A 68,335-nucleotide genomic window follows, 5' to 3' on the forward strand; every position below is an offset into this window, starting at 1 on the left:
AGCCTCTCCTCACTGCAGCCCGAGCTTGGCCCCCGCCCCTGGGTCTGAGCCCTGGCTCTGCTGCTGTGTGACCTTGGGAAAGTGCCTGGGTTTCTGAGCCTGATTCCTCCATGCCGGGTTCCCTGGGGTCCCCACTTCCCCAGGTAGTCATAAGTGTTCTGTGACAGAAGGACGCCACACTCCCAGACCTCAGGCATTCCCCCCTTTGCAATCTGTGCCATATTGTCACGCCATCTCTTTCCTAGGGGTCATAATTACAGCAAAGAGCAACAAGAACACCCAACCCCGAGCACCAGCCACTTCTCCAAAGGCTTCACAGACATTTGCTCATTGACTCTCCCATCAGCTCTCGTAGGAAAGCATTATTTCTATCCCCATCTTACAGCTGGGAAATCAAGGCACAGAGAGGTCAGGTGACTTGCTTGAGGTCACACAGCCAGGAAACAGCTGAGCTAGGTTTGTACCATGGCCTGGCTCTGGGGTCTTCCATCTAACGCCTCAGCACACCGCCACACTGGGACATTCTTCTACGCTTAATACTTTAAAGAGATTGCATTTAAACATTTTAACACCTCACTTCTCCCTAAGCATTAATATTCTCAAAATTATGGGTTTGATATTATGTGCGCATGCACGCTCACACACACACACACACACACACACACACACACACACACACACACACACAGTGTATATGTCTCCTAATGCACACAGAAGTAAACCCCCAACTATTTAAAAATCTCCGACTATTTAAAAGCTATTTCTGCTAGTCAGTATAAAAGGGCTGGTATACAGTAGGCATGAAATAAGTGTAGCTGTGCTTCCTATCTAAGCCCCAGCCGTGTGCTGGAGCCGACCTCCTCGGAGGCCCTCCCAGATCCCCCGCCTCTGCTGCCCTCTGGTAAACCTCTGCCCTCTGACCTCCTGGGGTGTGACTGTCACGTATCAGGTGTCCCTCTCTCTCCCTGGTTCGACCACCTGGCAAGGACAGGACACCTGGCAAGGGTGGGGCGTGCTCAGTGTGAGGCTGGGGAGAAACCCGCCAGAGTCCTCATGGCGGGCGGCGGCCATCTAGACAGCGCCATTTGACGCCACGTGTCCAGGAGCTGATCCTCAACCCCGGGAGGTCACCCATGGTCCAGGGGGGACACACAACACTGGGTCCTCCTGGGAGCTCGACTTTACAGACAGGGAAACTGAGGCCCAGGCGTGTGTGCGTGGCTCAGGTTCACCAGGGAGGTGGCAATGGAGACGTCACTCAGACCCAGTCACCTCCAGGCCCAACGTGGCTCCCCAGTGCCCCTGGGCAAGGTTGAGGTGCCCTGTCACTGGCTCAGACATCCCTGTGGCTCCTGCCCCGTCCATTATCCCCAAGCCACTTGCTGCTCAGCCGCTGCCTTCTCCTCCAGGCAGGTCCCCTGCTCTGGGCTCCGCAGCCCCACTCACCTCCCAGCTGTCCCCATCCCTAGCAGAGATGACAATTCCTCTTTTGTGGCACCCAAAGGTGCTGTGACGACAGGGGACACCTTATCTTGTTTGAGGCTAAAGGTCCCAGGGATTGGCACATAGTAGGTGTCCAATAAATATTTATTGAGTGAATGGATCAGTGGTCAGCCGCTCATTTGAGCAGTAACTGGGCCCCGGAGTTGGGTGTGAAGTCTCCGAGCCCCTCTCATGTGACAGATGATGGTTACCTCCTTGTCCCTGCTTTCCTGTTCCAATGGAAGGGGTTTGGCCTGGGATGAGCCCTGGGCTGGGAGGGAGATTGGGAGAAGTCTCTCACGGGAGGGGGTCTAGCATCTCTGCCCCTCGCTAGCTGGGCTTCCACGGCCAAGTGAGTGTCCCTCTCTGAGCCTCCCTTTGCTCCTCCATCTGGCAGGGGAAATGCACATGGGGAGGCTGGGGCGGCTGTGAGCCTTGACCTCCCCTGCTTTCTGCCTCCATCCCAGGCAGCCTTGGGTGGGAGCTGCCCCTTTAACACAGGAGGCGGGGCCAGGGCCAGGGAGGCTGGCAGAGGCTGGCAGAGGCTGGCTGCAGCAGCTAGGGCCCAGCTGGCTGGGGGACAGCTCAGGTAGGTGAGGAGCCGGGAGCAGCAGTGTTGCTGGGGCCCGGGGTGTGCGTGTGAGTGGGGGGGTCCTGGTCGGAGGCCAAGGTCAGCTGGGTGGACGGGCAGAGGGAGCAGTGAGGTCTGAGCCCTTCCTGGGGACGTGCGTCCGCTCAGGGTGCCCTGCAGGGGACCCTGGGCCTGGAGCAGGTCCTGCTGGCCAGAGGGCAGGGCTGGGCACCCCGCCAGGGACCGGCCCCAGGCTCTTCAGGGATTCGACAGTGGAGGGCCACCCAGGTAGCCCTCGGGGACAAGGCATGGAAAGCGAGGGCCCCTTATCCCAGTTCACGGGAGACCATGAGGCCCGTGAGAAGGGACAGCCGGGCCCTGCATTGCGGGGATCTGGGCCCCAGCCCCGAGTCCCCACTGCCTGTCCCACCGGGAGCAGGCCCAGGCTGCCACCTCAGCCCTGGTGGCTGCCACTCTGGCAAGCACTGCGTGTCCCTGGGCCAAGGCCTCGGTCCGCCTAGCCCTAAGGGACCAACCTGGCCTTGATAAGGCTGCCGGCCTTTAACTGATGCCTGCTGTCTCTGGGGGATGGTTGCTATAACGAAGGGGGCTGGAGACACGTGGGGACCCCAGCTGGGGGCACTGGATGCTTGAAGAAGGTGGCAGTTATGTATCAGATGCCCACACCCTTCATCGTGGCCACGCTAACAAGCAGGGGACAAGCAGGGGACGCAGCCCACACTTCCTCGCTGGATGACCTTCGCAGCTGTGTGACCTTGGAGGCGACCCCTCTGGGCCTCATGGGCTAGTAAATGGCCTGGGTGCTGTGTGAGCGTCAGATAAGAGGAGACACAGGGTGCCTGGCAGAGTGCCCGGCGCCCAGCAAGTCCTCGCGGCTGTCGGGCCAAAGTCCGCGCCCTCAGCACATGGCCTGGCTCCATCCTGCCACCACCCTGGGACACACAGCTCCTCTCGCCCGTGGTATGGCCAGTTTGCTCTCGCTTTCCGGGTCTTAGTGTCATGTCCCACCTCCTGCAGATCTTTCCTGGCCTGCACACCCAAAACAGGTCCCCTTGATCTTTAGTCACGCCTGCCTGCCTGTGTTTCCGCACGCGGCAGTTCCCACCATTTCTGGTCATTTTGTCTGTCTGTGCTGATATTTGTTGCATGCTGTTCTCCTCATCAGACGCTCAGTCAGCTCTGAAGTAGACACCTGCCTGCATCACTGTGCTGTCCCCAGGTCCTGGGTCAAGGCCTGCACCTTGTGAGTGCTTTAGAGACAGGATAGAGTGAGGGTGAGTGTGCTGGCATTGTTAAAAGGCCCCAGTGAGCTAATACCCAGAGAACCCGGCCACTGTCTGCCACCTACTAGGAATTGGACCACTGGTAGCTGTTATCCTTATTCACGCACACCACAGCCTGAGAATTGGGGACTGTATTTGTCTCCATTGACAGAAGGGGAAACAGGCACAGAGAGCTCAAGACACTTGCCTGGGTCACACAGCCAAGGAGTTCAGAGCTGGTTTCTAACTTTGATCTTAACGCCCAGGCTTTTGGCCTCCAGAATTGGGGTGAGGATGTGGAGAGGCTCGGACTTTGCCCTGCCTTGTGGGGCGGGGGTGGGGATGGTAAGGAGGTGCCAAGGGCACAGGGTCAGATGAAGTGCCAGGAAACCTGGTCCTCTCTGCTCTGCAGCCCTTGGAGACTAAGCGTGGACACCAAGTCAGGCTTGGGTGGTGTGGGGGGGTGCGCCCCCTGGTGGCCACCATGGAGCAGGGTCCTCCAGGGGCTGTTCCTTCCCTGCCCATCCGCCCACCTGCTCCAGACCTTGTCACTCGTTCCCTCTGCAGAAATGCTCTCCCCGTGGTCCCCTCTGTCATCCCTCCAGAAGCCCCGCTGTGACGACCTACGGGTCAGAACAGAGTTCAAGGCCTCGCCCTCTGGGTGGAGTCCGGCCCCTGGGGAGGAGGCTGGCCCAGTCCCAGCCACCCCCTCCACTCCCACTTTACCCCAGCCTGCCAGAGGGGGTGACAAAGAAAAATTTAGAAATTAAACCTTTAAATCCCTCGACCAGCCATGAAACCAAGCAGCGGTTTCATGGTTAGAATTTAATGAGATGCTTAGAATTTCCTTCGTTTCTTTTTAATTCTTAAAATTTTCGCAGCCCTGGGGATTGAACCCAGGGGCGCTCTATCCCCGAGCCACACCCCCAGCCCTTTTTGTTTTATTTTGAGACAGGGTCTCACTAAGTTGCTGAGGCTGGCCTCAAACTTTCCATCCTCCTGCCTCAGCCTCCCAAGTAGGTGGGATAGCAGGCGTGAGCTACACAACCTTGCTTTTTAAAAGTGGCACCATTGGACATAATTTACATCAAATCAATCATCTCACTCGAAGTATGGAGTGCAATAAGTTTGGACAAATGTATACAGTGGTGAAACCATGTACTTTTTTTTTTAAGTAAGTGCTTTTAGGGACACATGCTGACATGTTTACGGATGTGATAATCGGGGGAATAATGGTCATAACAATAATGGAGAAAATAAGAATTCAGGAAGCAGGAGAGACAGACATGAGGGTGCAGGCCTTGTGTCCACATTCACTGAGGCCATGTGATGGCCACAAGGGGTCACAACCTGGTTCTGGATGCCACTGGACCCCCAGGGGTCGCTCCTGCGTGGACTCCTGTGATTCCGTCTGCCCACCTGGACAGTGAGGTCTGGCCTCTGCCCGACGCGTTGTAGGTGCTCAGTGTCCCGAGGGAACTGGGATGAACTCATTCGTCATGAGGGGTCACATCCTGCCTCCTCCACTTCCAGCGTGAAGGGCGCCCGGTCAGGCCTCCTGGGCAGAGGGGAGGCTGAGGCCCAGAGAGGGGCAGGCGCTTACCTGGGGTCTCCCAGCTTGGCAGCCAGCGGGGCTCAGGGTGCCCAGGCCCAGGGCCTCAGCCTCCCCGCCTCTTGTCTGGGGCCCTGAGGACCGTGTGCCCCTGCAGGGCCTGGTGGCTGGGATGGAGGGCGCCCCGGCTGGCCACTTCCACACGACCACGCCTCTGCTGGAGAGCTGGGCGCTGTCCCGGGAGGCGGGCGTGAAGGTCCTCCTCAAGTGTGACAACATGCAGCCGGCCGGCTCCTTCAAGATCCGGGGCATCGGGCACTTCTGCCAGCAGGTGAGGGCTTGTGGGCGGAGGGGGGGGGCGGCCAGCTGCCCTGCACTGGCCTCAAGGCCGCCTGCCTGGGCTAGCCCCTGACGCCATTCCTTCTCTCCCCAGATGGCCAAGAGGGGGTGCAAACACCTGGTGTGCTCCTCAGGTGACCCCATCCCTTTCTGCTTTGTGGGGGTCCTCCGGGCAGGGCTGGGGAGGAGAACCTGTCTGAGGTGGCTGTAGATGTCCAGGGCTTGGCCTCCTTTTCAGGGTCAAATCTCAGGCAGCCATCTCTTATGTCCTCTCCTGGGCTTCTTCCCAGAATCGGGGACTCAGGGTGGTAGCACCCGGTTTAAGCTGTAGGTTCCAAGAACTGAAAATCCTCAGGCTGTGTGGCTTTCAGGCCCAGCTGGATCCAGGCGGTCTCTTCTGCGGTTCTTCCTTTCCTATTTCTTTCTCTCCTCTACCTCGATCTTACCCAGGCCTCACAACAGCAGCAAGATGTCTGCAGAGGGACCTGCTGTCCTGCTAGCTCCTGACTCGAATGAAGAGAAAAACTTCTCCGCAGCCTTAGAATTCCTCTTTGTGGCCCAGCCTGGGTCACTACTCATCCCTAAGCCAGTCGTGGGTCGAGAGGTCAAGTTCTCCGACTGGCTCAGTTTAGATCAGGTGTCCACCTCTGCAGCCAGGGGACGAGTCAGTGGGGGGCATCAGCGTGACTCCCAAGGGGGTGGGGGGAGAGCTGGGGGTGTCAACAGGCCCAGGCCGCTCTGCACATGTCACCCCTTCTCTGACCCCAGGGGGCAACGCGGGCATCGCTGCCGCTTACTCTGCTCGGAAGCTTGGCATCCCGGCTACCATCGTGCTCCCCGAGACCACGTCCCTGCAGGTGGTGACGAGGCTGCGGGGACAGGGGGCTGAGGTGCAGCTGGCTGGAAAGGTGAGGACCCAGGGAGGACAGCAGCCACAGGGACGTCCCCACCCCTCCTGCCCCTGGGGGAGACGCCTCCTAGGTCGTCTCTCAGGACGGCTGAGCTGAGGGGGGAGAGGGGGGTATTGTGCACTGAGGGCCGGGACCCACTCGCCTCTCCTTGTCCTCAAAACACCTCCTCTGGTGACCCATCTCTCCAGCCACCCTGCCATCAAGTAGCTTCTCACCTCCCTCTCTCCCTCTGGGGCCTCCCACCTACTCATGGACTCATCCACCCATCCAGCCAGCCACCCCACCCATCCACCCATCCATCCATCCACCCATCCATCTACCCATCCATCCATCCACCCATCCACCCATCCATCTACTCATCCACCCATCCAACCATTCATCCATTCATCTATCCATCCATCCATCCACCCATCCATTCACCCATTCACCCATCCATCCACTCATCCACCCATTCACCCATCCATCCATCCATCCATCTACCCTTTCATCTACCATCCATCCATCCACCCACCCATCCACCCATCCACCCACCCATCCAACCACCCATCCACCCACCCATCCATCCACCCACCCATCCATTCACACACCCATCCACCCACCTTCCCATCCACCCACCCATCCATCGACCCACCCATTCACCCACCCACCCACCCATCCACCCACCCATCCATCCACACACCCATCCATCCACACACCCATTCACCCACCCACCCATCCACCCACCCATCCATCCACACACCCATTCACCCACCCACCCATCCACCCACCCATCCATCCATCTCCCGCCCGCCCACTCATCCACCTGACCATCCTGTACCCGCCCCTCCCGGCCATCCTATGTCCCCAGTGCCTGCTTGGGCCTGCCGTATCAGGGGTCCTGGGTGCGGGCAGCACCCTGTGGGCTCTGCTTGGGCACTGGCGTGTGTTGGGAGACGCAGGCGCCCAGTGGGAGATGGCCAGGTTGGTGGTGCCGTGAAACCCAGGCCCCAGGGGAGGCAGCAGCTGCTGCTGGAAGGGGCCGTGTGGCCCAAGCCCAAGCCCACGCTGGGCAGAGGCTCCACTGCCCTCCCTGGGCTCGCAGAGGCGGTGTCCCCTGCTGCTCCACGGGGCAGAGGCAGGTCGTCCGGGGCCCTGCAGCACCCTCTCCTCACGGCCATGGCCAGAGGGTCTCAGAGGGAACACATGATGTCCCTTCAGACCTTTGCTCAGAGCCCACGCTGTGTGTCCTGCCACTGGCCACTGGCCAGAGCAAGTCCCAGTGGACACCAGTGTCAAGAGGCCAGGTGGGCTTGGCCACAGGCACTGCACCTGTGATGCAGGAGCAGTGGGGACCTGGACACGGGTCACAGCCCTCAGACTCGGGGAGGGGGACCCGGAAAGCCCCCCCAGAAGGGTCCCCTCAGTTGGGTCTTGAAGGAGAAGTATGAGTCCTCCCTGCGGAGAAAGGGGACAGCGGTGAGGCCCTGCCCAAAGGCCTGGCCAGGGGGCCAGCAGGGTGGGGCCAGCAGGGTGCATCTAGCTGGAGCCCCGCGTCCAGGGGAGGAGGCAGGAGGTGGGGGCGGAGGGAGGCCCGTTGCCCGGAGGAGCAGGGAGGCTGTAGGCACGGCCAATCTGGGCTCCCACGGAGGGCAGTGGGGAGCCAGGGAAGGCTCTGAGCAGGGAGGGACGGGTGACTGCACTCGCTTGCTCTGGGCAGGGATGGGAGGCGGGCGGTAGAGGAGGCAGAGCTGGGAGGAGGCTGCCCTGGGCCTCCAGGAGGGAGGCTGGGGGCCATGGTGTTGAGTCTAGCCTTGTCTCCCTGATTCAGAGCAGCGAGGCCCATCTTTCCACGAACTCCCGTGGGCAGGGCCCTCTCCTCGGCTTCTCTCCTGCGGGCGAGTCCTCTGCATGGGCCCCGCCCCGGGTGCTGAGGTCCTGGGGGGCGCTCAGGGTGGTTTCTGGCCCCGTGACCCTCCCTGCCTCGCCTGGGCAGGGGGCTGTTGCCTGCCACTTAGCTCCTCTCTGTGGATTCCCTGGGGTCGGTTGAGTGGGGTCCCTCTCACCTGGGGTCTTGGTGTGGGTCCCCCAGAGTGGGCCCTGAACAGGACCAGGTGCCTGTAGTTCCCGGGGGTGCCTGCAGGGGGCGCCTTCAGTGGCAGGAGGCAGGAGGGAAGGAAGCCCCAACACCATGAGTGAGCGGGTCACCCGGGGACGACTGGGATCCCAAGGCTGTCCCTAGGTTGTCCCTCCGAGGGTGGGAAGCAGTGGCAGTCACCCGCAATGCCCACTCCTTGTTGGTGGAGGGCTGGCTTCCCTCTGTCCATGCCGTGGGTCTTCCTGCCACTTTGCCCTCTTCCCGGCCGAGTCCCACGCTCAGGGAACACTGCGAGGGGACCCTCCAGCTCCCTGGATCTGGGCGTCTGGGAGCCTCGGCACCTGCTCTGGTCTCTGCGGAGCCGGCACCTGGGGCTTCTGAGGGTCCCCTCTGCTTCTCCTCAGGTCTGGGATGATGCCAATCTGAGGGCACAGGAGCTGGCCAAGAGGGACGGCTGGGTGAACGTCCCCCCGTTTGACCACCCTCTGATATGGTAAGAGGAGGCCCAGCACGGGAGACCCTCACCAAGTCAGGTCCTGCCCTGGACAGAAGGGAAAGCAAGGCCCGGGGGAAAGACGTTCCACAGTGGACAGAGGGGGGTCCAGGCCCTGCCTCTGCTGCTCAGGGACCCTGTGACTGCACAGCAACCCACCTCCCCGCACCCCAGGATCCAGATCTGTAAGACGGAAATGGTGACGCTAAGTCCCCCTGAAGACAGAGCATGGGCTTTGGGGCCCACCCCAGGCTAAGGGCCTTCCCTGAGCCCTCCTGTGTATCCTCCCCAAAGCCCTTGGGGGCACTGTTGTTAAAACCATTTCACAGGCCAGAGCACGGAGGCACAGAGGGGTTAAGCAACTTGCCCAAGATCACACAGCCAGTACTAGCCCCACAACTTCAGTCAGCTGAGTCCAAGTGACAGGCCCGTCCCCTCAACCACGTGCACTAACTAACAAAGTTGCTGGGGGACTCATTGGGGTTATGTCCAGGAAAGTGCCTGGGAGATGGTGGTGGGGGTGACTGAAGGAAGGAATGCAGGGGACGATGGGCCCCCACAGGGACTCTCCTGCCTGCTGGCTGTGGGGAGGGGACGGAGAGGGATTTGTGCGTATGGGGGCAGGGAGCCCAGCCCTAGAGACTCCCCTATCCAGGAACCTGTGGTGTCCCACCCCCCGACTCCTCTCTCCAGGGAAGGCAACGCCAGCCTGGTGCGGGAGCTGAAGGCCACCCTGGGGACCCCGCCAGGTGCCGTGGTCCTGGCAGTGGGCGGCGGGGGACTCCTGGCAGGGGTGGTGGCCGGCCTGGTGGAGGTGGGCTGGCAGCACGTGCCCATCATCGCCATGGAGACCCGAGGGGCGCACAGCTTCAACGCCGCCGTGGAGGCGGGCAAGCTGGTCACGCTGCCGGACATCACCAGGTGAGCCCCTGCCAGGTGCTGGAGGGGGCCGTGGGTGGGCTGCTGTGCCCAGCGCCTCCTGCCCCAGCCAGCAGGGTGGATAAGGCCTGAAAGGGGTCTCCTTGTCCCCCAGGCACGGTCCTGAGGGTCTGAATGGGAAGCGCTGAGCAGCAGAGGTAGGGTGGGGTCCACCTAACCCTCACCCACTAATAGAGCAAGTCCTCCTTGGTCGGCTCCATTGACGAGCAGGTTGAGCCAGATGCAGGGCAGTTAGGAAATGAAGACACCAAGCTGCCCTGGACAACCAAGTGGCCGGCTGTCCTGCCCCCAAAGGGGGACATGCTCCCTGGGGCTTTGCCTACTGTGTGTGCCCCACAGTTACAGACAGTGAACTTCTTGTGTCCAGGCGTCCCCAGTGGAAGGGCCAGGGTGACTGCTGCCACACTGGTCAATCTCAGGGTCCAGGAGTCTGGTGCCCTGGGGGGCTCTGGACAGAGGGCATAGTCTTCGCAGGGTGCGGGCCGGTGGGGACCAGCTCCCCCAGCTCCTTGCTCTCCCTGACCTGCCTGCCTCACGTGCAGCGTGGCCAAGAGCCTGGGCGCCAAGACGGTGGCCGCGAGGGCCCTGGAGTGCACGCGGGAGTGCAGGGTCCTGTCTGAGGTGGTGGACGACGGGGAGGCTGTGAGCGCTGTGCAGCGGTTCCTGGGTGAGTGGCATGGCCCCGCTGGCCTAGGACCCAGCAAGTCCCCAGTGCATCAACCCAGGCAGGGCGTGGGCAGTTGTGCTTGGGGCCCTGGAGCAGGTGGGGCGGGTGGAGGAGGGTGTCCCTGCCTCTGCACGTCCATCCCTGGCCCTGTCCGCTATCCATTTCCTAGGACAGAAGGCTAGTGACGGAGTCACCGAGGCACCTCCTCTAGGAAGCCCCCAGGTCTCCGCCATAGTGCCCAGGCCGGGGACCTCCTGTGCACCAGCCCCTGGGTGCATCCCCGCTGGTTCCCATCTGACACTACCAGAGGGCCAGCTCCACGAGGGCGAGGCCGGGTGGTGTCCCCTGGGGTCAGGCTCCAGCAGTGGGCCGCGGGGATCTGCTGGCTGAAGGGCTGGGAGGGAGGGAGGGAGGCCTGGAGAGTGGGCGGGGCAGGCATGGAGATGGGCGGGGCAGGGATGGAGAGTGGGCGGGGCAGGGATGGAGAGTGGGCGGGGGATGGAGAATGGGCGGGGCAGCCATGGGTGAGACTGATGCCTGATGTCGAGACGGACGGATGGATGGATGGACGGATGGACGGGCACAATGCTGAATAGACATATTGATGGATGGACAGACAGACAATCAAATGATGGAAAGGAGACGGATGGATGGATACGTTGATGGATGGCCACGGTGACGGATGGACAGACAGGCTAGTGATGAATGGAGGAGTGGACGGCTGGAGAGATAGATGGTGGGGTGACTCCTGAGAGAGGGTCAGGCGAGTGACAGATTGTGAGGAGGTGGCCGGGTGGCCCGTGGAGCCGGGGGCCAGCTGAGCCCGGCCTCCCTCTGCTCCCAACCCACAGATGACGAGCGCTTGCTGGTGGAGCCCGCCTGTGGTGCAGCCCTGGCCTCCGTCTACTCGGGCCTCCTGGGGAGGCTGCAGGCTGAGGGCCGCCTGGGCCCCCTGGCCTCTGTCGTGGTCATCGTTTGTGGGGGCAACGGCATCAACAGCGGAGAGCTGCAGGCTCTGAAAGCCAAGCTGGGCCAGAGCTGAGGGTCCCCAAGACCCGCCCCCGAAGGCTGTGGACACGTGTGGTTGGCTCAGGGCCTCTGCTCCAGGGGATGACTGTGGGGGCTGCCTGGACATTCAAGATGGCCTCCTCCTCCTCCTCCTCCTCCTCCTCCTCCTCCTCCAGGAAGCCCTCCAGAACTGCTCCTGGGGCTCCTGGCAGCCACGGCCAATAAAGCCCTCCGGGCCATGGATCCCATCTTTCTCCCTCCACTAGCTCAAGGAGGCACGGTGACAATCCTAATCCTGTCCTGTGACAGGTGACTGCCCACACCCAGCTGTGCTACAGGAAGCCAGCCAGCCCAGGTCCTAGGAGGGCTCCTCTCACCTACAGGGCGGGCTCAGGGGGCCCGGTCAGGAAGGACAGGAGCATTGTCACTCATCAGATCTGAGGGAGAGGACAGTGTCTATTGAGTGAGTCACGTGCCAGGGACTCCTCTAGAACCTTCTACCCACCGTCTTCCTTCATCTCCTCGGAGGTGCTATGAAGCAGAAGCCATTATTCCTGCCCCTGCTTTACAGATGGGAATATGGAGCAGGGAAGTGGACAGAGGTCACCCAAGGACACAGCAGGGATGGGGCCCAGCCTGGTTCAAACTCTGCAATGTCCAACGTCACTCCATGTGGCTGGGGCTCACTGTGCGGGAGGTGGTGGAGGCGGGGTTTTGGGGAAGGGGTAGGAACCAGGTGGTCTGGAGGCAGGTGACCCAGGGGGGCGGGAGCCCAGGGCCCCTGGAGGTGCCTCTTAGGAAGCAGGATGGAAAGTCCACTTCCTTGTGGCCACAAGGGGGCAGCAAAGGGTCTCCTTCGGGGCCAGCTGGCCCAGGGCAGGAGTCCGGTACCCTTGGGGTTCTCCTGGGCTCTACCTCCGTGGGCCCCTCACTGGCCGGGAGTGCCAAGGCCCCAGAGATGGGCCACAGGGTCTTGGCACCAAGGAGCCTTTTCTAACCCCTGAAGCCCTGCTGGGAGACAGCTCAGAGGTGTGGACCACCAGACCTACCGCAGAGCTCGCCTCCCACCCCTCCCGCAGCCCCCTCTTCTGCCTCTTGTGGGCTGTGTGACCTTGGACAAGTGCCCTCCCTCTCTGGGCCTCAGGCTTCCCCTCAGTGATGTAGGAGGCCCTCTCGCCACTGCTGATCTCCCTCCTTATGCCAGAAAGCCCCTCCTTGCTCAGGAGCAGGGTCAGAGCCTGCAGTGACCAGTGGGGCTCTCTGTCTCATTCTCTCTTAACCTGCGGTTGCCAGGGATGCCACCCACCAGAGATCCCAGAACCAGGCCCTATTTCCTGGGAGAAAATTCACTTTGTGGATTCCCCAGGACAGAGAAAACCTTATGAGCTCTGGAGCTGGATGCAGCCGGACCTGCACCCACTCTGCTCCTGCTGACCTGCATGGTGACACAAAGGTGACCCCTGAGTGCCTCAGTGTGCTTTCCGTAAAGCAGGCTATGGAGGGCTGTCACTATGGTTGGCCACAGGCAGTCTTTCAATAAATGCCTACTGTCCCTGTCCCCTAAGCCTCCCTCCTCCCACAACCCGGGTGGGGAGGAATTAGGATTTATTCACATGTGGACCCCTTTCACCTTATCTCATAATGATCCTCGTGGTGGGGTAGTATCATTATCCCTATTTTGTAAATGAGGAAACTGAGGCACAGAGCAGTTGAGCCACTTAGCCTGGGTCACACAGCTGTATGGCAACCCTGATATGTAAAGAGTATGTAATCCCTACTGCTCTGCCACCTCCTTTCCTTTGCTGCCACTGTGTCCCAGGTGCTCTGTCTCCCAGGGGGCCCCGCCTGCCTCATGTCTGTGGCTGTCCCCTGGGACAGGCCTCAGCTGCTGCTTGCCCCTCTCCTGGTCTCTGGAGCTGCAGATAAGAAGCCAAAGGCGCTGTTGACCCCGTCCAGATAACACACATCAGTGGGCTAGTGTGGCCCCTCCTGGTTGACACCCAAGGCATGTGGAGGAAGGGAGGAAGGGTCAGGGCTCAGAGAAGGGACAGAAGCCATTACGATTGGCTGCAGCAGGGCCGGCCGCGCAGGTGGAGACTCTTATCTCTCTGCCTCTGCCTTCTAGGGCCTCCAAGGAGGTAACCGGGTCAGGGTGTCTCTGTGTTTGTCCAGGGCTGCCCCGGGAACACTGCAGACCAGGTCACCAGGTGTGCACATGTGAGATACACCCAGCCTCCCACGCCCGCTCAGCGCCTTGCAGTGGAGGCCCCTCTGTCCTCCACCTGGTTGGTCCAACACCTCGGACTCCAAGGGCCTCGTCTCCATCTGGTCCTTCAGTCCTGCCTTCAAGCCAGGTGACAGGGAGACACAGGCAAAGGTAGTGTTCTGACCCCAGAACTGGGTGGTGCAAGCTCAGCCGCTGCTGCCTGTCCCTCCCCAGCTTGGGCAAGAGCCCCGTCCAGGGTCCGGCCAATGCTGCTGCCTTGTGGATAATGGCCTGACCCTCCTAAGGGGAAGGGGCGGCTCAGGGTGGCTTTGTGTCTCAGTCCCCTCCAGCCACTATGACGAAATCCTGCAGAGCTGGCAGCATGACTGGTGGGGGTTTATAAAATAATAGAAATGTATTGATCACAGTTCTGGAGGCCACAAAGTTCAAGGTCAAGGTGATGACGCCTCAAACGTCTTCACACTCCAACCTCACTGGGCAGAGGGGCAAGCGGTGGTCCCTGGGCGCCTCTTTCTTCAGGCACAAATCCCCCCATTAGAGTTCTGTCCCATGACCTAAACACCCGCTCTTAATACCATTGCTGTGGGGTCAGGGTTTCAACATAAATTTAGGGGGAACACGAGCATTCTGATGGTGGCACTTCCTGTCCCAAGTCTTCTGTTGTGTGCACACCTGTGACCCTGCACGCGCGTTTGCACGCACCTGAGTGCACTCGTACGCCCCTGTCCATCAGGAGCCTGCTTGGTGCTTTGCAATTTTGCACTTGACATTTATAATCCCGTCACCAGACAGAGCTCCCGCCTCCAGGTCCACAGTGAAGCAGGTTGAGGGTTGTGCCTGTGGGAGCGGGAAAGCTCCTGCCACTTCCAGGAATCCAGGGGAGGAGCACGTGACTCCCGCCTGAGCCAATCCGAGCATTGCATCTCCCCGGACCACAGCGATTGGCTCCAGGGTCGACCCAGCCTCCGGGTTGTCCAATCAGAATGGTTCCCGGGGTTTTGGCGGGGAAGCGGAGCATCCCTGGACCCTTCGATTTGGCAAGTCAGTAAATCCCACTCTCGCTGTCGCCTGGGCTTGGGGAGTGGGGTGCGTGGTGGCCACGTGTCTCCAGATGGCTTGACCTGCTTTGGGCTGCCGGCCCAGGCTCGAGTCTTATCTGGGCTTCGCTCTCAACAAAATGAGGGCAGCCCTCGCTTTGAATCCACTTTTCTTCTTGCTCCAAGGGACCCGGGAGTTCCTGCTGCTTTTACGGAAGAGCGAGGCAAAGCTCCCTGGGATGTTGCTGGCCAGCCGAGGCCAGGGATCGTAAAGATTGCAGGATTTTAAAGTCATGCTGGGCAAGGGTCTCTTGGAAGCCACTAGTGCAAGGGGTGGGCAGGTCTGAGGGAGCCTGGAGCCCCCTCCACCGCTGGAGCACAAGCCCTCCAGGGAGGCAGTTCTCTCGTTGGAGGGGCTGGGAGGCAGCACCCTTCTTAACGTCTTCTCTCCAAGCCTCCTGGAGGCCGGCAGGGCTGTCTGCAGAGAGCGATGGGGTGGCCAGGTCCAGAGAGGCACAGCTGTCCATGCTGGGACATCGAGAGCAGGGACACAGGCTCTCCCCACTGCCCTGGCAGCGTGCTTTGTTCTCATGAGGACTCATTGGGGACCTCAGTGTCCTGCAACTCCAGGGTCAGGCTGGGCACCTCGTGTCCCATGCTAGGAGTTTTGGGGAATCCATCCCAGACCTGCACACCTGGTTTCTCTACATTGTGTTCCTGGTTCGTGTGTGGGGCCCAGGAGGGTGGCCGCCATCTGTGCTGGGGAAAAGTGCCCAGGGCCTCTGTCCGACATTGACCTCTGCCTGAGGGTCCTTTGCCAGGGGTTTGTAAGCCCAGGGATGCAGCCAAAGCCCCGCCCTCATGGAGCTTACGTTCCAGTGCAGAGATGTGGACAAGGACAAGCCCCCACTTAGAAATGTAACCTGTCACCTACTGAGAGCTGCTTCAAGGAAAGACGAGGCAGGGTGAGGAGGGAGAGAATGACAGGGACGAGGTGGGGACAGTTTTATTGTGTTAAAGCCATCCTAAGTGTCACGCAGTTCTGCTTATACAGTAGGCCAAGATGAGTTTTTAACAGATAAAGAAAGAAACTTAAATTTAAATGTAAGCACAATACTGCCGTCCTCCCATCACCAGCGATTCCTTGACACTGACACCCCGTCTCCGTTCCGTTTCCCCCAGATGGTCTAAAAGAAAAGTCTTGTTGGTTTGTGGAGGCAGGATCCAGTCTTGACAGACTATTTGGTTAATTTGGTTCTTAGTTTTTTGTCTATCACAGTTACTTGGGCAGGCGGTGTTGGGAGGTCAAAGAAGCCCTCTTTGAAAAGGTGCAATTTGAGTTGAGGTCTGAAGGCAATGAAGGAGCAAGCCCTGTGGGGGGAGGCAGGGGAAGAGCAGAGGGAACAGGATGTGCAAAGGCCCTGAGGTAGGATTGTGCGAGCAGGCCAGTGTGGCTGCAGGGGAGAGTAGGAGAAGATGGACAGGGGCTTGGTGGTGTACCTCAGGGTGTGGTACTTGCCTAGCATGTGTGACACCCTGGGCTTGATCCCCCCCACCACCACAAGAAAATAAAAAATTCAGTAAACAAAGAAAAGGTGGACAGAGAGGTAAAAGGTATACGGAGGCGGGGGGTGGACAGAAAGAAAACTTTGTTTTTTCCTCTGGGCATGAGGGAGAGTCACATATGTGGCCTCATTGTGGCTGCCTCCCTGGGTCCTGTCCCCAGCCTTGGTCTCTATCTCCTGTCCCGTGCAAGCCTGACCTCTGCAGTGGACATGCTTGGTGCCCCTTCCCTCAGAGCCCCCTCACCAGGAGGGTGCAGAGCATCCCCAGGTGCCGGGGGTGCTGGCTGTGCCTGCATTGACATCTTGTCCTGTGCCCTCCGTCTCCAGGCTCCTCCTCTCACCCCCTTCGTCAATCACGCCAGGAATTCCCATCTAGACTCCGAGGGTCTGGGTGGACCCTCTCCCCACCCTGTGTCCCATCGGCCTCTCCCTGTTCCAGTGTTTGTGCTTTTTAAACTCCACCAAAAATGTCACGGGCAGGTTTCTCGCTCCGCTTCCAAACTCCCTGATAAATTCCACCAGCAGGGCAACCCCAGGAGAGGTTTTCTGGAGCAAGAAACCCCATAAATCACCCCGCTGCCACTCCGGCGTGGGCAATATCTTATGTAAAAAGGTGTTTCCTGGGAGCGCCACAGGCAGGAGAATCCTATTACAAGCCGCCCCATTAATTATCAAGAGTCAAGTCGACCCTTTCCTGCGATTTTTTATCTTAAGTCCGAAAACTGATTACCTTCCCCAATCCTTCCCCTACCAAAAAGATCTGAAGAATAAAATAAATGTTTCAAGAACAAATACCAAAGTTTCTCCTTTCAGGGGGGACCCGGCAGGGAGGGAGGCCGCTGGGCAGGGTCCTTTTCTCTTCCTTGGAGGTTGCAGTGGTCGGGCGCTGAGCCTGCGCCTGGTGCATTTCTGGGCCTCTTCGGCCCTTGGAGGTGTGGTCTGTGATTGTCCCGTGTTACAGATGGGGAAACTGAGGCTCGCCCGAGGTGACATGTTGGCCTCTTCTTCTGAGATGGTGCGGTGGGCAGAAGATGGGCTTGGCTGGGTGTTGAAAGACCCGGGTTCAAGTCCCACCTCTCCTTACTGGCTAGAACCCTGGGTAAGTGAATTAACCTCTCTGAACCTTAGTTTCTTCTTCTGCGAAGAAGAGAGGAATAAATGAGGAATAAAATGAGGAATAAATGAGGAATAAAAGCATCCTCCTGGGGACAAAGGACACCAGCCAGGCACGTCTCTGGCCTGAATGACAGGAGGTCACCGTGTCCTGATGCAGCCCCATCTGTTTGCCACCCAGCGGCCAGACAACCAGCAAGAGGCAGATCCACGGACCCCTTCCCCCACTTAAACGGAGGATAAAGGGCTTCCCCTGACCTTCATCCTGCCCCTGCTGACCTTGGAGGTCTCCTTCTCCCTCTCTCCTTCCAGACGCCCAGCCGTGCCAGCCCTGTTCTCTTCCTAAAGCCCACGGAGCCTGTTCATGCCCCTGAGCCGGGATCTGGGCTGCACCCTGGGTCCCATCTGCTCCTTCCCTAGATCTCAGCAGAGTCTGTGGCGCCTCACTCAACCCTGGACCCCCAGGTCACCTCCTAGGCTGGACCCTTCTCCTGCAGCCTGCCGCTCAGGGCAAGGCAGGATCTAGGATGAGGCGAGAGCGACCCCTGTCCTGGTGCAGAATGGAAGGGGGGCGCCAAACCTCCGTTATAAAAAGGAAACGCTTTAAAAACTAAGATGGATGTAAACGATTCATGATGAATGAAATAGAAAACTCTAGATAAAGACAGGAGCTCACCAGGCACTTGCATGGCTAACCTGTCCCCACACCCCTATCCCAGGCCTATCAGAGCCTGTGTATCTAAAACGTGGCTCTTAGAGTCTAGTAAGATGGGGGCACACTTATAATCCTAGTAACTTGGGAGGCTGAGGCAGGAGGATGGCATTGGAGGCCAACCTCAGCAACTTAGAGAGACCCCTGTCTCAAAATGAAAAATAAAAAGGGCTGGGGATGTGGCTCAGGGGTAAAGCACCCCCAGGTTTAATCCCCAGTGCAAAGAAAAGAAAAGAAAAATTAGTTTGATGTAATCTTATCTGCAATATAGATATAGATTAAACCATCACATCAGTTCCCATGAATAGACACGACTATTATGTATCAATTAAAAATGAATAACTTAAAAAGGTGGCCCTTTTATTTGCAATGGGTTATTTTACCTTCATTTTGATGTCTGGAGGTATTAGTTTTAAATGCTATTTATCTGGATTTCTGAGTTTGGGGTGTGCTCGCTTCAGTTCTGCACCCATGGCCATTCCCCACTTGCCTTCCTGTAGGCTGGCCGGGCCGAGCACCCCTCCCCGCGCCCGGTTACTCTCCGCCCCACCCCCTCTCTTCCTATCTCTATTTGCAGTTTTTGTTGATTTTCTCCCTTGGCGACTGTCGTCTCTCTCCGAGCAGAATATCAGCTCTGGGAGAACCAGGACCAGATCTGTTCACATCTGTGACTGAACCCAGAGGAGCAGCCAGTTCATGGGAGACCTTCCACAAATATTTGCTGAAGAGCTGAATGAACAATCAAATGAACAGAAGGTTCAGGAAGCCAGGAAGAGGGCTCCAGGGTTTGCAGTCCACCCCCACCACCCCCCGTTTTCCACTTGAGAAGTCTGTGGCCCAGAGAGGGTGAGGGACCCAGTGGCGGTCACACAGTAATACCATGGCAAAGCCAGCCTCACACTGAAAAGCCATGAGGCTGTGTGGTTACCAGGGAGAGGTCTCCGGTCACCTGGAAGGGGCCAGGTAGGGGACAGATCTTTCTGAGTAGACGTTCCTGAAACATCCTCCCCTAACCCACCCGCCATCCTGGGTTTTGCCATAGGGATGGATCATCTTCACTCTCGTTCTCTGGTTCATAGTTTTCTAGAAGCCTCCGAGGCTGTTGGAAAGAACACCTCATTAGCAGTGTAAGTGGACAAACAGGGTCACCTCCCAGAACCAGGCAACAGTGGAGACATCGGAGGAGAAGGGGACAACATCGCCACATTGTCACCGGCTCCTGAGCTGAGCCTGGGAAACAGGTGCGGCCGCCTAGCACCCAGATGGGCTCCCTCCAGGGTGCACCTGGCGTCTCTGCGACGCCCAGCCCTGCGGACACCCGTTCTGGTGTCAAGGACCCCAAACCCCGTGGGAGGCCCACACCTGCTCCAGCTGGACCTGCTGCTGCCCGCTGTAGCCAGGCGACCTTGCCAGCCTGGAAGGTGGTCCCCACGGTGAGGAGCGGGGGTCTTCAGGTCCCTGGAGGTAATATCAGGGCATGGCGCCCTCCCTGGTGTTTTGAATGGACGCAAACCTCGCTGCTTGGAAATGAGCAAGTCAGGAACGTTCAGCCCGTTCAGAGCTCTGGGCAGCCACTGCTTCCTCTTCCGGTTCTAGAACATTCTCGGTTCTGCACCAGGACACCCGCACCTACTGAACGGCCACCCGGTCCCCCGCCCCTGGCAACCCTGGTCAGCTCTCTGCGCCTGAGACTCCACCGTCCTGGACATTCCCTATGAAGGGAATTTTCCCAGGTGTGGCTTCCTGGTGACTGGCTTCTGCCACTTAGCACAACTTGGGGGTCCCTCCATGCCATCCTACGTGCCACGTCCTGTTCCTCTGGTAATCTGTTAATGGCACATTCCTTTTCAAACAGATGATTAAAACAGTCCCCCCCACCCCAGATCTTGACCCTCGCTGTGCTGTCCCCCCGTTTCCCACCAGACAGCAGAGAGACTCTTGAAGTAGGTTCTGGAAGATGGTAGTTTTTTTTGTCTGTGGAATCTGTGACGTTATTCTTTGTTTAAAAAAAAAAAAAAAGCTCCAAGCACTTCTTCAAAGACGGAAATAGAATTGCCAAGAAGAACGGCAGCATCAATCCATGGAAATTAGTGTAACTATGTTATTATTTTTTCATTCATGTTATTAACTCAGTGACTTTCCTCATACCAGGGACTGTGGGGATTTTGATATATGTGGCCTTCTTTCCTCCTAACCATGAGACTTGAGGTTAGAGATTGCTATATTCTTTTTACAAGTGGCAAAGCAGAGGCTCAGAGAGGTTGAGTACCAACCTCAGGTCACACAGCCCCTGGGCTCAGGCTGTGAGCAGCCTGAGAACGTGTCACAGGTACAGTGTGGGTTGAGGTGAGGAGACGTGGACAGAGGTGTCCAGGAGGGCCAGCTACTTCATCTTCACTTGGTCAGTTTGACCAGCATGAGGGTCTCCTTCAGTTCTTTCTAAGCAAAGAGAATTTTTACCCTCAGATTCGGCCCCAGTGAAAATGGATCATTGAGGGTCTGGAGGTGATGTCTAAGCCGATGCTTCAGGAAATCCATGTGTCCATGGATACCTGGGGGCCACCACTTCCAGGTGCTGCTGCTGCTGCTGCTGTTGGCGGTCCTGAGATGGAACTTTGGGTGGCCAGGGGCGAGCAGAGTTGAATTCTGCTCCCACGTCCACTGTGAACTCTGGGGCTTCAGGCCGCTCTCTTGCCCTCTCTGAGCCTCTGCTTCTTTCTCTGATTAATGAGGAGGGGGACACTGATTGTCCCCTTCTAGAACATTCTCTGAAGAGTTAGAAACCACATCCAGAGGCTGGGTCGTGGCTTCTGTAATTTGCCAGAAAGCTAGCCACCTGCTAGGGTGAGGGGTGTCCTCCTAGAGTCCCCGGGAACCCATCAGCAGGTGACGGGGGGTGGGCATGGCGGGCAGGTGGGGATGGTCCTGAGCCCTGGCATGGAAACCAGCAGGCAGAGCCCAGGGGTGGCGTGGCCCTGGAGGAGCGGCTGGAGAGGTCTCTGTTCATCATCGAAATGGCGCATTTGCAATGATCGGTTGCCCAGGTGTTAATAACGCTAATGGCATAGGAAGGGTAAACTTGGTCACTCGGCTGAACAGAGAAATATGCAGAGAAGCGCCGGGGTTTCCATAAATCAGCCGCGTGCCGCGCGACCGGGGAGGCAGGACTTAAAATTCCAGTCAGGAGATGGGCATTCTCGGGATCTGAGCGGGAGAGGTAATTTATTCTGTTTATATCTTTTTACTGCACTACAGGACTTGGGAGCAGGGCCCTCCGCAGCCATTCTGCATTTTAAATATTAGTCCTGAGCGCGGGGGGCCGGCCCTCGTGCTCCGCGGGGCATTTATTTGGGGGCAGCAGAAGAGGGACAGGGACGGCAGTGAGGGGGTTGGGAGAGGTGGGGTTGGCCTGAATCAGGGGTGGTGGGGACAGGTGACAGCCCCTTTTTCCAGAGCTTGGAGGACATCCCACCTCCACCCCTTACCGTGGTTTTTTCCCCCACCTTCTTGGAAGCCTTTTATTTTTAAATGATAATGGGTCCAGAGATGGGGAGATAGAAGATGAACGGATACATTAATAGAGAAGGAGAGGGACAAGGACATCGGGGCAGGGGGAGAACAAGGGCAGCCTGGAGAGGCCGGGTCCTGGGGTCTTTGACCTTGGCAATCTGCCTACGCCCTTTGCCCTTTGGGCCAGCTGCTGTTCAAACGTGGAGGGGGCTTTTTTAAAAATCCAGTGGAGGTGCTTGAGGAAGAACCAGCCTTGGCCAGGTCCTCTCTAGAAGGCCCCCCTCCCTGGTGACCGCCTTCCCTCGTTCGCTCCTTCATTCACTCACTCACCCAGGCGTCTTCCCATCCGCGGGTTTGTGTCATTAGACATCTGTGCAGGGCTCTGTCCCACACCCAGGGGCAGCACAGATTCTCAAAGCAGAAAAGCCTGGATTCAAAATCCGGTCCGGCCCCATCCACAGCTCACTTTACCCCTTGGACCTCAGGCTCTTCTTCTGTGAAGTGGGGATAACGACACTCTTTCAGAAGAGGGTCATGAGGTTTAAGGGGGACTCTCGTCAAGCAGAATCCTGTAGGGCTGGTTGGGGGAAGCTCCACCTAGGCCAAGCCGCCTCGGTGGGGTGGGCCTTGTCGTATACGCCATTTTATGAAACACCCCCTCCTGTCATATTAAGAAGACGGCGGTGGGTGCTGAATCTGGATTCTAGAGCCCTCCCCAGAGACCTTGATGGGGACCCCCAGGTTATCTAAGGATCTCCTGATTCAACGAGGCTTCTCCCCATCCTGGCTCTTCCTCCCACACTGAAGTCACAAGCATCTGAACGGCAGGAATGTGCTGTGTGACGTGGGCCCACCTGGGTAGGGACAGGGGTGTGGGTTTTGTGTCGGGGGGGTTGTGGGGGATAGGTGTGCACACATGTATACAGGCCCGTGGGTGTGTGTTCACACACTGTTCTGTGCACACATGGGTCACCGCGGGTGCCTGCCACGCACCTGCCTGTATCCATGTGTGTCTGCATATGCAGAGGATTGAGAGGGGTGTCCATGTGCCTGGTAATGCCGTCTGCAGGTGGTTTCTGTTGTACACGTGTGTTTGCATGGGCTCATGAGCTTGCGCGTGCCCACACGTGTCTCTGGTGTGTGTGGGTGGGGGGGCACCTGAAGGGGGTGGCAGAGTCTGCTGCCACATTGATGAGCTCGCTGACGCCTCCGGGCACAGGTATCTCTTTCAGGCAGGTGGCTGGGTGACAGGACACCATGGGGCCTGGGCAGTAGCAGTGGCACCCCTGACGGGTGTTCTTCCTGGAGCAGGCATCCTCCCTCCCTCCCTTTCCCTCTCCCCCTCTCTGCCTAGCCCTCCTCCATCTTCCTCCCCCTCCCCCCTTCCCTGCCTCTGTCACCCTGTCACAGCCTGTTCCTGGAGGAGCAGGGGGGGCAGGTCCTCTTTTTCCCAGCTTTCCCTGTCTCTGGTGACACAGCCCCTCTGCAAAATCCACATGTGCGCAGGAGTCACCAGGAGCCCAGCAGGGACGGGGTCCACCTTGCAAATTTTCCTCTGGCCTCTAGAATCCATTCCCCCTGGGGCACCGCGGAGGAAGAGAAGCCCACCCCAGTGCTGGGACTGGAATCTCTGCTCTGTCACTCCCCAGCTGTGTGACCGTGGGCAAGTCCCTTGACCTCTGCGAGCATCCTGATGGGACAAATAATACCTTCCCTGATACAAGTCCAAACAGCCAGCCACCGGAGTTCTCATTCCAACAGGGTGGAAGTGGTGGGCACCGGAAGCTAACCCAAACGTCTCCACAACAGAATTATCTAGACACACACGCACACCTGCATGCACACACACACGCACACACACACACGCACACGCAGCTCACCCATTCAAGGGATTTTTAAGCCATCACAGGGGATAATGTAACTCTGATTATGATCAGTTCATGAACCTGGACGATGTTGCTGGGTGAGCCAGAGCAAGTGACCCAGGGCGCCCTCAGGGCACCATTTCTAGTTTCAAAATGAGGGGAAAAAAAAAAAAAAAGCCAGGGAGGAATCGCATCCACCCCAGGACCGCAGGGCTCCACACGCTGGACGACGCCATTTTCTTCTTTTTGTGCGTCTGAAATTTCTACAATTTCCGCAGTGAGCAAGCAGCACCTGTGTGGTGAGGACAAATGTGCTATAAGGGACAGGGGACCGGGGCTCCTGGCTGCTAACCTGGGCTAGCTCCCAGCACCCCAAGTGAGGGTGACGAGGGACGCTAGGCACCTATGTTTATCTAGTTCACCTGTTTTCCTAACCCTCTAGTGCCTGAGTGGAAAGGGGGTGTAAGCAGCTGTCCCTCCAAACCCCACTTTCGAAAGTCAGGAAAGTGAGCAAAGAGGGTTGGAAGGGCTTGTTTGGGGGCAGTGGCCTTGGGCCCCCTAAATCTCCCACAGCCCTCTTTCTGCCCTGCTTTCCCCCAAGGACATAAGATGTACCCAGGACTGGGGAGCGCCCCAGCCCTGTTCCCCTTGGGTCCCTGGGTCCTCACACAGCCTTGCAGATAAAGCCCTCGGGCTCCTGGGGACTGCTCCCTTTTCTTCCCTCCTCCGTTTTTCTGTTTTGTTTTGTTTTGGGCCAAAGTAAGGGAACAGGCACAGGAGTGAAGCTAGAGTCCTTTCCACGTGTCGGAAAAACACCCATCACACATGCATTCACACAGCAGGTCTTCTGCCGATGCACACACAGGTCCACTCTGTGCCTGAGCCGGCTTGTGGTCACCCTGGGCCTTACTTCAAGCTGGGGAGACCCAGCCTGGCTGTAGCAACCATCAAAAACTGGCTGCCACTTTCACCCACCCAGTAGGCACCCCGCAACTGCCCCTTTGATGAGGAGAGGCCTTTGTACCCACTGAATCTGTTCAGGCAGGAAAGAACCAGGGCCTCATTCACTCTGTCAAGGTAAGCGCAACCCAAGGAAGGAGAAATCAGAGACAAAAGAAAGCCACACAGTGCGGAGGGAAAAAAGAATTTTTTTTTTTATTAATCTTTCTTAAAAAACGTTGATTTTTTTGTGTTTTGTTTTTTTTTAGGTAAACCTCTTTCTGCCTCCCCTCCCCACTCTGCCCACCCTCCCTCTTAAAAATATAAAAATGTCCAGCCCCCAGATAACTAGAGTACAATAAATAAACAGTAAACACAAAAACATACTTTATTTGTTTCTTCTTTATACAAAATAAGGAAACTAGAAGCGTTCGACTTCCAAAAAAGTATAATATACATCCTGACGGCCCAACTCCAGGCCCCGGGGCAGGGAGGGTGGTCTGCGGGCCAGAGCCCAGCAACTTGGTGCCTCGCCCAGGGGCAGAAGTGGGCGGTGTTCGAGTCCAACCTGGACCCCCAGGCTCAAAATTAATGTCAAAGTAAGGAAGGGCAGGGAGCTGGCCCCGCTGGCCACATCCCGACAGCCCCACATCCTGGAAGAGCTGACCTTGAGCCTTCGTATTGGCCACCAGGGGGCGCCAGCCTGCAGGTGGCTCTGTCTCCCCGGGTCCCCCTGATGGAGTGTGTGCCTCTCTGGATCGCCCTCTCCATCTTCTCTCTCTGCCTGACGCTTTCCTCATCTCTCTCTCTCTCTCCCTTTCAATCTCTCCTTTTTCTTATCAAAAAAAATTTTAAAGATGGAGAAAGCAGAGCGAGAAATGAGATTACAAAATGCCACTCGGATTGCAGAGAGAGAGGGAGGGGGAAAAAACCCTCCGTCTCCACCCCTGGCCTCACCCCCTCTCCGTCCAAAGAGCTGGTGGGAGGGTGGGGGCCGGGATCCAGAGCGTGCTTGGAATCTCTTGACCCTCCAGAATATCGACTTTGGTCCCAAGAAATTGCTCACGGCTGCCTGGAGAGCGCTGGCGGGCGGCTGGCTGAAGCTGGAGAGCCCCGGGGTGCAGATGGGGGTCGGCCCCCCTCGGCGCCCAGCCGAGGAGCAGCTTCCAGTTGAGTGCGGACCCGAGAGAGAACCCCTGAGGGAGATCCGGGCCGCGTCCGCGTCGGGCGTTTTGGTTTCGGAGGCTGCGTCCGGGCTGCGCCCCGGGGGCCGTGCGCAGGGCGGCCCGGCCGCGGCCTTACCACACGGCGGCCTCATTGAGCTCGGGGTTAGGATGCGACAGGGGTCCGCTGTAGCCGCTGGTGCCGCTCATGGGGAAGGGCGGGCTGGGCCCGCCGCTGAACACCTCGCCGGGCATGGGGTGCAGCGCGCCGGGCAGCCCCGGCTCGGGGCTCGGCGTGTCCGGGTGCGAGATCATGTCGGTGAACCTGGGGTTGTCGGCGGCGTGCGGGCCGGCGAGCGGCGGCTCCAGTGCGCCCAGCGGCGTCGAGCCGGGCCCCGAGGCAGCCAGGAAGCTGGAGTCGGCCGGGGACTGCGCCTGCGACGGCGGGCCGTGCGCGAAGAAGTCGTAGTTGCTTCCCGGCGCGTAGTAGTCGCCTTGGTAGTCTGCGGGAGGGAAGCGGGAGGGGAGAGGCAGCAATGAGATACCGCCACGTCCCGGAGGGGCCCGCGGGATCCCGGGGAGGAGGCCCCCTGAGACCAAGGCCTGCCTGGGACGCATCGACGTGGTCACCGGAGCAAAAGACCTTACAGACGCGAGAGGGGGCGTTAGTGGGGGGACAGCGCGACAAAAACTTGAAGTCAGAGACCCAAGGCTGGTCTGCAGAGACTGAGGGAGAATGAGGCCCGGCCCGTGGAGATGGGGGAGGACGCAGCAGACCCTCGGGTAAGGCTGGGGGGAAAGATAATGAGAAATACTCGAGACTGCGCGGGACAGCGGCAAGAGAGGCGCAGCGACCCAGGGAGACAGACCCCGGAACGCGGCAAATCTTTAAGTCCCAGAGACGAGGGGACAGCGGTGGTCAGAGACGCAGAGACAGCTAAGGATTCCAGGGTCTTAGAGTCGGGGAGGGGCACAGGCAGAGGCAGCCGGGAAGGCCGAGGCGAGTGGAAAGCGCAAAAGGCACAGCAGCAGGGAGTCACCAGACTTGGAGACCCAGAGATGTCGAGGATCGGGACAGCGATGCAAGGGCCGGATAGGGATCGGAGATGCAAGGGCCGGATAGGGATCGGAGATCGAGTAAGAGTCCCGGCTAGAGATACACCAGAAAACCGAGAGTGGACAGCGAAAGGCTTAGGAGCAAGACGCAAGATGAAGAGGCAGATGCGTCCAGAGAGGGTGAGACAGTGGGCCAGCGAGATGAGCCCAAGAAACCGCTGGAGACGCCGAGGCAGGGAAGGAGCCAGGTGGTAATAAATGAACCGGCAGGAGCAGAGCATTGCGCGAACTCGGGCGGCGGGACCACAGAGGGGTTGTCCAGTTGAGCTCCCAGAGCATAACCTGGACGCAGAGCGGGCAGGCCCCTGCTCTTCCGCCCCTGAGCCCCACCGACCTGGTCCGGTCTTTCGCCCGGCCAACCAGTCCTGCCAAACACAGCCCCTGCGACCCTCCTGGTGGAGGCGGGAGAAAGCGGGCTCTGTTTGAACCGCTTTGCTAGCCTGGAACAGAGAAACTGAGCCCTGGCCACTCTGCAAAGGGAGAACATTGGAAAGCACCTGGGGTGGTGGCTTGGTTCTCCAATTTCACCCTGGGTGTACAGGCCAGGGCACCAGGTTCCCAACCATTTGTGAAGGTTTAATCCTTTGCAGAAGCTAATGAGATCTATCTGCTCTCTTGCAAGAAAAAAAAAATGGACAGATGCGGATTTCCCTGACACATCCAGGGGTTCCAGGACTCCAGGCCACAGGTCATCCTCCAAAAACAAATTGTTTCTGCATCAACCCTTGGGCCTCCTTCCACAGCCTCTCCTCCAGGTCTTTGGGGACAGCATGCTTCCCTCCCCACTTGGGCCCCTCAAGTATTAGGGTATGGCTCCCTTTTGAAAGGAACACTTTGTAGCCTGCTCTAATGTCAACAACCCGCTTTGTACGGTGGGAAAACCAGCTTGTCCATAAGCCAGGGTCTCTTCTGCAAACCCACTCCTCCTACTCAGTCCTAGAGTCTCGGTCACAGGCCAAGTTTCGGACGCCCTCCCCCCTCACCACCGCCCGCCGCCCCCTTTCTTCTCCAAACCCTGAAATCTGTCCAAAATGGGGGGTGGTGTCTGGAGGCGCGCCCTGGAGACAGCTTAGGCTACGGCTAAAATCCTCGCCGGTTACTTTTTTTTTTTTTTAACTACAAATTCCATTCTCCCCGGAAAGTGAAGGGAAAGGTTCAGAAAAGCGAATTTCGGCCCTAAACGGACGGGGATGGGGACGACCGCGGCCCGCAGCGAGCCGGCAAACCAGCGAAGGCCGCGGCCCCCGCGCGGTGCGCGCCGCCTCCGCCCATATGGCGGCCGGGCCGGAGGTAATTGGAACAAACGCCGTCTGAAAAGGGCACAAAAGCCGCAGCTGGGGCTTTGTCCGCGCTCCCACGGGGAGCCGCCGGCCCCGCCGCCCGGCCCCTTTCTCGCCCGCTGCCGGCCGCCACCGCCGGGATCTCCCAGCGCGGATTAGGCGGGGCTGCCTCGCTGGGGGCTGGGGAGCTCTGTCCCCCGCTTCATTCCGGGATAAGAGGGGCCCCGGTGTCCTGCCCCCCACCCCCAGCAGGCGCGCAGGGAGAGGAGGCGGCGGGATTGGTGCGGGGCGCCCCGATTCTCCGGAAAACTTTGGTTAATTACTCAGGCGGGGAAAAATTCCGGGTCAGTACCGCCCCCCGCACCTCCCCGCTCCCGCCCGAGGTTTTGTGCAGGTGCAACGAGTGGGTGAGTGGAGACCCCGGAGAACACACCCACAATCTGGACTGTCCAAGGCTGGGCAGCGGAGGCTCCCTAATACGTGCCCGGAGGCTGGTCACCGGGTTCTCTTACCTCCCTCCTGGAGGCCTGGCTCCTGCCTTCCCTCCCTTCCCTGCTTTGTCCCTGGATCTACTTTTTAAAGGGCAGTTGCCGTTCTCAAACTGGGTTATTATCCCAGAGCAGGCCCGTAGCAGAGTCCTGCAGAGGTGTGCAGGCTCTCAGGTTAGGCGCTCCCCTAGCTCCGTGAGCTCAGAGGCTCATGAATAAGGAGAAGAAGGAGTTTTCTCTACCCCCACCCCCCCTAACAGTGCTGCTAGTCCCCGGAGCAAAGGACTCAGTGTGCGGGAGATGAGGTGGGAGTGGGCAGTTGGGATGGGTCAGCAAGCTCTTGTGAGGGGAAGGAGGTGGGGGAGAGGAGGAGGGGAGGAGAAGAAAGGGCGAGATCAAGTGGGGCGCCCACCCCAGGCTGAGACTGGTAATGCTGAATTTTGGAATTTTCCCTTGGCAATTGGGGTCTCAATCTCTCCAGACCCAAAGATGGGAAAGTGGACATCAAGCGGCCCCCAATCCAGATGAATCCCTGCCTGTCTGGGAATGGAAGGAGGGCGCAGAGCAACTGCTGCCTTGTGGGCTAACAGGGCCAGACTCACGGGCCATGGTCCCCTTCCCCAGCAAAACAGGAACTACTGCACTGCAAGCCGGGAGGACCCTGGAGGGACTCTGAGCACTATCTCAAGCAGGGTTCCAGCTACTGCCAAGTACACCAGGCACCTGGGCAAGGACGGCCGGAGGGCTGTGTGTTCCCGGGGCGCAAGTTCTTGTGGATTTGCCACTGACCGCATTATACTGAGGCCCGGGGAGTATGGGGGTCTCTGGGTCTCTTTCTGGGTGTGTCTGGGTGACAGTGTGTGGGGAGTTGAGTGTACCTGTTGTGCGGGGTTCTGTGCAACCCTCCCTCTACTACCACATCCCTGAAGTCTCTGAATGAAAGCAAGCTCGCGGGCCCACGTGTCCTGGGGTGGTAGGTGAGGACAAGTGTCACGCTCTCCCGTGTGGTTATTTGTATATCACTGTGCCTGCTTTTGTCCAGGAGGTATCTGTGGATAAGGGTGCCCGGAGTTGATGTCTGTCTGTCCAGGGGTGTCCTTGATCGTGTGTCAAGGAGAGAAAGCGAGGGGTGTACCCAGGTGCCCAACAGTGCCGCTGGGGGTGGAGCCGTACTTCCCCGCGCGCCCCTTACCTCCATAGTAGGTGTACGGGGTGGACCCCAACATCTCGGACTCGTCCAAGCGGCCCCCCAGCGGACGCATGCGCCGTGGACTCCGGAAGAAGGCGTGTCTCCGGGCGCCCAGCGCGCTCAGCTGTTTCATCCGGCGTTCTTTGGACCGTCGGTTCTGAAACCACACCTAGGAAGGAATTTGGGGCTGTGAGCTTGGGGTCAGGGGTGCCCTCGCTCCTCCCCCTGCCCGGGCTGCCCCTGCTGGAGCCCAGCGCCTTTTGCGCGCCAGGACTCCCTTGAGGCGGGGGCCCGGCCGGATTAGGCCGGTAGGGGTGGAGAAGGGCCTCGGCGAACCAGCCAAGGGTGAAGGATTTCGCGGACCCGTGGGGCGACTCATAAAGACTTGGGCTTCCCGGTCCTCCGCTCGCCCGCGGCCTGACGGCTTTATAAAGGCCTCCCGCCCGGCAAGCTCTCGCCTCGGCTCCGGAGCCAGCCGGGCTCTGGCCGTTTGTCTGTCTGCCAGCGCATCGGTTGGGGCCGGGCATAGCTTTTCTTCGCTGGGAAGATGGGAGGGTGGGAGGGAAGGAGGGGGGTCCTGGACCCCAAAGAGGCTTAAAACCTTCGCTGAACAGGGTGGGGAGCGGAATTCAGAGAGGCAAAGTGGCCAGGTCCACTGTGACATCTTCAGGAGGACAGCGGGGAGGGACTGACTCGTTTGGCTCCAAGTTCCCCACCTCGGGCGGTGCCCAGCTGTCCCCGACCTCGGGTGCACTGTCTGTCCCTAGATCAGAACCCTGCACGTTTCTTAGACGAGGAGGCTGGGTGGAGGCTTCTTTCGAAGAGACTCCGGGCCCCGCGCCCCAGTACCGATGGAAAGGAGAGACCCGACCCCGGCCGCACCTGGATGACACGCATGTTGAGGCCAGTCTCCTGAGCCAGCTGCTCGCGGATGTGGCGTGTGGGCTTGGGCGTGGCGGCGAAGGCGGCCTTGAGCGTCTCCAGCTGTTTGGCTTTGATGGTGGTGCGCGGGCCGCGCCGCTTGGTGCCCGAGTTCTGCTCCTCGTTCTCGTTGTTGGCCGTCTCTTTGTCCGACGAGGTCGAGTTGTCCGTCTCCTTGGGGTCGTCCTGCAGGGGGTCCTGGAGGTCTGGGGACAAACTGCGGTCCGTACAGGATGACACTGCGGGCGGATGGATTGGGAAGGGGGACAGCAGTCGTCAGCGGCCGGTTCCATCCGGACCAGGCTACCACCGGCCGGCGCGGGGTTCCCTCCCGAACCTGCGACAGCCCCTCCCCCCCGGGACCCGGCGCCCGCCCACTCTCTCCAGGCGGGGCTGGGCCTTTGAAACCGCCCTTCTCAATCTCAGCCCATCTCAGCTGGGGTCCGGGTACAGAGGGCACGCTCTCTAGAAAACCCACCTTCTTGGAGAGGGGACAGAGCAGTGTGCAGCCCCCCTTCCACTTCCTTTCCTTTCCGCCCTTCCTCCAAATCCCAGAGAATGTCCTCCCAATGCATCTAGAAATTGCCAGGATCCCAAATGACAGAGAGTGAATTGTGCAATTTCAAATTTGAGGGAGGAGAACTTGGAAAAGGCTCCCGAATTGGAGGAGGTTGCACCCAGCTTCCCTGCAGGACAGGCTCAGAATGTCCTGTCTTCCCGGGTCTTTAATAACCCTCTCCCGACCCTAGAACGCTCAGCCGGTGAGTTAGGATGATGAGCTCTGAGCCCAGCACAGGCTTGGGATCCGGGGGAGGCAGAGTGCACCAGACCCAGGAGTGTGCTAGGGCCACCGGCCAGGAAAAGGCAGAGGCCTCCATACCCGAGTTGAGGCTGCCCTCCTTGAGGCTGGAGGAGCTCAGGTAGTCATCTTTGCACACAAACTTGTTCTCATCGATGACGTAGAGCTCTTCACCCGTGGACAGCTGCTTGTTGCACACCATGCAGGTGAAGCAGTTGAGGTGGAAGACTTTGCTCCGGGCTTTGCGCACCAGGTCGCTGGGGGAGATGCCCTGTGCGCATCCTGCACACTTTGTGCCGAAACGCCTGTGGGACACAAGGTGTCGGTCACATTGAGGTGGGCCTAGTGTCCAGTCCCCCTGATTCCTACCCATTGCCACGGCTTTCCAAAGGCCTCTATTTCCACCTCTGTGCAACAGAACCCTAATTCTGTCCTCCCTGTCTAGAACAGGAGAAGTGAGACAAATGGCCTGGGCTGTTTTGGGGATGGGGACTGTCCTGTCTCTAAGGAGTTGATTCAGACTCGACTGGGCTGTGAAGCAGGGAGCGGTGGGTGCAGCCTGAAACCAAGTCACAGCTCAGAGCATCCCAAGATGCCTTCTTGTCCCCCACATCCCAGCTGGATCTGTTTGGGTTGCCCCGGGGGGAGTCCATGCTCTCGAGGTCTGGCAGGCTGGGTTGGGATCACATCTTTGCTTTGCCTCCTGGATCCTTTCTAGTCTTCTGAGGCCCAGGTAGGGCCAATCTGCCTGGCCAGCTGGCCCTAGCAGTGGGGGTGGGGAGCCCCTTTCCAGGGCTAGACTTGAGCAAGAAGGAGGGAATCTTCTGCTAATTCCCAGCACAAACTGGGAGCCTTTCCATTTGGAACCATGGAATCAGCTGGATCTAGCTGGGAGCTGTGGACAGCAGGGCCTAATCGGGGTAGGGACTGAGTTTCAGCCCCACCCCCACCTCTGGCCCTGGCGGGGAGCAGGAGAATGTGACCAGAAAGCCTTCCAGAATGCTGCAGGCCAGGACATGGATTCCCTCTTTCCCTACTTCCAGAGCTAATTCCTTTTCTCCCTGGCTTTGCACTCAGGAAGAAAGAGGCCTCCCCCAGGACGGGTAGTGTAAGCTCCCAATGGGAGGGGTGAGGTGCAGGGTGTGTGTGGGGGGGAGGGCTCAGGACTCTGGGGACCCCACATACACTCACACCCATGTCTCTAAACAGGGTGAATTTGGGTGACATTGATGTAGTGAGGGCATTAGAAGCCATAAGTCACTTTTGGCCTTATCCGGCAGCGTAATTGGCCATATGCACCTTATCAAAAATCATTAGGCGCTTTGCAAGCACCGCCACATTAGCAGCGCGGGCCTGGGGCCGGGGAGTTTACACGTGTAAAGGCGCGGCTGACATTTTCTCCTATTCAAATTCCCTGGTGCCGGGTGCTGGGGCCGGCAGGCTGCCTTTCTCTGTGGTGCTAATCACACTCCCCCCCCCCTTCCCTCAGCGCCTGGAATTTGCACTCACAAAGCTGGCTCTGATGCCCAGTAGGAGCAGGCAGGCTAAGCAGCCCAAAACCCAGCCCTGCAGGATTCTAGGCTGCCCCTCAGCTTTCCCAACTGGGGAAACTGAGGCCCAGAGAAGTGAGCCGTCCTGGCCTGTGGGCCCCAAACAGATCGGGAGGTAGGTGCCACAGCCCCGGCTAGACCTCCAAGATCCCGGTTCCCAGCCTCCATTTCGTTGGTGCTGTTCAACATGGGAGGCAAGGTTTAAGGGGTTGGGGGAATGGAAGGGCAAATTCCTTCTGCCTGTAGCCAGGGCCGACCTTCCCGACCTTCCCGTGGAGCGGGGAAGTTTCTCAGTGTCCAGGAGGGCACCCTGTCTTCTGCATTCTGCTTAAGGGAGAAGCCTCCAGCGGCCCCTAACTCTGGGGAGAACCGTTCTCCCTTGAATGGGGCTTGACGCATGTGTCCTGGGCTTGCAGCGTTGGGCAGGGGAAAGGGACGGATGGAGAGCAAGTTTGTCAGGGCTTCCTCCCCTGCCCTCTGCACCGACCCCCTGGAGGGGCAGGGCAGGCCGGGCAGCTGGCCGCGTCCTTCTTCCTCCGCCTGGGCTCGGCCCTTTCCGGGACCGAGGACAGTGAGCAGAGGGCCTTTGCTCCTAGCTACGCTCGTGAGCCCGGGAGGCTGGGATGGGCAACCTGGTCCCCCTTACCCTGCGCCCTGGTGGAGCGCGGGCAGGGCGGGCTCTTACCTGAAGAAGTCATTTTTGCAGTAGAGCTTGCCCTCGCGCGAGAAGCACTTCTCCGAGAGGTTGGTTTTGCACTCGCAGCACTGAACACATTTGATGTGCCACGCGCGGTCCAGCACGTTCAGCAGAAAGCGGTCGAGGATGGGCCGCTCGCAACCGGCACAGTGCACCATCATAGCCCCGAGCCCTGGCGGCTCCGGCCGCCTCGCTGTCCCTAGGGGCCGCTGGCCCTTGGGCCTCGGGGCCCCGCGGCTGTTCTCCGCCTCTTGTCGCCGCCGCCTCCCGGCGAGTCCGGTCCGGACCTAGACTCAGCCAGTCAAGTCCTTGGACGATCTCTGGCCTGGCTCTGGGCTGCCCAGAGTGGGTTGGTGGGGGGTAGCGTTCACAACCTCATGCCCCAGTTGCGCGCGCCCCGGCGCCTGTTCCGGGCTCCCCCAGGTGTCTCCGGTGGCTGCTGGCCTCGGCACTGCCGGGCGGCTTTCCCCGGTGGCGAAGGCGCCGGCACTTTCCCCCACTTTCAAGCGGTCCCGATCCTCATCTTTGTCTGGCCGCCGCCTAATTCGCGCATCCTTATTCAGATTTGGTGACGTGGCGCGGCACGTAGGGGGCCCAGCGGCCAATGGGCGCGCCGTGGCCATGGCAACCTCTTAAATTTATAGCATATCTAAATTGGCTACAGCGTTGCGGTCCGGACAGAGCAAAAAAAACAAGGCATCCGTATTGTTGAGTATTAGCTTCTACCTGGTTCGGAGGCTAAGTAAGTATTTACCTTCCAGTTTGGGGCTGGGGGAGGGGTGCGGGGCGCGCGACACGAACACGGACTTTTTCTTCCTCTCTCCTCGCCAATATTTGGGGGCCGGGGTTTCAAGGCCTAGTCAGGGAGGGGCCTCCCTTCCCGTTTTGCCATCCCTGGAACTTGCAGAAGTTGCCCGAGGCCGGGAGCGCGCTCTAGTCCGCCTCCCCTTCCCGTGCCCAGCCCCACCCCCATTGGACTTCTGCACTCCGGTGCCCCCGGGGTCTGAGCCCTGGAGCTGCGACAACGCGGTTCTCTGGACTCTGGATTCTTTTGTCATACACTAAGCTGGGGCCCAGCCGGGCCTTTCTCATGGAAAGAGTGGAGGCCACGCGGCTTGGGGAGCTTTTCCAGCCTGGCCACAGGGCCCAGGCCTCTGCCCAGACCCGGGTTGGGGCGGTGTATGTGTGTGTGTGTGGCCTGATCCCCTACGCCAGAGTTTCAGGCCTGAGCGCAGCGGTCACTCAGTTCAGAGAGTTGTAGAGGGGGGCGATGAGGTCCACCCTGGATGGGTCTCCACTCAGGCGACTCAGAGACTCAGGTGACCCTCACCACATCTCTCCTTTCCCGGCCACACCTTCCAGATTCCAGATCAGTAGGTCCAGGCGCCAAGGTGAGTGGGTGGCCCCACCGGAGCAGAGAGGCTGGGGGTTACTTGGGCACTGTTCTCACTCATCCCACCAGCGGGCGGCTGTGTGTGAAGTTTGGCCCTTCACAGGGCCCGGGAGGAGCAGCCCCGGGCTTTCCTAGCTCCACAAGACTCTGAGTTTGTGGGCAATATGCTTGTTTGTTAGTGTGCTTGTATGTGTCCCTGCAGGTCTGGGGGTGGGTGGGGAGTGTGTGGGCTTGAGAGGGATGAGAAGAGACCAGGGCTTTTTTTTTTTTTTTCCCTCTTGAAGGCCATCGGGGCCACCCTCAGGAGCCTCCAAGCTGGGGAGGATGGGACTGTGTGTCTCAGATATTTGTTCTGCTCCTGGGCTGCTCAGAGTGGGTTGGTGGGAGGGCGGCGTTCATAAGAGGGCTGATGGGTAGGGCTTGGGCCCAGAAGACTGTTGTGCCAAGACTTGGCATCAAATGTTTGTTTGGGTGGACTCCCTGAGCTTGTTAGTGTATATTTGCTGTTTGGAGATTGCAATATTTTCATCGGTTCATTTTGGTGTGTTCATTTGGGGAGTGCATTTTGGTATGTGTTTTTCTGTGTGTGTGCAAAAATGCATGTTTATAACTGCGTATGGTCCTCCTAATATTTGTGTGTGTGTGCATTTTGGTGTTTGTGTGTGTGTGTGTATGTGTGCTTACGTGAGGCAGCATGAATGTGAGGATGTTTGTATGTGTCAGTGTGTTTGTGGAAGATTATTTCTACGTGTGCGTGTTAACACTGATGTGAAAGTATACTCTAAAAAATCTGAGCGTGTGTGTGTGTGTGTGTGTGTGTGTGTGTGTGTGTGTGTGTAGATGAGACTCTGCAGGTTTTAGACCCTCCCTGTGTGTGACTGAGGTCTGGCTTGGGCATTTGGAGTGCAGAATTTTGTAGATCTGGGTGCCTTCACGGGCGAGTGCCTGTTTGTGTGTTCAGACAGCAAATTTTTGTTTATGTGACTCCTCTAGGTCGGGGAGGGTGTTTGTATTTGTGTGTGCTCCTAGTGGTGTTTACCTTTCAGGGATTGGGAGGAGTGAGATTTTTGTGTTGGAGCACAAAGATGCTTACTCTCGCCCTAGTTCCTAGTCAGGTCAAGCGTTGTCCCCCCACAGTCTCTAGAGGAGAAGGTCTCACTGGTGACAGAGAATCCTTGGGTGCTGGTCTCTGGTGAGTCACTGACCCACCAGCTGGGCCTCTGGAAGAGGAGTCCAAATGGGCTGCTCCTGCTTGCCAGTACTGTCCCCTCACCCTCTGTCTGGCCGGGGACAGGCACTACATAGAACAGTAGTGAGGCTTCTGGCTCAGGAAGAGTTGCTCTCACTTGGCCTCCTAGGCCCAGCTGAGAGAGGCTCTGAGAGCCTCAAAGGAAACTGCAGTTTCTGGTAGCACCTGGCTCTGCCCGCCTGGGGCATGAATGGTCCTTGAGCTCTGGCAGGGCATAGATGGAAAAAAAAAAAAGAACCCAGAGAGGACGGGAGAGGCCCCAGCTCCTGGGAAGTGTGCGGCCGCCTGCTGCCTTCTCCGTCTTTGTCTCATCCAGCGAGCGAGGCTCCAGCTCTCACCTCTCTGTTCCAGGCTCTGGCTCGATCTCAGGCCCGGAGTCTGTTCTGTCTCCCTTACCGGTTTCTCCCTCCCCTTTCCCTCTATTTCCTCCTTTCTCTTTTTGTCTCCCTCAGCTCCTCTTTGCCGGGGCTGCTTTCTGAGTCCAGCGTCTGGCTAATGCTGCGAGTGACTTTTCTCATTGTGCACCCCGTACAGATTTGGGGGTGTGGGAAGAAGTCTCACACCCCCACTCATACCCTCTACGGTGATCGAATTCTCTACCCGGGAGCCTCTTCTGCTCCAGACTAGGCACCCGAGTTCACACTCCATGGAGACCTCACCAAAAATTCAAGGACCCAGATCGGTGTGCCTCCCCAGCCCCGCTGGGTCCACGCTCAGCCTGTGTCCCTTAGCTCTTTCTGACTCTTTCTGACAAATCCTCCCTCCCTCTTCTCCAATGCACAGCCAGGCCTTAGTCACTGCGCAATGGCAGGCCAGGTAGGTCGCAAGATAGGGACGGCTAGCAGAGAGCAGCAGCTGCCCCCGGTCTCCCTGAGCCTGGATAGGGGTGGGTCACCCTGTGCTAAATCCCTGGTTGCAGAAGAGGGTTCTATTTCCAGAAGCCCTGGTCTGATCTTTCAGCTCTTACAGCAGAATCTGCTCAGGTCGCAGCACTGCCCACCTCTAGGGGTTCGCCCTCCACACAGCCCAACTTCAGTTCCAGGAACGGCTCTGCCCGCCCTCGCTGCCCCTCCATGCCTGGAAGCCTGTGTTGCTTTCACCAGTCCATCACCTTCCCCGGTCCACAGCATCCCCAAACGCCGGCAGACCAACGATTAGAGGCATTATCCCGCCCCAGCAGCGTTAACAGATGGCGACCAGGCAGTGAAATCCCCTCCTATATGTAACTAATAAACCGCTTGTGTCTTAACAGGGTAATGCATGGAGACGCAATGTCACTTATACAAGATGTTGATGGAATTTACTATATAAAAATCTTCCTCCTAGAGTAAAGAGTATCAACATTACAACTCGACAGACGGCGGCGGGATAAGTAAAACAGACAAAAGACAAACAAGATAATAATCTGTTTCCAATCACTTAAGCCCTGTAGAGTTAGTAATCTGCGGTTTGCATATTCCCCCTTGAGTTCGGTAATTAATTACGGGCGAGGAGGCTGCACATCCGCCCCAAGTGAGAGTTTTAAGGCAGCTGAGGTGGGGCATCGGGTACCTTCCTGGACTCCTCCAGCCAGGGACTCGGGGCAGTGGCCGGAAGGAGGTTCCTCCGGCCGTTCCGAGCCGCCTTTTCCGCAGGTGGAAGAGGAGGACATTTCAGTTGCACGCCTTGTACTCCTGATCGGGGAGTCGCCGGCCTGGGGGATTCTGCAGAAACGGGGACCAGGGCTTCACTGGCGGCTAGTGGTTCTCCTGGTCCCTCTTAAGGGCACTCCCTCCCTTTGAATAGCCGCGAGTGGCCTGCTTTTTTTGAAGATCGCGCGCGCTGGGGGCCGCGGTGGCTGGGAGGGGGGATCTAGGGGGCGCGCCCCTCGCTCCCTTCTCCCCTCGGTATCTCGGGCGAAGCAGCGGGTCCTCTCGCGACTTCGATCGTTACCGCCTCCCCACCCCCAACTCGCACACGAACTCCCCCCCCCCACCCCAAGAGCCGGCGCGGTTTAACATTAAACAAACGCAGCGAGCGCCTGGGAGCTGCGCTCTCGGCCGGGTCTGCGCGGCGGCGGCGGCGTTACAAATTGTAAATTTAAATTGCTCGCCGGATTCATTACCTCCCCTCTTTGATTTCAGCCAGCCGTGAAAAATTATACTGGTGTACCACTGAGAAACTGTTTTGCCGCAAAGAGCCCGCGCCTAATCACTGGCTTTCTCCCTCCGACAAAAGTGTAATTATTTTGTTTGGGGTGTAAATATAGGCCGAGCCGCGCACACACACTCAGCGTCCCGCCGCGCCGCAGCGCACGGCCCGCCGCCGGCGGGAATCTGCCCCGGAGTAGGAGTGGGCGTGGAGCCTGCGCCCGCCGCCTGCAGGCCCGAGCCGCTGGTGGCTGGTTTGGCGCTCTGGCGGGATCCGGCGAGCGGAGGCGACAGACTGGGTCCCCAATCTCTGTCCTCGGGAGTTGGGTTTTGCTGGAGGACTCTGAGATCCTGTGCACCCAAGCAGACCGGAGTGCATGGCCCAGGGCTGTGATGCCTGGGTCTGGGCGTGGGTTCAGGTCTAGGTGTCGCTGAAGGGATGGCGAGGGCGGAGTGGGTGAGGGTTCGGGTCTCCAGATGGAAGCGGGTGCCCGCCTGCATGGAACCCTGGACTCGCGCACCACCGTGGACGGCTTGATTTCCAGAACCTCTCTGCGGGGCGCAGGGCCTTCCTGACAGTTGAATTGTGCACGGCTTAATTAACGGTCTCGTTAACTGGGCAGGCCCGACCTGGGACGTTTAATCAAAAAAGGCAGGGAATCCCTCCCCCTCCCTTCCCCCTCTCTCCACTTCTTCCCTCCTTCTTCCCTCTTTCCTTGGGAGAGCTGCCGGGGACCCTTCGACAAGTTCACTCCTTCCCCAAGACTTTCACTCCAGCTCCAGGAAGGGGCGTTCCTGGGTCTGAACTCAAGCTCAGTCCAGAACTTGAACTTTAAAGAGGAACTGCTGGGCCAGAGGGTGAGCGGTGGGACAATACCCGCTGGGTCAGCTTTTGGGGGCCTGAGCCTTCTCCAGGCTCCACATCTCCAAGTTGGAGCAGGTGAGGAGGCCGTGTCTGAGCCTGAATTCAGCTTTGATCTGAATAGCTTGTTGGGATTTCAGATCTCAACCACCCAGGGCAGGGACTGAGGTCCTTTTCCTTCCTGCAAGCCCCGTCGGTCCCGGAGGCACCCCCAAGCAGTTCCACAACTCAGGCTGCTGGACCAGCACAAACAGGCTGCATTCACTCCTGGGCGCTCATCCTCAGGGCCAAACTCCTGCTCCAGTTTCTGGGAAGGTGCAGTCTGTATAGTCCCCTGAGGACAAAAGGGGGATCTTGTTGACATCAAAGGAAAGGTGCAGTCCAGTCCCTCCACTTGTGAGGGAAAGTCTGGGGTTTTATTCAGAGAGGGAAAGACCCACACGTGTCCCAGAGTGGCCCTGGCTACCCTGTTTGGTGAAGTAGATTCCAGGCGGCCAACAGCACTGCTCTAGCCCTGGGTGAGCCCTGACCATGGCTGAGATTCTCCTCATCCTTGTCTAGGGCTTGGGCCTGGAGTGGCCCAGTCCTTCTGCATCTGAGGCTGGAGGAGGCTGTGGCCAGGCCTCCTGGCCCTGCTGAGTGTACCTGAGATGGAGGCCATCCACCAGGCCTTGGGAGCTATTGGTAAGAAGATGCCCACAGTTCCACTCCATTCTCCTCATCTCAGATACAAGGGTCCCTGGACTTTCTCATCATTCTTTCTGCAACTAGCTAGTCGGCGTCTTGCTTTTCCTCTGTTCTCTTAGTCTTTATTATATTTTTCTGTTTTGATAGCGCATCTCTCTTTCTCTCTCTCTCCCTCTCTCCCTTCCCCTCCCCCCTCCATTCTGTCCTACTCCCTCTCCCCGCCCCTCCATATCCTACCTCCTTTTTGTTAGCCTAATATGGGTTCCTTTAGAATTCGCCCGACTTTGGCAGCCCGCGCTGTGTGTGTGTGTGTGTGTGTGTGTGTGCGCGTGTGTGCGCGCGCCCGTGTGTATGCGTGTGTGTATTTCTCGGTTGCTAATGATTGTGTGTTGATAGAGTAATGCAGTGGCCTCATTAGCCTTTGTTTAGAAGGTGTTAAAAGGGAAATCTGCATCGGAAAGCGGCGGTTTACACAGCAGCGGGGCTGAACCCTGCGCGCCACAGCGGGCTGGTGTGTGCGGGGGGCGCGGCTACCCCCCCCAGGCGCCCACCGCGGCGGATCCAGGGAGGGGGGAGGGGACCAGGGAAGGCGACCCCAGCTCTTTCCTCCCAAGGCGAGTATGTTTACCCCGCTGTGCGCCCTTCTGCTCCGCAGGAACCGCAGCAGGGACGGGGCGTTCTCGGAAACTCCTCCGAGCTGCTCAGCCTGCGCGGTGGCCTTTCTCCCCCACAGGTTTCTTGGGGAGGAGGGCGGGGAGGGCAGAATTCTGTTTAGAAGAAAAAAAAAAATTCAGGGATTTTTTGGAGGGGTGTGTGTGTGTGTGTTTGTGTGTGGGGGGGTGAGGTGCCTTATCTTGGAGGCGAGTACAAATGAATTCGCCGCGATTGGGGGATCTCAGGGCTGGTTGGTTGGTGGCTGAGGTCTCCTTGCGCCCTGCGATGCCCAAAGGCGGGCCCCCAAGCTTCAGGGGGTCTGCAAAGAATCCTTTCTTTCCTACCAACGCATTTGCAGACCCCCTTGCCGGCGGTTCGTTCTTAAAGTTACTTTGCCCTTCTGCCCCTGCCCGGGGACTCCTGTGGGGGAACGGATTCCGGAGAATGGAAGGGGAGCGTGGCCGCCTACTTCTCCAAGCTCGGGGAGGCGCAGAACTTCATTGACCCCCGGCTAGAGAGCGTGTGTGTGTGTGTGTGTGTGTGTGTGTGTGTGCGTGTGTGTTTACGCAGGTGGGTGTGGGATTTGGAGAGCGAGCTTCACGAGCTCGCGTTTTCCACATCCTGGGGGAGGCGAGGTTTCTGGCTGAGCAGAACGTGGGAAGAAATCCCTTTTTATCCTGGATCCTACGAAATGACCCATAAAAAACAAATATTTTGAGCAGCCTCGGTGGCGTGTTGAACTCGGAGCCAGACGCTTTTGTGGGCAAAGAGAGAAGCAGCGCTGCGGCGTTGGTGCACGGGAGGTGCACAGGCTCGTCCCATGCATCCATCGCCCCTCTCTAGGGGGACGTGGCTGCGTTGGAAGACGCGCGGTGTCATCCTATCTGGCTTCTCGGACTTTTGGTTTTCCCTCCCCTGGATTTGAGGTTTCGGGTCTTGGGGCGAAAAGCTCAGCTGGACCGGGCATTTGTGCGGTGCCGGGAGACGCACCCGCGAAGCGCTGGACATCGCCGTGTGTGTGTGTGTGTGTGTGTGTGTGTGTGTGTGTGTGTGTGTGTGTGTGTGCGTGCCTTTTATGTTTGTATTTTTGTTTTAATCCAAGGCGAGGTGATGTGGCTGGGGCCTCGGGCAGTAACACTGAAACGAATTCCAAACCAAAACTGCCCTCGCCATGGAGACCCCCGGCCCCCAACACTCACCCCAATACCAGGTAGACAGAAGCGAGGTTTCCGGTGAACCCAAGTTAACATCGACCCCTCTGATGCAGCGGGATGGGGTCAGGGCCAAGTTCGGAGGAGGCGGGAAGAGGATAGAAAAAGGCTTCTACCGCCCTGCTCTGCTCTCTGTCTCTTTCTCTCCCAAGCAGGTTTGTCGCACGAGGCAGGGGCGCGCCTGTGGCGGCTGCAGGGTCTGCACTGGCGCCGGAGTTTGGACCTAGACAAAGACAGGAGCCGGGAGCCGGAGCCGGGAGCTGTCCGCGGTGCTGAACCTTCCGCACCGCCTTGGGGGCGAGGGGCTGCTGCAGTCGGCCTGCTCCTCGGGGATCCTTGATTTGCGTCTTCACTTTGTGACTCCTGCCGCCCCTTGAATGTATTTCACCCCTTTTCCCTTTGCCTCTCCTTAGAACCGTGTCCTATACTCGGGCCAATATAGAATGCAATCTCAAAGGATGAAACGATTGATTAAGAAACGATTTCTTGTTGCTTAGATAAATTCTGTAAGAAGGCTCATTTTAACTATGTTCCATAAAAGACACAAGTACCTCTTCTCCACCCTCCCAAGAAATGAAAATTCACGTTGTAAACAATAGAACGAAACTGTCGTGAGTACCACGAATCTGCCCATGGACTTATTGTGAAGAGGAGGCCGGGAGTTTAGATTTGAAATTTTGGTTTGGGGAATACCAGATTCCCTGCCACTTTAATTTCTGGGGTAGAAAAATCTAGGAGCTGGAAGGCTTGGTGGCTGCATGGGAAGGTGAGGAGACAAAGGCACCTGCCTAATGGAGGAAAGAAAGAGGTTTTGTGAGGGTCCCAGTAAGGGACATAAGTTGGCTTAACCCTTTGAGGCAGAGACGAGAGCTTCAGGGATAGCGACCTTTGGGATTACTCAGAGGGGCATGATGCCTTTGGAAAGTTTGGGTACAAAGGGATCATCTGGTGCTTCATTTTCTAAACATCCTAGGTGTAATCTAAGTGCCCAGCATGGACGCAACCAAGTGTCCACACCTCTGTTCAAATTTGCATGTGGCACCCATCTAGGGGAGTTTGTGTGCTAGAGAGAGGAACAATCACAAACTCTCTCCCTGGGAAAGAGCACCCATTTCGTGCACATGGGTTTGTTCCCAGTGGCATCTCATAGATGCACTGCCTCCCCGGGAGCCCCGAGGCCCCATGGGCCCCTCTTTATTTGATCTTCTCACTACACTTCAAACCTCCCCAGTGCAGAGGTGTCAGCCAAGTCCAGCTGTTGACATCACCATTACATATGGAGAGGGTTCCCCGTTAATTCAGTGGCATACGACTGTCTGGTTCTCCACGGAATATTGTAGATATTTTCTTTGCCCATGAAGGCAAAATAACCTGAATTCTCCAACTGGGATCATTTGTAACAAGAGGTTGCATCTATGGGATGGGGACAATGGTACTCCAGTTCCTGCAGATCCGGACTGTTAGCTTCTTATCCAAATACACTTAGATCTGTAATTAAGACCAAAGCCTTGAGGTCACAAGCCTTTCAGCCTCTCAGAACACAGAACCTCCATGTGTCATAAGGGAAGCCCTCACCTTGGGTAGTAAGGCATAAGAAAAATGATAATAAAGTCATTTTTTTTTGAGTGATCACAATGTGCATTGGATTCCTTGATCTTCACTGCAACTCTGAAAAAAGAGTCGATGTTTATTCTGGACCCATTTTATAGATGAGAAAAACGGAGGCTCTGAAACATTTATTGTTACTTATGACCACACAGAAAGGACCTGTGTTGCTATCCAGGTTTTGTGGGCTTTGGATCCTGTGCCTGCTCTGATACTCCATGCTTTACAGGGGAGCCACACAGATGGCTGCACTGGGAATGGACCAGCGGTGAGACTGATAACTTTTTAAAAAGCAGAGTCTCCTTGGTTTCCCAGACCACCTTGGCTTGTGGTCTGTGTTTGGAAGTGAGCTTTAGTGGTAACTCTGAAAGCAAGAAATAATGGCGAGAAGAGAGGCCTGTCCCTTTGTGGGGTCGGGTGGCTCCCCCCCCTCCAATGGGACCAGCTCAGTGTGAAATTCTGTGAGGCTCACACCTGGGAGTCCTCTCGGACCCCCCTCCCCCACCGCAGCTCCTCTCCTGCCTCTGGTCCAATCCGTCAGCGAAGTCAGCCAGCTCTGCCTCCCAACTCGCCTGCTCCTCACCTTCCTGCATTAGCACTCTGGTCTCAGCCACCCCAGCTCATCTGTTTTATAGCAGCCTCCTCCTGACCAGGTCCCCCATTCCTCCAATGCTCACCTCCTCTTCCATCTATTCTCTACACTATAACTAAGGTTATATTTTAAAATCATAAATCAGATCTTGTCATTTCTGCCTTTAACCCTCCGGCAGCTCCCGTTGCACTGAGAACACAATCCATACTCCTTATCCTGGTGTGAAGGGCTCTTTGTGATTGGCTCCTGCCCACCTCTCCTCGTGGGCTCCCCCTTCCTATCTCTGTACCCTGCACATTCACCCCCCTGCTGGGCCTCACACAGGCCTCGCTTTTCTCACCTCCAGACCTTTGCGCTTGGCTTGCTCTTCTGCCCTCTGATCCTTACAGGGTTGGCTCCTTCCTATCACTGAGGTCTCAGCTCAAATGTCAATTCCTTAACGAAGTCTTTCCTGACCGTTTTACTTAAAAACATTCCCTCCCACGTCCCTCTGCAGTCTCTATTTTTCTTATAGCCCTTATTTAAAATTTCTTTTTTAGTTGTTGATGAACCTTTATTTGAGTCATTTATTTGTTTGTGGTGCTGAGAATCAAACCCAATGCCTCACACACGGGAGGCAAGCGCTCTACCACCAAGCCACAACCCCAGCCCTTGTAGCCCTTATTAATATCTAGACTTATCCTATTTGTTTTTAGTTTGTACTACTGGGGATCCAACCCAGGAGTGCTCTACAACTGAGCCACCTCCTGACCCTTTTTGTTTTTATCTTGAAGCAGGGTCTCACTGAATTGCTGAGACTGGCCTCAAACTTGTGGTCCTCCTGCCTCAGCCTCCTGAGTAGCTGAGATTACACCATCATGCCTGGCTTAGAATCATCCTGATAATATGTTTAGTTGCATATTATCTGTCTTCCTTAATAAAATATCCATTCCATGAGGGCAGTGGGACTGTAGATCGTGTCTACTGTTTAACCCCTAAATGCCCAGCTAGGTACTGGAACATAGTGGTTTGGTGCATATTTTTTGGATGAACAAATAATGATGGAGCACATGGATGGCCTCAGAGACGCAGCAGTAGGTGGAGATGGATGGGCAGAGCTGAAGAAGGACTGCGCTTTATTGGTCCATCTTCTGGGTTCTGCAGCTAACTGTGTGCATTCCCATTTTGGATAAAAGAAGAGGAAAAAATCTTGCTTAAGGGACCACAAGAGAACACAGTCCTTGGGGCGGGGGGGGGGGAAATCTGCAGGTTGGGTGCAGGATTGAGTCAGGGAAGAGAAATGGGGTGATGGCCTTGGAGGGTGGCTTTCACTGGTTCTCAGGTGGCTCACCTTCAGTTGGGTCCGGATAAGAGGGTGGCAGTCGGAAGCCCGGGAAGACATGGGGACCACTCAGCTTTGGAAAGCCCGCCAGCCCCGCGTGTGGTGGCGGGGACACAGTCCATGGACAGCCCAGACTCTGGGCCCTTTTCTCCTAGGCTGGGGTCTGGTGACACCTCTCACTAGCTACGTGACCTTGGGCAAGTCACTTAGCCTCTCTGGGCCTCAGTTTCTGAGTCTGTGGAGTGGGGGTCAAAGTCTGTGTCTGTCCCCTAAAGTGTCCGGGAGAGATCACCTTGGTGGGTTTAATTGGTGTCAGAGCCTTGGATGGGAGAGAAGGAGAGGCTCAGGATGTCCCAGGGCTGGGAGAAGGCGGTGCAAGGAAAGAGGTGAGTCTCATCTGTTACCATCTCACGTTGTCGGTCAGGAGCTCTTTTCCTACCTGTTGATAGGAGGCTTCCCGCCCAGCTCCGATGCCGAGCGCCCAGCTGCGCAGCCTCTGGGAATCTCTGTCCACGGGGACGGGAGCTGTGTCTGCCTCCTGGGGGTGCTGGGAGCTGGGGGAGAGGGCAGCAGCCCGCATGTTGGCTGGTGCCATGGAGGCTGCGTTCTTTCCTCTTTATAAAGGACAGTGTGTCCTGGGAGAGTGGCCGTCCTCGTTGAGAAAGCACATCTACTCTGTTGGGCCTGGAATGGATGCAGAAGGCAGAGGGTGGGAGGCCAAGTCTCAGAGTCACCAAAGGGCTTTTCAACACCCCATCCCGGGGCCAGGGCTGACCAAGCTTCCCACAGAGCTCCTGTCCAGAGGCTCTATCTGGGCCACTGTGGTCACGGTGACCCTAGAGGGGAACCTTCCTTTACGTAATGAAAACATTCTACAAAGACAAGTCTCCGTTCCTTATCCCTCCCCTTGAGCCCCAGAACAAAACCTGGAGCCGCTATGGGACTGGGCTGGGGGAGTGGTGTATATAAAGGTAAACGAGATGTTCAAAAAGCATCCTCCGTCGTTTGCTCACTTGGTAACCATGTCTGGGGCACCTACTGTGTGCCAGGGGCTGTGCTAGTGGCCGAGGGTCCAAGGTGAAGGAGCTTTACCCAGCTGCCCCCGCCCCCCCCCCAGCTGTCCATAGCTGAGCAGGGGAGACCTCCACATCCCGTGAGTTTGCACACGTCCACCTGTGACTGTCTACCGAACGCAAGAGGGGCCTTGTCTACAGAAAACCATCAATATTTACAGCACGGAATCGCGCCCTTATTAAGAGAAACAGGAGGAGGGGGGCCCTTGGCGAGGAGCAGGAGGGGCAGGAGATCCCCACCCGTCTCTGGGGGCACCGATGTGATCAGTTAGGGGTCAAACATCCCCTTTCCCCTGTAAGGCCAGCAGGAATCCCCGCCACTCCTGCCCTCCCCTTCTCTTTTCCTTCTATCCACCAGAGTGTCTGTCCCCACTCCTGTCCCTTCCTAGGCCAGAAAGCTTCTTTTACATCAATGGGGTTTTGTCTCCTAAGGGGCACGTGGCAGTGTTCGGAGACACATTTGGTTGATGGACATGGTGGAGGTTCGTACTGGAGGCTAGGAGGTGGAGGCCAGGGACACCCTGGAGCACCCTCATGCACAGGACGGTTCTTCCCACCCCTTCCCACCCAGGATTACCCAGCTCAAAGGCTCAACGGTGCGGACGTAGAGAAAGCATGGCCTATGCCCTGGGCTGGTGGAAAGCCCCATCTTGCTGTCCAGACCCTGTGCTGGAGACCGGAGGAGGCTCTGTTTTGAAGATCCCCGCTGGATCCCTCCTTACTGCATGGATCTCTGGGTCCCCTGTGGAGTCTGCAGGTGCAGCGGGTGCAGAGGTGACTGGCGGTCAGGGGCCAGGAGCTTGTGAGGTTTAGAAGACCCCAGAAGTCCCTCCAGTCTAAAAGGCACACCAGTCTGGTCAGATTCAGCCAGTTTCGGGCGTCTCCACTATGGGTCTCCCATCTCAGGGGACATGTGGAATGTCAACCACAGCTTTTCTGGAGGATGCTGGGGTGGGCGAAGTAGGAAGCACTTCACGAGCACTATTTGGGCAGGTGCAGTTAATCCGCCCATTTCACAGATGGGGAAAGCTGGGGCAGAGAGGGCCAGCAACTCTCCTGGGATCTCGGCACCCGTGTCTGCAGAGCCAAGCTTGAACTTGAGTTCACTACGAATATTCACCAAAGAAGAAAGGAAGAGGCAGTCTCCCCCACCCTCTCTCTATTTTTGACAGGGCTGACGCTGGAAGCCAAGCCTCATGCATGCTCCGCAAGTCCCCTGTCACGGAGCTACAGCTCCGACCCTCCTGTCATACCCTTCATGAAGAGCTAAGGAGAAGCTCTAAGTCTCCACTTGCAATGGAAATGTTCGTTACCTAGATTCAAACACAGGTCTCAAAATATTTGATTGTGCCCCATAACTATGTCCGATTATTCTGTGTCCATCGAAATATTTTAAGATATTTGAGATAGAAATGTCAGCTACTCTGGGGCTGGGGTTGTGGCTCAGCGGTAGGGTGCTCGCCTCGCACGCATGAGGCCCTGGGTTCGATCCTCAGCACCACCTATAAATAGATAAATAAATAAAGGTGTTGTGTCCAACTACAACCAAAAAGAAATGTTAGCTTTCCTGATTTGGCCATTACACACTGTACACATGGATTAAATGATCACCTGAGAGCCCATGCTTTGTATGGTGAAAATAATAATTAATTTAAAAAGAAGACGGAACCCGGAGCTGTCTAGTGGCAACTTGCCAAGGCCAACAGGGATGATTCACCCGATTAACCTCAGCTTGTCTAGTGTCCCTCCGTTGCTGTGTGAGCTGGGGGGGATCACTGTGCCTCTCTGAGTCTGAATCTGTGAGTGGAGGAGGGCTTGACTGGGGTGTGTGTCACTTTGAATGGACCGTCCTTCACTCTGGACAATGGCTCCCTCTCTGGGCTTGGATCCCAACAGTGTGGGAGGCAGGGGAAGCTCTGCAAAAGGTCCCTGGTCCCCTGTCCCCTGTAGCTGATGAGAGGAGGGACGCTGCAGTGGGGATTCGTGGCTAAGCCCTTCCTTCCCCGGTGGCTCCCACTTGCTGAGCCTGAGCTCTGGAGCAGGCGGCTGCCCGGGGATCTCCCACGTGGTGCCCAGAGGGCAGGGTGGACATCAGGAGGAGGGCAGCCCAGGGCTGGACACCTTGAGCCTATGGCTTGCTTCTCGTCTCCTGCAAGAAGGTCTTCATTTCACCTCGTCACTCTCAGCACCAGGAGGCCTGACTGTGTGGCCTTGGGAAAGTTACCCAACCTCTCTGTTCCACCCCTCCATCTGTGAATCGGGAGTTGTTTGTGCACTTACATTGGCGGGAGCTTCCTGGAGAGCTGGGCTAGAGTTGCCCTAGTGGCAGGTGTGGAGTTCTGTGTCCCTCTGTTGGCAGACTGGTCATAAAGAGAAGACACTCAGAGATCAGCTTGATCTAGGCACAGGGGTCCAAGGCAAGAGTCGCAGAGAGGGTTAGTGGAGTTGGTCCACAGAAACCCAGGGGTGTCTAACGGTCACCTGGGGCATGGACCAAGGAGACGTGGAAATCTCAGAGATTAAGGGTTAAAAATAGAGTTTTGTGATGCTGGACTGATGTGTATAATCTGGAGGAAGAACTCATCAATGGGGTAACCAGCAAATACCTATTAGGAGGAAAAATTTATGTCAGGCTTTGAGTGTGGCTTGCTGTTGTATTTTTCTGACTTCTTCCTTCTTCTCTCCCTCCTTCCTTCCTTGTTTCTGCAGTGTTGGGGATGGAACCCAGAGCCTTGTGCATGCTAGGCAAGTGTTCTACTGCTGAGTTATACCCCCGGGTTGATAGTAGTCTGGTTTCTGTTGCTGTAACAAAATGCCTGAGGCTGGGTGATGCATAAAGAAAAGAGGTTTATGCAGCTCACAGTTTTGTAGATTTGAAGACATGGTTCTAGCATCAGTTCTGCCCTGGTGAGAGCCTCAGGCAGGTGGCTTGGTGATGTTGGGAGGACCAGGGAGAGGGAGGTCATGTGGGAAGACAGGAAGTCAGAGCATGGAAAGGCTGCCACTGCAGTGGAGAACCCCACAGGAAGAAGAGACCAGGGGACGCAGTGGGAAGGCAGGGAAATGCGAGGTCACTAGGCCAGGCTGGGTCAAGGTCACTGAGTCATTCAACAAGCATCTTTGAGCTCCAGCACTGTGCCAGGGCGTGTGCGGGAGTAGTGCTAAAGGTGGGGTTGGGGTCTCCTCCCATGGTCAGGAGGCCACCTCCCTGGATGGCGTCCCTGTTCTGGCGGGGTCAGCCGATGGGCATTTTGGTGGGAGGTTGGAGGGGGGCGAGCACGTGTCCCTCTGGCCACGGCTCCCGCTCAGGGCTGTCTGTACTGCCTCCGTGTCCCCTTCCGTCATTTCTCTGGAAGGCTCACTCTTGCCGGCTTGGTGGAAAGCACCAGAATCTGGCCTGGGTGGGGGCGGATTCCTGAAGCTGTCACCTGTCAGCCTCCTGGGGTGGCAACTGTGTGAGAGGCTGGGTGACATTTAAGGACTTGTGACCTCCCAGGAGACCCTCCGTGGAACCTCCCATCCTGATCCAGCCCAAAGCGTCCCAGGACGTTGTCAGGGCCTCTGGGACGGGGACCCTGCTCCACCCGCAGGAACACCTTCCCAACGGGCACAGATTTTCCAACGCACCCCCAGGCCCAGGGTGGCCGGAGCCGCTCCCAGCACGCGGCTGGACGTGGGGGGAAAATTCCAACTTGAGCGCCTCCGTCTTGCTCTGCACATTGGAGAGCTGCGTGCTCCGTGGGTGGGGCTGGTCTCAGGTGTGTGGCCTCCAGGTGGATCTCGTGAGGATGCCCAGGGCCTGGGCATCTTGAAGAAAGGGCCTTCCTGCCCACTGTCCCTGCTCGTCATTCTTTCCAGATGATGAAGACACTTATTTTTATTACTTGGGGTGAGGTGGTGAGGGAGTGAGGGCTCCCTGTCCCTCATTATGGAAGGAATCCAAGCTGGGCACGGGAAGAGGTGAAGGTGGAGGTCAAGGACGGGAGGTGAGAGCTGTCCAATCCAGAGCGGGCTTGCTTTTGTCAAATCTGGTCCCCGGGAACGTCCAATCTGGAGCAGGCTTGCTTCCATTAACCCCAGCCTCCTTTGGTGGAGGTGAAACTTAAAATAGGAATAGTGGGGTTTTTTTCTTTTTTCCATTTTATTTTTGGAGATTTCACCCAGGAATGCTCTCCCCCTGAGCTCCATCCCCAGCCTTTTTAATTTTTATTTTGAGAAAGGATCTTGCTACATTGCCCAGGCTGGCCTTGAACTTGGACCAACAAGCCTCAGCCTCAGCCTCCCCGGGCCCTGATGGAAATGGGAGTTGTAAGGGGCCTGGGTGCGGGGACTGGACCCCTGGGGTTTCTGGGCCCTGGGGGACCTGCTGTGTCAAGAGGGGGTTAGGTCTGTTCCCAGGAGCCCCGAGCGCCCAGGAAGGGCCTTGGGTGGAAGCTGTGGGGCTCTGGAGAGAGGTGGCCCCTCCGCTCCGGGCAGCATGTCAGAGGCTCCTGCATCTGCATGCGCGTGGAGAGAGGCTATTCCACCCGCGACCCACGTGTCCCAGCGTGGTCAGTAAGGCAGGGTCACCCAGGCACTTGCCGAAACCCAGATGCGCGTGTCCCCGGGTGTGGTCTGTGTTTATTGAACACCTACTAGGTGTCAGCACTGGGTTGGGCAGAGGAGATCTGGTGGGCAGCAGAACCGCAGGTGGGGGGCGGTCACTGTATGACAGGGAATGACGAGGCAGGGGGCCTCATTTAGCTCTAGGTGACAGGAGGTGACTCTCAAGCTGAGGCCTCCTGGGCACCGTACCCGGGAAGGTGCAGGGAGGGTGTTCCTGAGAGAAGGACTGTTTGCTGCCTAAGGAGGGGACCTGGGAAGCTGGGGTCAGTCGCACGGGGTCCTGCTGGGGGTCTGGAGGAGTCTGGGTGTCACCCACCCGCAGCGGAGCCCCCAGGACCCAGGAGGTGGCGGGACACAGAGGCCCCTTCTCCTACGGGTTTTCCTGGTGACTTGAGGACAGCCAGCGACCAGAATCCCTGGCCAGAGGGCCTTGGGGGCAGCGCCTGGTGCCAGCTCCTCTCTCTCCGTGGCCACCCTCTTCCCCAAGGCCATGGAAGTTTCAGGATCGAGGGGAGAAGAAAGCCAGCGGGATTCTGGAACCTTCCCTGGGCCGCCTTCTCATCCTCCACTCTCTGCCTTGGCTCACCTTCTGGGGAAGACCTTGAATTCAGAGGGTGGGCATGAAGTGCGTCCCCTCAGGCTGCTGACCCGCTCCTTCTGCCCGATGTTCTAGAAATCCCTTCCCTGCAGGCTGCTGAGGGCTCGCGGTTCTCTTTGTGGGTGGGAGCCAGTGAAGACGCGGGCGGGACCCCTGCTCAGTGACAAGCCTCAGGCCAGACCACACTACCAGGAGGCCATTCCTGCAGGAGGAGAGAAAAGGGGGAGGAAATGGCAGGAGGCGACGGAGGACAGAGGGCAGGAGACGCAAAGCGGGGAGAAGAGGGAACTGGGGCTGGGACTCTGGCCACACGCAGTGACCTTGGCTTGTTATCTCTGCTACCAGGCAGGGGACAAACCCTTGGCTTATCGTAGCCCACCCTCCCGACAGCCCCCAAGGCAGGTGCTTTCATGAGTCCCACTCAACAGAGGAGGAAACAGGCTCAGAGAGGTGAGGTCACCTTCCCAAAGTCACACAGCAGGGAGGGGAAGACCTGCAATTCAAACACTGAGACCCAGAACCCTGGCTCTCGGGCTCTGCTCTGCTCCTGGCTCCTGGCACACCCCCAGGCAGACCACGAGGGACATGAGCTCACCTTGGGTACGTCCAGTTCTGCCTGTTATTGCCTTCTCCCAGATGACTGAGGTGGTCTTCACAATAGCTCCTTGCTCATCCGGGTACCTTCCAGTTTCTTCTGTAGCCAGCAGTGATGTTTATATTTTGATAAAATACATATAAAATAAAATTCACTTTTTAATCTTTTTTTTTTTTTTGCATCAGGGATTGTACCGAGGGGCGTTTAACCACTGAGCCATGTCCCCAGCCCTTTCTGTTTTTTATCGTGAGACAGGGTTTCACCAAATGGCTGAGGGCCTCACTGAGGTGCTGACTGGCCTCAAACTTGTAATCCTCCTGCCTCAGCCTCCCAAGGTTCTGGGATTCCAGGTGTGTGCCAGCTCACCGGGCTCGCTGTTTAACCATTTTTAGTGTCAGGGGCTTTAAGTCCGTTCACCCCATCTTGCAAGTGTCACTACCATCCTGTTCCCAAACGTCATTGCCCCAAACAGAAACTCTGCTCCCTCCGAGGAGGGACACCTACCGTCTCCCTTCCCTCTTCCAGGTTCTTCTTGCAGGAGAGTTGGGTTGGATGTGACCCTGTTCCTCTGGGTGGCGAGACCCCTTCTGTTTACCATCCATCTCTTGAGCAACAGTTAGGCGGCTCCCGCCTTTTGGTTGATGAATAGTGCTGCAAAAACCCCCCAAATTCAGTGGTCATTTGAGTCCCTGTTTTGAATGCCTGGGGGCACACCCAGAGGAAGAGGCGCCCTTTCCCATCACACTTGAGTAGCTCCAGGGCTACCCATGTACCTGGCTCTTCCCTGCCTACTTCTCCTTGTCCCCAGCCTGCTCCCATGCTCCCTCTGCTCCAGCCACCTGGCCTTTCTGCTGCCCATACAGTGCGGGTTGCTCCTGCCCCAGGGCCTTTGCACTGGCCATTCCCCTTCCTCTGAGCTCAGCCCCTCCCTTCACTCCAGCCTAGCTTCCTTTGCTGCTTTCTCTTTAGACACCCTGGTCTAAAGCAGTACCCCACCCCAGCCCCTCGATCTTCATGGCACTAAATACCAGCTGAAAGGCTGTGGCTTGTGCCTATGTCTCTCTACCACTCCATCATGCCCCCTGGAGCTCAGCAGAGGGCGAACCCCTGAATACCACCCTCCTCGTTGAATACCAGAATGAACCTGTGGCTTTGCTGATATGGTGGCTTCAGGGGCTTCATCTCATCTTTGATGAATGATGGGAAAGAGCGTTTCTCCTCGGGAACCTCTGCCCTCTATAGGGTGGGCGCCACGACCCCGGGCGGGGGCCCTGCCTTCCCCACCGGAGGGCAAGTCCAGGGATGGGATTTGGGGTCCGCTTCCCAACGTGGCTTTGGCCGCCCCTGCCTGTGGTGGCCGGGAGGCCCCGCACCTGGAGATAGGCGTGATGGATGGGTGTGGAGGAGGCCTGGGAGGAGAGGGAGGGACGGCAGTGACACTATTTAGCTGAGGGACGACCTCCTGACACATCAATGCAGGCTGCCAGGGATGGAGGCGGCTGCCGCGGTCCAGGAGTCTACTCGGGGGCGGTGTCTGTCCGGGTGCCAGTCTGGGTGCGCATGCTCGCACCTGTGCGCATCTGTGCGTCTGTCTCCTTTGTGTGTCTGTTTTTGAGTGTCTGATTGTGTCTTATTTTTTTTTGCAATACGGAGGATGGAACCCAGGCCCCAGAGCTGCCAGGCAGGTGCTCCGTCACTGAGCCACCCCCCTTATTTATTTATTTTAAAATTGGACACAGGGTTTCCCTCAGTGGCCAAGCTGACCCAGCTCTCGTGAATCTCCTGCCTCAGCCTCCCCAGACAGCTGGGGTGACAGGTGTGCGCCACGGCACCCGGCTGCTGGGGCCTGGGTGTGGATTGGATCTGTGTCTTTGCCGTCTGTGTGCACGTGCGTGTCCCTGGGGTGCACGTCTGTCTGTATTGGTGTGTCTGTCTTTTGTGTGGCTGAGCGGAAGAGCTGGACCCCAGGGACATTCCCGCTTGGAATTCATCGACTCCACTGGTCAAACCCTCCCGGGCTGAGCGCCTCCCATGCACCAGACTCAGAACCTCGGTGTACAGCTCCCAGGGCCCCAGACCCCGAGGACCAGGGACAGGGTGACTTGTAAACAAGGGCTGGTGGCATTGACCGCTAACTGGGTGTCTCAGGTGCTTTCTGTGGGTGTTTTAAGATGAAGCGAGGACTGTCTATTCCCACAGAGAGATGGAAGTCACTCAAGGTCAAACAGCAAGGGGGCGGGGTGGGGTGGCACTGGCCAAACCCAGGAAGCTGACCTCTGGAACTCACAGGCTTTATTTGCCTCAGAGACCTCTATGAATTAACACGAGGGCACAGCACTTGGGAGATTTATTTATTTATTTTTTTAATTTTTGATGACCAAACATCTCTTGTGTTTCCAGGACAGTTAAAAAGGGTCCGAATCCCGGGGCTGGGGGTGTAGTTCAATCCCAACATTGAAGGAAAAAAAAAAAAACAACCCAGACCCCAAGTCACCACTGAGACAGCCACCATCACACACAGCTGACTGAGGGCTGCTGGTGTCCATGGTTCAGATGAGTGGGGGGGGGATAGTGGGGGACAGTGGGGGTGTGGTGACCAGTGGGGGACCCTGCTTACACTCCCCATGTCCCTAATGAGAAGTGGCACGTGTCAGAGGACCTCCGGCATCACATCACCTGGGATGCAGGTTGGGGGTGCAGGGCCGGGTCCACCTAGCAGGGCGGAGGCTCGGTCTCTGGAGGTGAGGCTCAGGAGGCTGCACCTTTAATGAAGGCTTCGGGGAATCCTTGGGCTCCCTTGTGCTTCAAAATCACCGGCATTTTTGTTGCTGGGAGAACCTGGGGAGATTAGGTAGTGCCAATCCAGATGGCCTTGGGTCACACATCACTCTTGGACTTTGTTCTAAAGGCCATAGGGAGCCCCCAGGGCGTCTGAGCAGGGGAGGAAGGGGGAGCCGGGGAGGCCAGTTGGAAGGAAAGAGGGAGCCCACAGTTGACCACATGCAGCCACCCGCATGAGACACTGGAGGATTTGGATGGGGATGAGGCCAGAAGGTCATTAAGCTGTGGTCCTGGGAGAGGCATGGCCTGTCCTTCCTCGGGTGGAGCTTGGTGACAGGAGCCTTGACCTTGGGATGGATGCAGGGCCACCTTCCTTGCTGGAATCTAAGTGCTGAACTTCACCAAACCAGAGAAGGCTTCCTGGAGGAGGTGATGCCACCCAGGGCCCCAGAGAGGACAAGTCAGGAGGGGAAAAAGGAGGTTCGGGCTGCGGCTGTAGCTCCGTGCTAGGGCGGGGGCCTCCCTGGGTTTCCTCCCCAGGCTTAGGAAAAAAGAAAAGGAGAGAGAGAGAGAGAGAGAGAGAGAGAGAGAGAGAGAGAGAGAGAGAGAGAGAGAGAGAGAGAGAGAGAAGGGGCTCTTGATGGAGGAGGAGGTCCACCCCCCAGGCGGCGCCCCTCCCCGGGCTCCCTGCGCCCCCTGCGCCCCGGGCTCGCCAACTTCTCCAGGGAGAGCCCCGGGCCCCCTCCTGGGTGCGCGTCTTCCATCAGGACGCGGAGGAAGTTGACGAGCGCGGGCGGCCCGGGGACTGGCGTTTCTAATTAGCACGCAGGAGGGAGGGCGCCTCCGTCCCCGAGTCGCTCCGCTGATTGAATCTCGGGGCTGGGGCTGGAGCCGGCGCCGCGTGTCAAAAAGAAAGCCTGCGCGCTCGGCTCGCGTTAAAGGAACCGCGCCCCATTTCCAGGGCTCCGCTTCCCCAGCCGCCTGCGGGGCGGGGCGGGGACGGTGCCCGCGGAGCCCGAGTGGCCGGGGGCGGGGACCTGGGGGCTGGGGAAGGGGCCGGGGGAGGGCGGGGCCGGGCGGGGGTGCAGGGAGGTGGAAGGGACCCCCCGATGGGCTCCAGGAGGGAAGCAGGTTGGGCCGGAGCAGGCGAGGAACGGGCCATAAAGGGAGAGAGGCGGCTGGCTGCGGCGAGGGAGGGAGAGGCGCCGGCAAACACAGGTTCATTAATCTGTAGTTCGTCTGCCTTTTCTGTTAGGAGGATGAACTTGATGAGTTAATTAAGTCGCAGTCTGTAAAACCAGTTTATTTGCATAGGAAACTCCTGGGCCAGCGTGTTGTGGGTGAGTGTGCGGCGCAGACAATTCGGGGGGAAATTACAGCCTCATTAATATGCTAATCTGGTTGCAGGCCTGGAACGGAGTTTTGGGTTGGTGGTGCTCGGGGGTGGTGGGTGTTTGGTTGCTTAGCAACCCTTTTCTCCAGGTAACCCTTCTCTGGCTTGCCCTTGATATCCCCAAAGGATCTCAATGTGCAAGGGAAGGTAAGCGGGAGAGCATTCTGTTGTCACAGAACACTGAGCAAACTAAAAGGCAAACACACACACACACACACACACAGCCACACAACGACAGTGTCTTTACAGACAGGCTTGGGGAGGGGGCAGGGGAGGCTTCCTGGGTGCCACAAGACAGACACCAACATGAAAACGCACGGTACCTGGTGTCGTGGAAACAGACACGGCCGTGTCACCGCACACACGCACACACACACACACATGCGTGTGCACACAAACACAATTGGTGTGTGGATTTTGTTTAACAAATAAATGCATGTAATGAGATCGCCTGTGTCATCACAGGCACACTAGGTAATGTCCCCCACCCCCAGCACACAGAGGCACCCAGACCCTGTGCGTGATCTTTACCAAATAACACAATAAGCACTGAGCACAGTGTGCGCTTCAGATTATGCAAATGATGTGTGATAATCGATTGTAAGATGGGAACACACACCATGCAGAGCTCCTGCAACCAGGACTGGCGGGAGTGATGGGCAGCTGTGTGCCCCTGTGGACACGCAGGATCATACCTGCACCACAACAGCCAGGCACTGGGCAGGGAACATGTTGACGATGTACCCGGACAGGCGTAACTGGCACAGGGCACAGGACCTGCAGCTTCAGCGTGTCACCCCTGCTTGCTCTCCTGAGTCCCTTGTCCCTTGAACTAAGCCTGCTGTCCACACTGCACACCCGGAGGCCTCTCTGCACTTACATATCTGTGCCTCGTCCCTTCTTCAGTCACCTGGTAACAGCATATTTTCTTGGGCTCAGGCGAATCCAACAGGTCGCATCAGAGACAGCAGAGCTTCTCCAGAGACCCCACACTGCAGGGGTCGGGGGAGATGGTGCCCGCCCCCCTCCACAGAAAAAGCACCAGGCCCTGACGGTGTTATAGGTGAGTTCTGTAAATGTTAAGAAGCAGATAATTCTTGGATTACATGAGCTGTTCTAGAACACAAAAGAAAAAAAAAAACAACAAAAGAATAATAAAGGAAAGCCTCCTACTTGCAACTGTAATGGACAGTCTAGATGAGAGTGGACGGAACCATCCGTAATCCAAGAAATGCATGTGAAAACCGAACGATTTGCTGTTTATCCCAGGTCTATCTCATGTGTGAGAATCAGGACGTTGGGGACCATCAGGGGAGAGGCTGTGGGGAGGTCACAGTCCTGCAGTGTACTGCTGGGGCTGTGTGGGCGCAGGGAGGCAGCAGGTTATGAGGTTAGACATTTGCATTCAGTGTCAGCCAGAGATGCAATTCCTGGGCATCGACACGGCGGAGGAGTCACGTCGCAGACACAGCATACGCGCACAGGGTTGTGGCAGTGTTGTGTGTATTGACGAGCAGGCAGAGCACTGTCCCTGGTTAGGTGAAGGGGTGTGTGTGTGATCCCACCAGGGAAGGAGACCCCAGGAGCCATGCAGAGCGACAGGAGGAACGTGGAATGTGGCCTGTGAGAAAGGGACCAACGTGGGAAGTCGCACCACTGGTGTCAGTTGGGAAACGAAGTCCCGGGTGATGGTGGCGTGAGAAGGACAAGCTCCCACCTCGGTGGCCCACTGGGACTGTCAGACAAATCTCATGCTAAGGGAAAGAAGCCACAAACAAGAGCGTGCACAGGGACGTCCTTTAACAGGCCAGTGGAAACGGCAAAACTGAACGTCGGGGTAGGAAGGAGTGGGCAGGCAGGGTGGCGGCGACGGCCCCACAGAGAAACCAGGACGCGTTTTCCTCGGGTGACGGGAAGGGTGTGTCCCTGGGTTGTGCAGATGACGTGGAGGTATCCATTTATCAAAACTGACCGAATTACGCACTTAAAACGGGTGCATCCTTGCGTTGAATATAACTTGGCCTCAATGGTTTATTTTTTATTTTTATTTTTTTTTTAATATTTATTTTTTAGTTTTCGGGGGACACAACATCTTTGTTGGTATGTGGTGCTGAGGATCAAAACCGGGCCGCACGCATGCCAGGCGAGCACGCTACCACTTGAGCCACATCCCCAGCTCCCTCAATGGTTTATTTAAAACACTGTTTTACTGTAAATAATAAAATAGAACATACTACTTAAATTTTAAGTATCTTTCATGTATCAATTATTTTCAACCACCTATCAATCTTTTACCTATCACCCATCTCTCTACCTGAAATACATAACTAGGGGCCTGTGGGGGGGGAACTCAAGTAAGAGGAGTGGGGTGACTGCATCATTGCTCCTGGTCCCCAACCCTTCACTCCTCCCTTGTTATAGATTTATGCTCCTCCCCTCTGTCAACATGGTGGCGGGCACTTCCCTGGCCCCTGATTCTGGCCAGTTGACTCATTTTGGCAGATGGGATGTTAAAGGGTGGGACAGAAGCAGAGCTTTCAATATCTGTGAGAGGTTTGCTTGATCTTCAGCCCTTTTATGATGCATTGGGATGCATTATGGCCTGGGACGTCTGGTCCCCTCAGAGCTGATCTGCACCCTCCAGGAGGCCTGGATCCGAGCTACCCGGCTGCACCAGCCTGGATCAGTTGCCCCATGGACAACCTGCAGATTCACATGTGTGAAAGGCACATTTGTTGTCATAAGTCCCTGGAACTGGGAGGTTGTTTGTTATGCAGCATCATTACAGCAATAACTGACTGATACAGCAACAAAGAGAAATAGTACTGAAGTGCAGAGGGGGTACTCAGCCTGCTCTGTGGACTGAGAACAACCAGCTTAATGTCAACCCCTGGGGTCAGAGAGAGAGTCTGTGCTCACCCACAGACTCCTGCCTGTCTGCAGGTCAACTTCACCTCTGGAAGGTGAAGAGTGGCCAGGGCCAGGGTCTCTCTTTTATAACCCCAATCCGTGCCAATCCCACCTCCCACCCACCATCCTGGGGCGCCTGATCTGAGTCCACTGTGGTTGGGCAACCACCCACCAGTTTCCCCTCTCCCCTCCCTTCCTCATACTGCTCTGCAGTCCTCAGTCTTGACGCTCCTCCCTCCCGTAGGGCCTTGGCTCAGGCTGTTCCTCCTGCCTGGTGTGCCCTTCCCATGGATCCAGATCAAGCCAGGTCATGATGGCACAAGCCTGGAATCCCAGTGGCTCTGGAGGCTGAGGCAGGAGGATGGCAAGTTTGAGGCCAGCCTTAGCTACTTAGGGAGGCCCTGAGCAACTTGGGGAGACCTTGTCTCAAAACATATAAAAGGGGCTGGGATGTAGCTTAGTGGTTAAGTGCCCCTGGGTTCAATGCCCAGTTTAAAAAAAAAATCCAGATCAAATGGGCCCCTAGAAAACATGGTTCCAATGACTTCCATCTGTGCCCTGTGCTCAGGGCCTTACCCACTCATCTTGGTTTTCTCCATAAGGACCTTATGAGGTAGGTCCGGTTGCCGTTTCCATTTCCCAGATGGGAAAGTAAGTGAGGCTCAGAGAGGTTAAGCAACTTGCCCTTGACCACACAGTCAATGAGTGATGGAAATCTATACGCCTGACTACAAAGTCAAGGCTCCCACATAAAAGAGTCTGGCTCAGAGGTGTCCTTGAGGGTTTTCCCCTCTGTGGGGTCCCTGCCCTGCTGAGATGACAGCAGGAGTCACGGAGCTTGTCCTGTGATGGAATCCTTAATGTGCTTGGACCTGAAAACATCACCTTGGGGAAGGGCCTCGTCCCTTAAGAAATTATAAATATTTCATTTTCCCTCTTCTCTCCCGCCTTGGCAGCCCCGAGATGGAGTTATCGACGGGGACCAGGTGACGGACAGATTGGCAGGGCTCTGTATTGATGAGTTAATAGATTGTTGGCTTTTTTTTTTTTTCATTCTTAGAAAAAAAAAAAGAAAGAAAGAAAGAAATCTTGACAGCTATGTTCATGGTGGCGGGGCAGGCAGGGGCCGCCAGAGAGGGTGACAGGAGGCGAGGCCCAGGTCAGGGTGGACACACTGCACGATCCTGTCAGCTCGACCTTGAACATTGATCCCGACTCCACCCACCTCCCACCTCTCCTCTGTGGCTCCCGGCCACGGTGGCAGCTGATCCCTGTCCCCTGCTTCTACTCCTGGTCCTCCATCCAGCCCGCGCCCAGTGGCCAGAGGCACCATTTCCACCATCACCCCTGGGCCCCAGGCACGTGGATGGCCATGTTGCAGGTGCAGCCCGATGTCCAGCTGTGGCCCCTGCCCTCCCGTCCTGTGGTGCCTCTGACCTGGCTCCTCTGCACGGCCGCCCAGAGTGTCCATTCCTTACCCCCAACGCTGCCTGTGTGGCCCGGTCTCTAGGGTCTGCTGTGGAGCTGTTCTTACAGATGCCCACCTGACCCCATCCTCACCTGCCCAGGCCTCTGCTCTAACAGAGGAGGGGCCTGGGAAACATGGGGGGCCCTGGTGGAGGCGTCCACACTGCATTCATGTTACCTGGAAAGCCAGCTCGCGGTGGTTGTTGTCAATAAAGTTTTATTGGAACACGGCCCTGCCATTCCTCTATATTCGGACTGGGGCTGGTCTTGCTCTACTGATGCGGAAGTGTAGTCGAGGGGGTAGATCTTGCAAAGCTGAAAATTCGACTATTCGGTTTTTATGCATTACTGGGGAAGAGACTCAGGGTCTCACACATGCTAGGCAAATGCTCTACCACTGAGTCACATCTCTAGCCTTTTAAGGTTTTTATTTTGAGGCAGGGTCTTGCCGCCCAGACTGGCCTCTAGTTTGTGATCCTCCTGGCTCAGCCTCCTGAGTATCGAGGATTACAAGCATGTGCCACCGTCTCTGCCATCCTCTAGGCCCTTTACAGAAAACGTTTGCTGATCCTGATTAGCAAACTGGCCCAACACCCACCTGCAGCCCCTGTCCTTTGGGAAAGGGACATGGATCCTTGTCCTTTTCCCAGAGGACTCCCATGGCCACCAGACCTCTCTTGGCGGCATACAACAGGAAATCCAACTTGACTGACTTGAGCCAGAAAAGGCAATTTGTTAGCTATTGAAGAGAAAAGTTGAAGGTAGCTTCAGATACAGTTGGATCCAGGGGCTCATCTTCCCTGGTTCAAGGCCAGAGGAAGGAAGAGTCCCTACTTTCCTGGGAGCAGGAACTTGGATAAGTTGGTTACCTTTCAGATCTTCAGTTTCCTTGTCTTTAAAAGATAGAGGGGGGTGGCGGGGATAGTGGTACCTGCCTCACAAGGGCCAAACCAGTCAATTCAAGTAGGCCAAATCAAAAAAAAAAAAAAAGAAAAGAAAGACAGAAAGACAACTACTAATCACTGGAGCATCTGAATCTTACCTTACATGGCAAAAGGGACTTAGAAGAGGCGCTTAAATGGAGGATCTTGTGATGGACCGTCATCCTGCATTATCCAGATGGCTCTATGTAATCACAGAGTCCCAAAAAGCAGGGGCTACAAGCCAAAGAATGCAGGTGGCCTCTGGAAGAGCAGGTCACGGACTCTCTAGAGCTTGGGGAGGGAACACAGCTCCGCTGACACCGTGACTTTGGATGGGTGAGACCCAGGTCAGACTTCCACCGGACAGAATTGTACGGCTGCTGTGGTCATTTGTTAAAGCCGCAACAGGAGACTAATACCTCGGGTGAGGGCGTATCCCTGCGCCAGGCAGACAGCGAGCCTCAGTGGAGGCCAGCCTCCAGGATCAGGGGTAGATGCCCAGTTGCACTCCCCTGGAGCAGCCCCGCGCCTCAAACAGCGCCCAGGGTGCTTCCCAGTCCTCCCAACTGTGCAGGTGCCAGGACTGGGGCTTCTTAGGAGTTTTATCCGGGACTGACCCCAGTCTGCCCCGGGGGGTCTAAAAGCCTCCTCGGACTCTCCTGGGAAGTGGGCCTCCTGGTGCCAGGCGGTTCCCCCCCCCACTCCCGCTCGGTCCCCTCTAATCCCCTCCCCACTAAGCCATTTCTGAGCTGCTCCCTCTCCTGCATCCTATCGATCTTCAACCTGTTACTCCCCCAAAGCCCTTGATGGCAGAGGCCCAATAAATTCGCCACTTCTTTTGTCACCATCTGTCCTTGGGTTCATGGAGGTGGGCAGCGGGATCCCAGGCCGGCAAAGGTAAAATCTCGGGCTCCTCCCAGCAAAAGCTTTCAGCGATCCCGGTTCCTGGTGGCGGAATGTGTTTTCCCTCCAGGTGCGTGGGACTGGCCTTCCATTGCCCGGCTGAGGCGGGTCCCCAGATAGGGACGGGGAGTCCTTCACCCATGTGCCCCCGTGCAGGGTGCAGACAGAGGGCTGGGGCAGCCTCCACTGGGCCAGAGGTACCCTGGGGGCTGCCTGAAAGGGACACTGGCTTTGCAGACGTTTCCTTTATTTATTTCACTCACAGGGCGATTGCTGTGCACCAGGCGGCATGTGTGAAGGGCTGTCCCGGTATTCCTGCCTATTTTCTTTTTTTTTTTTAAATGCACAGATAAAAATCATAACCACTGATCAGGTGCAAGGTGATGTTTTAAAACCCGTGCATGTGGTGCAGCCGCCCAGATCAAGCTAATGAGTACATTTTGATTTTCAGAGTTAACTCTGTGAGGTCTGTGTGGTGACTCTCTCCATTTTCAGATGGGAGAATGGAGGCACAGAGAGGTTAAGTAAGTTGGCCAAAGTTGTACAGCCAGCTAGGGGTGGGGCCGGGATTTGAACCCAGGAAGGCTGGGTGTTTATCCACCAGGCGATGTGCCTCTCTACCAATGGCAATGGGAGTTATTCTTCTCCCCTAGTGTTTTTCTTTGCAGTGCGGGGGATGAAACTCAAGGGCGCTTTACCACTGAACCACCTCCCCAGTCCTGTTTCTTTATTTATTTGAGACAGACTAAGTGGCTGAGGCTGGCCTCGAACTTGGGATCCTCCTGCCTCAGCCTCCCAAGTCACTGGGAATCACAGGCCAGCACTACTGTGCTAGGCCCCAGCTGCCGTTCTCTAGGTGATATTTTTTCCTTTTTATTTGTCCTCTTCCTGCACCCTCTTCCCCTCCCATGTCCACCCTGACTCTTCCATCCTGGGTGGATTTCTTTAAACCTCCAGCCTGGGGACGGCCATCTAGGAAGTCCATGGTGCTGTCCCCCACTCCTCCCTGACAGAGCTACTGCCATGCTGTGACCTGTTATTTACTGGTTGATCTTAACGACGATGATTCTGGGAGGCCTCCAGGGACCAAACAGAGAAACCCAGGCTCAGAGAGTTGAGGTCAGTGGTCGCCCAAGGTCATCCAGCTAGGAAGAGGCTGAGTCAGGACCTGACAGCCAGCTCCCTCCGTGGAATCCTGGACCTGGGCTCTGGTGTCCCCTGTGTTGGGGATGGTCTTTGTGCTGATGCCCTCTGGGCTGCTGTAACACAGTGCCACAGACTGGGTGGCCTTGACGGGCACACTTGTCTTGGCTCTCGGCTGTGGAGGCTGAGGCCGGCTGGGAGGACCTCTGCTGGTCCCGCTGGCTCAGGGGGTTTGCCAGCTGTGCGGGCACACTTGGGCTCACGGACGTGTCTCTCTGGGGCTCCATCTTTGCGTGACATTCTCTGTGTCTCTTCACATCATCTTGTCCCTGGGCACGGCTGTCTCTCTGTCAAATGACCCTTTTTATAAGGACATAATGGATTAGGCTCCACTCTCAGGATCCCATTTTAACTTGGTTCTTCCTCTTTTTTCTTTTCCGGGACGGGGGACTGGACCCAGGGGCATTTTACTACCGAGCCACATCCCCAGACCTTTTTTAAATTTTTTACTTTGAGACAGGGTCTTGCTAAGTTGCCAAGCCTGGCCTTGAACTTGGGATCCTCCGGCCTCCACCTCCCGAGTTGCGAGGATCACAGGCGCATACCCCGTGCCAGGCGAACTTGATTATTTCCGTAAAGGTCCTATTTCCAAATAAGATGGCATCCTGAGGTCCTGTGTGCCCTGTAACAGGGGACACATTCCATGCCTGATGGTGATATTGTCAGACGCTTGGGGGAGAGGCTTGTCCGACCCCCCTCTATCCCAGGGCCTCTCTGTCCCAGGAAGGGGATCATGGAGGTCTTTATCTGATAGCTGCCCCCCAAAGACTGTCATCTGTGTAGGGCGGGGAGGGGTCTCCCCAGCACCTCGAACAGAGCTCTCGGCAAACTCCTGAAGGAAGGAGCAGGTGAAGGCTCCTCCCGCCCCTGCCACACTGGGGAGCTTCAGCTCTTCAGACTCCCCAGGGCCCAAGACAGAGTGGTCTGTGGGGTCCGGAGCCTGTGGCTGGGCTGTTGCATTTCAGCCGCACAGACCGCCGCCCCCCCCCCCCAGCTGCCAGACCAGCAACGGGGAAATTATTAGACCCCATTATGAATGGGATTTTAATCTCCTGTAAATAGACCTGCCATTAGTCTGTCATAAGAAGCAATTAGGACCCCCTCCCTTCCTCCCTCCAGCCACGGAGGATTTCTGAGCCCCCCAGCTGAGATGGGGGGCAGCGGGCAGGATTGGGCACTGCCACGGGAGGGATGTACCGGTTCAGGCAGACCATGCCCCCAGCCCATCCAGCCACTTGGGGAGGAACCTGGGGCAGGGACTAGGGCCTCGTGGGGTCACCAGGGTTCTGGTCACCAGACCCCAGGGCACTGTGATGCTGCAGGTACCTCGCTCTTCTCTCCAGTGCTCCTGGGTGGCCCGGGCCACGTCACCCTTCTGTCCTTCCCAAGCCACCTTCTCTGCCAGGGACAAGTCCCACCCACTGAAACCAAAGGCTGGTGGAGCGGGAAACCGAGGCAGAGAGTTGCTCTGTGCCTTTGAGCAGAGAGGAAGGTCCACCTCCCATTCCTGGTTCTCTTTGTCCCTGACCCTCTCTCTCCAAAGCCTCCACTCCTGCCACGGAGCAAGAAGGGGCAGAGGCTGGGACGGGATGGGGGCGGCCACAGATGGAGCCCTTGAGTGGTGGGGACTCTGCCACCAGGGACTCAGGGGGTTCGCGCCCCACCCTCTCTCTGACTGGCGGGTGACTTGACTCTCCTCCCTCTGGGCCTCAGTTTCCCCATTTGTGAAGAGAGGCTGTTGAGATGCCTGTAGGGTGGAGGCCAGGGAAATTTGGCAGAGCCCCCCACCCCCCACTTTATTTCCCTGGGAGCCATGGTCAGGGGCCCCCACCTGCAAGGAGGCTGGCTGAGCTTTCCCCCACCACTGTCCTCCTCTGCCTGACTGCTGTCATTTGTGTCCCCAGCACAGTACTCCCTGATGGGGCTGGGCGGGGGTGAAGGGGTTAATAGACCCGTGGTCCCCTCTCCCCGAGGCCCCCACCTCCAGGTGGGTCGCCCTGACAAGCTGAATGAGTTTGGAGGGTTCCATCTGGTCTCCAGTGGGCCTTGCCTGCAGGACTTAGAGTGACTGACAGGTCACAGCCGGCCTGGCGGAGGGACAGCCTGGAAGGAGGCCCTGGCTGTGGGCTGGGGACTAGGAAGCCAGGAGGGTTTGGCCAGGGTTACCACAGGGGGATGCCGGTGATGCTGGGGATTTGGAAGTAGATGTTTTATTTTCTGATTATTTGAGACAGGGTCTCCCTCTGGGGGGCCCAGGCTGCTCTGGGACTCCTGGGCTCAAGGGACCCTCCAGCTGAGGTGACGGGCTCGTGCCACTGTGTGTGGCTTGAAGTGGACTGTCAGGTCTGCAACTTGGACTTCTCAAGAATGCTGCTCATTCCTTCTTTCAGCGAGCACTTGCTGAGCACCTACTATGCTCTGGGGGCTGTGTGAGGTGCTGGGACCCATCAGCAGACAAAGGTCCGGGCCCTGCGCTCCTCCTCCTGGTTTTCCTGGGCCGGCCTGTCCCTCCCCTGCAGGAACAGGCTGTGCTTGGTTTATCCACGGCTGATGGGCATCTGGGCAGTTTCCAGAGATGGCTGTTGGTCCATCCAGGACCTCCTTGTCTTCTGACCTCACCTCCTGCTGCCTCCTGTGCCCGAGGACAGAGACCGGCCCATCTGCCAACCAGCGGGCATCCACTGGGGCCGACCCAGGACGGGCCTGCGCTGTCCCTGCTGGGGTCTCACGATCTCAAGATCGTGGTGTGGCATCCTTGTCGGGGCCTTCCAGGCTCGGGGCTCCCCGTGGTCACTCCTCCCGAGGTGGGTGCCCTGGGGAGGGAGGAAGGGGCCCCACGAGGGGCGCAGCACTGTCCCCCGCTGCTGTCCCCGTAATTACCGAGGAGCAGGCCGTGGTCAGATGCTAATGGGCGCGTGGTGACCCGGGCTAACCGGTTCGAGCTGTGAAGTAACTTGGAGGCGCCGCCGAGGGCGAGGGGCGGCGCCCGGGCTGCGGCGGAATCGCGCGATCGCAAACAAGACGCAAATTGGATGCAAACATCTAATTAACCTTCTCGCGCGGCCCCGGGGGCTGCACCGCCTCCCGGGGGATGGGCTGGGGGAGGGGAGGGGAGGCGAGGCGAGGGGGAGGGGCCGGCCTGCGCTTTCTCGCCCCTCTTTTCCTTTTTTCGGTTTCTACCAGCTCCCCTCCAGGTGGGGCCGCGCCCCGGCTCCCAGGCCTGCGCTCCAAATGGGCAAAGCCGCCTTCTCCTCCAGGGCCCGGGGCGGGGCGCAGCGCCTGGAAATGGAGAGTTTTTTTTTTTTTTTTTTTTTTGTCTTTTCCGCTTCTCTTTGTTGGGGATGCATTCTGAGAAGCCCATTGCCTGTGGAGGTTCTGGAAGGTTCTCTGGGACAGGGGCATCCCGTGGCATCGCATTAGGAGCTGGCCCAAGCCCAGCCCTGGGCACTCAGCGCCCACTGTGAGCCTCCGGTAGGCTTCGGAGGCCGGTGATGACTGGAGAGACCCCCCAGTAACCTCAGACACCCCCCAAAACAAGCCTTTGCCCTTCTGGGGTTGGGGGCTGGGCAGCGGGTAGGGTGTGGGGGCCTGGGGACCAGGGCCAGGACCAGTCCTGCTTACAGTCTACCTCAGTTCCTCCGTGCTCTCCTGGTCTTCATTTAAATTTTAAATATTGACAGACAGGAAACTTGAAAAAAAAATGGCATCAGACTGCACAGAATCTTAAGTGTTAACAATTGTGTACATGCACTCACTCTCCCTCCCTCCCTCTCTCCCTGCACACGCGCGCACACACACACACACACACACACATACACGCTTCCTGGGTCACAGTGGGCACTCAGTTGGCAGGTCTTTCTAGACCCCTCTAACCTGGAACCAGCTCCTCCATCTCTGGGTCTGGAGAGTGTCCTTCACAGTGACCCTGGGGGAGGTGTGGGCAGCCCCCCTGTGCAGGCCCTGCTGTGCCCTCTGCTCCCATAACAAGCCACACGATGCAGACTTGTCCCAGGGCTGTGTTAACGGGGGTCCCTCCCTTCAGGTGTCCCCTTCTGTAAGTCCGGGGAAGTGTGGGGACGTGGCGCCACCCCAGCCATACCTCCTGGTTTGGGGCACAGGTGGAGGATCCCTGTCTGCATGGGTGGTGAGGGTGCCGCTCTCCTCTGTCCCCTCCTGGGCTCTGCTGGGAGGAAGGCGGTTCCTTCATCCCTTCACTTACCTGGTGTAGACCACCAGTGGCGTCCACCTGGGACCCTTTACCTGGACTTTCAGCTGGTCTTATATTTTGCCTCAGGGAAGCCCTTTCCCTCGGGCTCCTGGGCCTCTGACATGTCCCTGTCACTCCCTGAGCTTTCTTGCTTGGCAGGCAGGGTCCCTTTGTACCCGCCTCCCCCGGCCCTTCCTAGCCATTTTTCCAAGGAGCCCTGGTCCTTTCTAGCAGGGAATGGTGGGTAGAAGCCACCACCAGGTGGGCCCATTGCTACCAGGGTGTCACTGCAGGTAGGTCCTTTCAGCAAGCCCAGCCAGAGGCCTCCTTTTCTGCACCCCTTAGATGTGAAAAGAATGTCCCTCTCTGCAGGTTCGTCCAAGATCAGATGAGCCAGTACCTGCTATGTGCTTATAACCCTGCCTGCCCCAGGGATAATGCTACACCAGTGTCCCTTAGACAGTGCTAAGTCCTCCAGCCCACC

The 68,335-nt window shown here is 57.4% G+C and overlaps 2 protein-coding genes and 2 long non-coding RNA genes across 4 annotated transcripts; 3 read left to right on the forward strand and 1 right to left on the reverse strand.

Annotated features, from left to right (window-relative positions):
- The first annotated feature begins 1,922 nt into the window (after positions 1 to 1,922).
- Positions 1,923 to 11,567, forward strand: Sdsl (serine dehydratase like). Its single transcript, XM_005336842.5, has 8 exons — positions 1,923 to 2,071; positions 5,046 to 5,219; positions 5,322 to 5,361; positions 5,996 to 6,135; positions 8,617 to 8,705; positions 9,399 to 9,626; positions 10,187 to 10,311; positions 11,163 to 11,567. Exons 2-8 carry the CDS (start codon positions 5,061 to 5,063, stop codon positions 11,351 to 11,353), a joined length of 972 nt encoding a protein of 323 aa, XP_005336899.2. The 5' UTR covers positions 1,923 to 2,071; positions 5,046 to 5,060; the 3' UTR covers positions 11,354 to 11,567.
- A 13,083-nt stretch (positions 11,568 to 24,650) lies between these two features.
- On the reverse strand, positions 24,651 to 34,031 carry Lhx5 (LIM homeobox 5). The gene is made up of 5 exons (XM_005336843.3): positions 33,479 to 34,031; positions 31,325 to 31,548; positions 30,406 to 30,683; positions 29,527 to 29,692; positions 24,651 to 25,953 (listed from the first exon to the last, which is right to left on the reverse strand). The coding sequence occupies exons 1-5, from the start codon at positions 33,649 to 33,651 to the stop codon at positions 25,586 to 25,588; spliced, it is 1,209 nt and encodes a 402-aa protein (XP_005336900.1). The 5' UTR covers positions 33,652 to 34,031; the 3' UTR covers positions 24,651 to 25,585.
- A 129-nt stretch (positions 34,032 to 34,160) lies between these two features.
- Positions 34,161 to 43,304, forward strand: LOC144375203 (uncharacterized). The gene is made up of 2 exons (XR_013434695.1): positions 34,161 to 34,232; positions 41,831 to 43,304. It is a non-coding gene; the product is annotated as an uncharacterized LOC144375203 (long non-coding RNA).
- Positions 43,305 to 55,938: 12,634 nt separating this feature from the next.
- On the forward strand, positions 55,939 to 58,486 carry LOC120891312 (uncharacterized). The gene is made up of 3 exons (XR_005735688.2): positions 55,939 to 56,185; positions 57,178 to 57,301; positions 57,807 to 58,486. It is a non-coding gene; the product is annotated as an uncharacterized LOC120891312 (long non-coding RNA).
- Positions 58,487 to 68,335: the final 9,849 nt, after the last annotated feature.

This window comes from Ictidomys tridecemlineatus, chromosome 2 (genome assembly GCF_052094955.1).
Source record: "Ictidomys tridecemlineatus isolate mIctTri1 chromosome 2, mIctTri1.hap1, whole genome shotgun sequence".
Classification (NCBI taxonomy): domain Eukaryota; kingdom Metazoa; phylum Chordata; class Mammalia; order Rodentia; family Sciuridae; genus Ictidomys; species Ictidomys tridecemlineatus.

Bases quoted from the DNA above. Each gene is read 5' to 3' on its own strand.
- Sdsl (XM_005336842.5), top strand. From the start codon at position 5,061: ATGGAGGGCGCCCCGGCTGGCCACTTCCACACGACCACGCCTCTGCTG. The intron at 5,220-5,321 runs GTGAGGGCTTGT...TTCTCTCCCCAG, and splicing joins TCGGGCACTTCTGCCAGCAG to ATGGCCAAGAGGGGGTGCAA. The intron at 10,312-11,162 runs GTGAGTGGCATG...CCCAACCCACAG, and splicing joins CGCTGTGCAGCGGTTCCTGG to ATGACGAGCGCTTGCTGGTG.
- Lhx5 (XM_005336843.3), bottom strand. From the start codon at position 33,651: ATGATGGTGCACTGTGCCGGTTGCGAGCGGCCCATCCTCGACCGCTTT. The intron at 30,684-31,324 runs GTATGGAGGCCT...ATCCGCCCGCAG, and splicing joins GGAGGGCAGCCTCAACTCGG to TGTCATCCTGTACGGACCGC. The intron at 29,693-30,405 runs GTGCGGCCGGGG...ATTCCTTCCTAG, and splicing joins TCAACATGCGTGTCATCCAG to GTGTGGTTTCAGAACCGACG.